Raw genomic sequence first — 72,089 nt, 5'->3', positions numbered from 1 at the left:
AGTCAGAATCTCATGTAACTCAGCATTCCCAGTAACTCAGCATTCTCAGTAACTAAACTTCCCAAGTAACTCAGCATCCCCTGTTACTCAACTTCCACAGTAATTCTGCATCCCCAGTAAGTCAGCATCACCAGTAACTCTCCATCCCCAGTAAGTCAGCATCCCCAGTAACTCAGCATCCCCAGTAAGTCAGCATCCCCAGTAACTCAGCATCCACTTTAACTCTCCATCCCCAGTAACTCTGAATCCCCAGTAACTCAGCATACCCAGTAACTCTCCATCCCCAGTAACTGTGCACCCCAGTAATTCTGCATCCCCAGTAACTCAGCATCCCCAGTAACTCAGCATCCTCAGTAACTCAGCGTCCCCAGTAAGTCAGCGTCCCCAGTGACTCAGCATCCCCAGTAACTCTGAATCCCCTGTAACTCTCCATCCCCAGTAACTCTGCATCATCTGTAACTCTAAATCCCCAGTAACTCAGCATCCCCAGTAACTCTGCATCCCCAGTAACTCTCCATCCCCAGTAACTCAGCATCCCCAGTAACTCTCCATCCCCAGTAACTCTGAATCCCCCAGTAACTCAGCATCCCCAGTAACTCAGCATCCCCAGTAACTCAGCATCCCCTGTAACACAGCATCTCCAGTAACTCAGCATCCCCAGTAACTCTGCATCCCCTGTAACTCAGCATCCTCAGTAAGTCAGCATCCCCAGTAAGTCAGCATCCCCAGTAACTCTGCACCCCCAGTAACTCAGCATCCCCAGTAACTCTGCATCCTCTGTAAGTCAGCATCCCCTGTAAGTCATCATCTGCAGTAACTCAGCATCCCTAGTAAGTCAGCATCCCCAGTAACTCAGCATCCCCAGTAAGTCAGCATCCCCAGTAAGTCAGCATCCCCAGTTAGTCAGCATCCCCAGTAACTCAGCATCCCCAGTAACTCAGCATTCCCAGTAACTCTCCATCCCCAGTAACTCTGCATCACCAGTAACTCATCATCCCCAGTAAGTCAGCATCCCCAGTAAGTCAGCATCCCCAGTTAGTCAGCATCCCCAGTAAGTCAGCATCCCCAGTAAGTCAGCATCCCCAGTTAGTCAGCATCCCCAGTAAGTCAGCATCCCCAGTAAGTCAGCATCCCCAGTAAGTCAGCATCCCCAGTTAGTCAGCATCCCCAGTAACTCAGCATCCCCTTTAACTCTCCACTCACAGCCTCCCGTTCACGGGACATTTTGCCTCGTTATTTTAATATAAATGGTATAGAAAGTCGGTATATTTTTAAATGAAACAAATAAGCAACAGATGGGTATGTTTATTCCTGAAACGTTTATACAGTTGGTGACTTCATCAGTCAAATTCTGAGAAAACACACTAGAAGATGAGAGGTTAGACGAGATCAGTCCCACAGCCTGGAGAAGTTTTCACTCCATCACTCAACATAGAAGTCTTCTGTCAAAGCTGAGTTGGTAGAAGACTTTTATCAAGACTGTTGGACCGAACACATCATCTCCAGGCTGAGGGACTGATCACCTCAAATTCTTTTTCATCTTCCACCGTTTTTCTCTGTACTGAGCTGATGAAGTCACTGACTGGCTAGAAGTTTCCATGATAAAGATACCAGAATGTTGCTCAAGTGTCTCACTTATCCTGCTTCATTACCACTGTTGTTAACTCTTCTAAGGCTATAACGGAAGGCTTCCACACTGGGCTCTAACCATATCCCTCTCATTCTACACATTTCATTTAGCCCCATAATCATCCCCACAACCACTTCCTCTTGTCTGCAACAAGCCTGTTGCAGACACTGACACTCATCTCAACTTGTTAAGAAACACTATCTCCCAAGCAGCAGACAAAGCCCAAGAAGACAAATATCATTAATTTCTTCAAACCTTTCATTAGAACAAGATGACTTTCTATCTGCTTCCACAACTGCTACTTCAACAACTCCACGGATTGAACCTAGTCTTTAGACACCTTACTTTCCTACGTAGCCGTATCATCCACAGCTTAGACAAAGACCACAACAATCACTTGATTCACCTCACCATACAAGCTGGAAGAGACCTCGTAGCTCACTTATCACCTTGTGCAACATCTTGGGATCTTGGTACAAAGACTTCAACGCTTGCCCAACCTTTGAACGACGACCTACTTACACTAGTGGCAGGTCCCACTGTGATCCCGCCTCCTCCTGCTTCAACTCATCTCACCGCAGTATATAAGCCACCTCTCTGGTCCTGTGCTGCACTTCCTACAAGAGCGATGGACTGAACACATCGATTCCAGGTTGAGGGACTGATTACCTCAAACTTCTACTCTCCTTACTAATTTCTACTTTGTATTGGACTGATGAAGCCACTGTTTGGCGAAACGTTTCTTCAATAAAGATTCCCATGTGTTGCATAAGTGTCTCAATTCTTCTACTTATCACCTTCTGAAAATTCATTAGGAAAATCCTGGGCTCTACGCCCACACTCAAATTCAGAGACAACATACATGACAACACACGCGTCACAGACCCACACAGAGGCACTCATATCTTTAAGTTCATCTGGGAACGTTATCTTTTACCCTCACCCTCCTTATCTCACTGACATGCAAAACACGACAAGTAGAACACCGGAACACCTCTCACACACTGCCTTGACTTTCTCATTTCAACACAGAAAAGTGACGCTCTTTTTCAACTCTGACATTAAACCATTCTTTAGGTGTCTTCTGGCTTCAACCACATCTTCACATAGCACCTCCCTGACTCCTTCATCATAGCCTTGCTTGCCCAGTATTAACATGCCAGAACCTTTAATAATGCCTTTTTTTCTAACTCCAACTTACGTTCATCTCCTTACTACTACTACACTGTTATGTTCGTGTTGACTGGCGCCATCACGGGCACAGTTGTGTCAAAGTTGTCGTGTGCCGTGACTGCCGCCATCTTGCCACAACTGCTGCGGCACCAATCACTGGAGTCTTTAATCTCACTAGCTTATTTTAACAGTACCTTAGTTTCACTGCTCGACCTACAAGAGTTCTCCTTGTACTCCCATCACTGTTCACGAATGACGTGAAGTACTTACTGCACCATATATGAGGTACATGGGCCATGTGAAGGCTTACTCAGCCCTGTAACAACTTCAGTCAGTATTACCAAGGCTGGCTCCTCCTCAGGAAAATTAATGAATAGAAAAAGAAATAATAATTCACAAAGATAAACACTTTATTATTTATTAAAACAAAGATAAAAAGTGAAACATGAAGGTGTATCCTATTTGAAAGAAAAATGAAAAAAGAAATTAAAAAAAATGACATTAGAATTCAACGCTGATATGTACAAGTAAACTGGGGTGTCTGGTTGATGCTGACACCGTCTTGTAGAAATTGTAGCCGTTACTGATGATGTGGGGGGGGGGGTCACAGGTGTTGGTGACAACCCAACAGCTAGTTCTTCACAGAGTCTATAGCCTTGAATAGTAAGTCCAGATGACAGGAACGCAGGTTCTTTACCATTACAAAGATGAGGGGCTGTTAATCAGGTAGGTAGATCCAGAAAGTGACGTCTTCGGACTTTTGCAAAAGTCCTTCTCCTTCAATACTTCTCGTTAGTTGGCAGGTGACCCGATCTGTCATTCCAAGCTGGAAAGAGAGACAGGTTACCCACTGCTTAAGAAATCACTCTCCATGATAAGTACAATACCTAAAAGACGTGGTGATTATCGAAACATGTAACATGGAGATCAAGGCTGAAAGGACTAACTAAGTTTATTATTGGTCAAAAGTGAAGCTTTCAACCAATAAGTCCACTAGAATAGAAGCAGGCTTGTACTTACAGTTGTGCTGGGAGCTGTGAGTCGAGTGATTACTGTTTGGCCGGAGCCCCACACGTCACCATTCGGGGCGGGGTAAAGGGGGGGATAGGGGGAGCTAGACTTACCCTACCTTAACAAGCAGCCGGCAATCAAACTATCGTTACCGCATACTCGCTCGCTACTCCTATCTGCTGAACTTTTCCCTCACAGGCCAGTACAACATATTAATATCAAATGCTAGACTTTAACAGTCTAACTGGCAATATAGCCACCGGTTCCTCATCGCCAATCAAAATCATGACTGGAGTATATTTCAGGAGCCTCAACTTCAATCCAAGGAAAGTGACATAAATAAAAGTTATCTGATTTATGTTCCTGTGCTATGTATGCTCTCCTTGTGTGAATTCCAGTTGCTTAAACACTGAGTCATCTGGTGGTCAGCGGAGTCAACATTGTGGAAGATGGAAAATACCAGAGTTTCTCCTTATCTCTTGATTATTACAAAGATTACTAGCGTTGGATGCACTTTTCTGCGTGACTTAGAAGTATTTATTGTTTATTCGTTAAAAAATAAGTTAACAAAAGTATTTGTCATAAATCAATCACACTTGTGATGCCGATAATATGTCAGGAGAGCGGCTGATAACCCAGCTGCAGGCCAGGGTAGAAGCTACCAGCTGCAGGCCAGGGTAGAAGCTACCAGCTGCAGGCCAGGGTAGAAGCTACCAGCTGCAGGCCAGGGTAGAAGCTACCAGCTGCAGGCCAGGGTAGAAGCTACCAGCTGCAGGCCAGGGTAGAAGCTACCAGCTGCAGGCCAGGGTAGAAGCTACCAGCTGCAGGCCAGGGTAGAAGCTACCAGCTGCAGGCCAGGGTAGAAGCTACCAGCTGCAGGCCAGGGTAGAAGCTACCAGCTGCAGACCAGGGTAGAAGCTACCAGTTGCATGCTAGGGTAGAAGCTACCAGCTGCAGGCCAGGGTAGAAGCTACCAGCTGCATGCCAGGGTAGAAGCTACCAGCTGCATGCCAGGGTAGAAGCTACCAGTTGCATGCCAGGGTAGAAGCAACCAGCTGCATGCCAGGGTAGAAGCTACCAGCTGCATGCCAGGGTAGAAGCTACCAGCTGCAGGCCAGGGTAGAAGCTACCAGCTGCAGGCCAGGGTAGAAGCTACCAGCTGCAGGCCAGGGTAGAAGCTACCAGCTGCAGGCCAGGGTAGAAGCTACCAGCAGCAGGCCAGGGTAGAAGCTACCAGCTGCATGCCAGGGGAGAAGCTACCAGCTGCATGCCAGGGTAGAAGCTACCAGCTGCATGCCAGGGTAGAAGCTACCAGCTGCATGCCAGGGTAGAAGCTACCAGCTGCATGCCAGGGTAGAAGCTACCAGCTGCAGGCCAGGGTAGAAGCTACCAGCTGCATGCCAGGGTAGAAGCTACCAGCTGCATGCCAGGGTAGAAGCTACCAGCTGCAGGCCAGGGTAGAAGCTACCAGCTGCAGGCCAGGGTAGAAGCTACCAGCTGCAGGCCAGGGTAGAAGCTACCAGCTGCATGCCAGGGTAGAAGCTACCAGCTGCATGCCAGGGTAGAAGCTACCAGCTGCAGGCCAGGGTAGAAGCTACCAGCTGCATGCCAGGGTAGAAGCTACCAGCTGCATGCCAGGGTAGAAGCTACCAGTTGCATGCCAGGGTAGAAGCTACCAGCTGCATGCCAGGGTAGAAGCTACCAGCTGCAGGCCAGGGTAGAAGCTACCAGCTGCATGCCAGGGTAGAAGCTACAAGATTCATGCCAGGGTAGAAGCTACCAGCTGCAGGCCAGGGTAGATGCTACCAACCGCAGGCCAGGGTAGAAGCTACCAGCTGCAGGCCAGGGTAGAAGCTACCGGATGCAGGCCAGGGAAGAAGCTACCAGTTGCATGCCATGGTAGAAGCTACCAGCCGCAAGCCAGGGTAGAAGCTACCAGCTGCAAACCAGGGTAGAAGCTACCAGTTGCATGCAAGGGTAGAAGCTACCAGCTGCTGGCCATTGTAGAAGCTACCAGTTGCATGCCAGGGTAGAATCTACAAGTTGCAGGCCAGGGTAGAAGCTACCAGTTGCAGGCCAGGGTAGAAGCTACCAGCTGCAAGCCAAGGTAGAAGCTACCAGTTGCAGGCTAGTGTAGAAGCTACCAGCCACAGGCAAGGGTAGAAGCTACCAGCTCCATGCCAGGGTAAAAGATACCAGCTGCAGGCAGGGTAGAAGCTACCAGTTACAGGTCAGGGTAGAAGCTACCAGTTGCAGGGCAGGGTTTAAGCTACAAGCTGCAGGCCAGGGAAGGAGCTACCAGTTACAGGCCAGGGTAGAAGTTACCAGCTGCAGGCAAGGGTAGAAGCTACCAGTTGCAGGCCAGGGTAGAAGCTACCAGTTGCAGGCCAGGGTAGATGCTACCAGTTGCAGGCCAGGGTAGAAGCTACCAGTTGCAGGCCAGGGTAGAAGCTGCAAGTTTCCGGTCAGGGTAGAAGCTACCAGTTGCAGGCCAGGGTAGACGCTACCAGTTGCAGGCCAGGGTAGAAGCTACCAGTTGCAGGCCAGGATAGAAGCTGCCAGTTGCAGGCCATGGTAGAAGCTACAAGTTGCAGGCCAGGGTAGAAGCTACCAGCTGCATGCCAGGGTAGAAGCTACCAGCTACAGGCCAATGAAGAAGATACCAGTTGCAGGCCAAGGTAGAAGCTACCAGTTGCAGGCCAGGGTAGAAGCTACCAGTTGCAGGCCAGGGTAGAAGCTACCAGTTGCATGCCAGGGTAGTAGCTACCAGTTGCAGGCCAGGGTAGAAGCTTCCAGTTGCAGGCCAGTGTAGAAGCAACCGGCTGCAGGCAAGGGTAGTAGCTACCAGTTGCAGGCCAGAGTAGAAGCTACCAGCTGGTGGCAAGGGTATAAGCTACCAGCTGCAGGCCAGGGTAGAAGCTACCAGTTGCAGGCCAGGGTAGAAGGTACCATTGGAGGCCGGGGTAGAAATTACCAGCTGCAGGCCGGAGTTGAAGTTACCAGCTGCAGGCCAGGGTAGAAGCTACGAGTTGCAGGCCAGGGTAGAATCTACCAGTTGCAGGCCAGGGTAGAAGCTACGAGTTGCAGGCCAGGGTAGAAGCTACCAGTTGCATGCCTGGGTAGAAGCTACCAGTTGCAGGCCAGGGTAGAAGCTACCAGCTACAGGCCAGGGTAGAATCTACCAGTTGCAGGCCAGGGTAGAAGCTACCAGCTTCAGGCCAGGGTATAAGCTACCAGTTGCAGGCCAGGGTAGAAGCTACCGGATGCAGGCCAGGGAAGACGCTACCAGTTGCATGCCATGGTAGAAGCTACCAGCCGCAAGCCAGGGTAGAAGCTACCAGCTGCAAACCAGGGTAGAAGCTACCAGTTGCATGCAAGGGTAGAAGCTACCAGCTGCTGGCCATTGTAGAAGCTACCAGTTGCATGCCAGGGTAGAATCTACAAGTTGCAGGCCAGGGTAGAAGCTACCAGCTGCAAGCCAAGGTAGAAGCTACCAGTTGCAGGCCAGTGTAGAAGCTACCAGCCACAGGCAAGGGTAGAAGCTACCAGCTCCATGCCAGGGTAAAAGATACCAGCTGCAGGCCAGGGTAGAAGCTACCAGTTACAGGTCAGGGTAGAAGCTACCAGTTGCAGGGCAGGGTTTAAGCTACAAGCTGCAGGCCAGGGTAGAAGCTACCAGTTACAGGCCAGGGTAGAAGCTACCAGTTGCAGGCCAGGGTTGAAGCTACAAGCTGCACCCCAGGGTAGAAACTACCAGTCGCATGGCAGGGTAGAAGCTACCAGCTGCAGGCCAGGTAGGAACTACCAGTCGCATGCCAGGGTAGAAGCTGCAAGTTGTAAGCCATGGTAGAAGGTGCCAGCTGCAGGCCAGGGTAGAAGCTGCCAACTGCAGGCCAGGGTAGAAGCTGCCAGCTGCAGGCCAGGGTAGAAGCTACCAGCTGCAGGCCAGGGTAGTAGCTACCAGTTGCAGGCCAGGCTAGAAGCTACGAACTGCAGGCCAGGGTAGAAGCTACCAGTTGCAGGCCAGGGTAGAAGCTACCAGTTGCAGGCCAGGGTAGAAGCTACCAGCTGCAGGCAGGATAGAATCTACCAGTTGCAGGAGAGGGTAAAAGCTACCAATTGCAGGCCAGGCTAGAAGCTACGAGCTGCAGGCCAGGGTAGAAGCTACCAGTTGCAGGTCAGGGTAGAAGCTACCAGTTGCAGGCCAGGGTAGAAGCTACCAGCTGCAGGCCAGGATAGAAGCTACCAGTTGCTGGCCAGAGCATAAGCTACCACCTGCAGGCCAGGGTAGAAGCTACCAGTTGCAGGCCGTGGTAGAAATTACCGGCTGCAGGCCAGAGTTGAAGTTACCAGCTGCATGCCAGGGTAGGAGCTACCAGTTGCAGGAAAGGGTAGAAGCTACCAGTTGCATGCCAGGGTAGTAGCTACCAGTTGCAGGCCAGGGTAGAAGCTACCAGTTGCAGGCCAGGGTAGATGCTACCAGCTGCAGGCCAGGGTAGTAACTACCAATTGCAGGCCAGGGTAGAAGCTACCAGCTGCAGGCCAGGGTAGAAGCTACCAGTTGCAGGCCAGGGTAGGAGCTACCATTGCAGGCCGGGGTAGAAATTACCAGCTGGAGGCCAGAGTTGAAGTTACCAGCTGCAGGCCAGGGTAGAAGCTACCAGTTGCAGGCCAGGGTAGAAGCTACCAGTTGCAGGCCAGGGTAGATGCTACCAGTTGCAGGCCAGGGTAGAAGCTACCAGTTGCAGGCCAGGGTAGAAGCTGCAAGTTGCAGGCCAGGGTAGAAGCTACTAGTTGCAGGCCAGGGTAGACGCTACCAGTTGCAGGCCAGGGTAGAAGCTACCAGTTGCAGGCCAGGATAGAAGCTGCCAGTTGCAGGCCATGGTAGAAGCTACAAGTTGCAGGCCAGGGTAGAAGCTACCAGCTGCATGCCAGGGTAGAAGCTACCAGCTACAGGCCAATGAAGAAGATACCAGTTGCAGGCCAAGGTAGAAGCTACCAGTTGCAGGCCAGGGTAGAAGCTACCAGTTGCAGGCCAGGGTAGAAGCTACCAGTTGCATGCCAGGGTAGTAGCTACCAGTTGCAGGCCAGGGTAGAAGCTTCCAGTTGCAGGCCAGTGTAGAAGCAACCGGCTGCAGGCCAGGGTAGTAGCTACCAGTTGCAGGCCAGAGTAGAAGCTACCAGCTGGTGGCCAGGGTATAAGCTACCAGCTGCAGGCCAGGGTAGAAGCTACCAGTTGCAGGCCAGGGTAGAATGTACCATTGGAGGCCGGGGTAGAAATTACCAGCTGCAGGCCGGAGTTGAAGTTACCAGCTGCAGGCCAGGGTAGAAGCTACGAGTTGCAGGCCAGGGTAGAATCTACCAGTTGCAGGCCAGGGTAGAAGCTACGAGTTGCAGGCCAGGGTAGAAGCTACCAGTTGCAGGCCTGGGTAGAAGCTACCAGTTGCAGGCCAGGGTAGAAGCTACCAGCTACAGGCCAGGGTAGAATCTACCAGTTGCAGGCCAGGGTAGAAGCTACCAGCTTCAGGCCAGGGTATAAGCTACCAGTTGCAGGCCAGGGTAGAAGCTACCAGCTACAGGCCAGGGTGGAAGTTACCAGCTGCAGGCCAGGGTAGAAGCTACCAGTTGCAGGCCAGGGTAGAAGCTACCAGTTGCAGGCCAGGATAGAAGCTACCAGTTGCAGGCCAGGGTAGACGCTACCAGTTGCAGGCCAGGGTAGAACTACCAGTTGCAGACCAGGATAGAAGCTACCAGTTGCAGGCCAGGATAGAAGCTACCAGTTGCAGGCCAGAATGGAAGCTACCAGTTGCAGGCCAGGGTGGAAGCTACCAGTTGCAGGCCAGGGTGGAAGCTACCAGTTGCAGGCCAGGGTAGAAGCTACCTTTGATTACATAGTGGATTTGTTGTGCTAGTTTGAGTACAAGTGTTATAACTATAAGCAATGATAACCTGACACTGACTGAGGTCTGTTAGTTATTGGAATCAAATTAGTAGAGGAAGACATGGGCGTTGACGCCCCGGAGAAAGTTTCGGGGGTCAACGCCCCCGCAGCGCGATCTGTGACCAGTCCTCATGGTTGATCAGGCCCTGATCAACCAGTCTGCTAATGTTGGCCGCACTCAAAACCGACGTATGAACCACAGCCCAGGTGGTCAGGTACTGACATTAGGTGTCTGTCCAGCGCCTTCTTGAAATTAGAGTAATGAAGATTATATATAACTCTTCATTTTAATTTAAGACCTGTCAAGGAAATGTCAACAGTCGCAAGTAATTACGTCCAACACGTTTACAATGCGTCACTTCACAAATGATCAAAGTTTATCAATCAGTGCTTCACGGTCTTTTCTTAAGCACAATGATCGCTATCAAACAAAGGAAACAAATAAGCAAAAATGTTAATCTTGTTTGATAACTAGTGCCGAGGAGTCTATAAAACAAGTGAACAACGTTCACCAATGAACGATAATGGCTGCCACCAAGTGAGATTACCTTGTGAGATCACTGAGATTGTCGTGGGGGTTCGAAAGGAGATATGATGATTGAAGATAAACACACGTGTGGATGGTAACACTATATATTGTCAGACTGTGGTAAGGGAAGGCCCAGCTTGCATTGTTGCCTGTTGTAGGTCCATCCGTGGATTGAGAGCGAGGTAGCTCATCCCACTCACTCATGCCGCATCCCGTGAAGTCATACAGTCACTAGGCCTAGTAAGGGATCGCCTATATAAAACATATGGATGGTACTATGATACTCAGATAAGCTATACAACACATGTAAGGGCATTAGCAACTATGCTGACAAGATCACTATGAGATCACTGTGAGATTCACACTCACCATCTGAGATCACCGATTATAATACCACCGACTTATAAACACCAGAGGAATATCCCTAATAACAATATATAAGTAAAAATATATACGTAATATTACAGCAAAATCTGTTAAAAATTCCAGGTGATCTGATAAAACATTGACTGATAACCTGGAGGACTGACCCAGATAATTGTGAAAAAAAATTACGTAAAGCTTGAGAACAAATTAATATTGTTATAATTATATATCACTTGTTTTTTCAGTACCACATATTTTTAGTGGTAACATTAATAAAAACTAACATAATTACTCAAGAAATCGTAATGACACGATTGCAAACAAACCATACCCCGGCCGGGATTGAACCCGCGGTCAGAGAGTCTCAAAACCCCAGCCCGTCGCGTTAGCCACTAGACCAGCTAGCCACAATAAGATTCATCCAACTAGGTATATTTCTACACCATAGGAAGGTTAGCACAGGCACCTGTGGTGTAGAAATATACCTAGTTGGATGAATCTTATTGTGGCTAGCTGGTCTAGTGGCAAACGCGACGGGCTGGAGTTTTGAGACTCTATGACCGCGGGGTCAATCCCGGCCGGGGGTATGGTTAAGTCACATAATTAATAGTGGAATATCATGAAATATTTTATGACTGATGAGATATATTGTGACGTCACGAGACAGAACAATGTAACCTGCACTCACCATCCCTCTAGTGTTTACCACTTGTATGGTATCATTCCTCTGGTGTTTACCACTTTTATGGTATCATTCCTATAGTGTTTACCACTTGTATGGTATCATTCCTCTGGTGTTTACCACTTTTATGGTATCATTCCTATAGTGTTTACCACTTGTATGGTATTATTCCTCTGGTGTTTGCCACCTGTATGGTATCATTCCTCTGGTGTTTACCACTTTTATGGTATCATTCCTACAGTGTTTACCACTTGTATGGCATCATTCCTCTGGTGTTTACCACTTGTATGTTATCACTCTTCTAGTGTTTACCACTTGTATGGTATCATTCCTCTGGTGTTTACCACTTTTATGGTATCATTCCTATAGTGTTTACCACTTGTATGGTATCATTCCTTTAGTGCTTTCCACTTGCATGGTATCATTCCTCTAGTGTTTACCACTTATATGGTATCATTCCTCTGGTGTTTACCACTTGTATGGTATCATTCCTATAGTGTTTACCACTTGTATGGTATCATTCTTCAAGTGCTTACCACTTGTATGGTATCATTTCTCTGGTGTTTACCATTTGTATAGTATAATTCTTCAAGTGTTTACCACTTGTATGGTATCATTCCTCTGGTCTTTACCACTTGTATGGTATCATTCCTCTAGTGTTTACCATTTGTATGGTATCATTCCTATAGTGTTTACCACTTGTATGGTATCATTCCTCTGGTGTTTACCACTCGTATGGTATCATTCCTCTTGTGTTCACCACTTGTATGGTATCATTCCTTTAGTGCTTTCCACTTGCATGGTATCATTCCTCTATTGTTTACCACTTATATGGTATCATTCCTCTGGTGTTTACCACTTGTATGGTATCATTCCTATAGTGTTTACCACTTGTATGGTATCATTCTTCAAGTGTTTACCATTTGTATGGTATCATTCCTCTATTGTTTACCACTTGTATGGTATCATTCCTCTATTGTTTACCACTTGTATGGTATCATTCCTCTGGTGTTTACCATTTGTATGGTATCATTCCTATAGTGTTTACCACTTGTATGGTATCATTCCTCTGGTGTTTACCATTTGTATGGTATCATTCCTCTAGTGTTTACCACTTGTATGGTATCATTCTTCAAGTGTTTACCACTTGTATGGTACCATTCCTCTGGTGTTTACCATTTGTATAGTATCATTCTTCAAGTGTTCACCACGAGTATGGTATCATTCCTCTGGTGTTTACTACTTATATGGTATCATTCTTCAAGTGTTTACCACTTGTATGGTATCATTCCTTTGGTCTTTACCACTTGTATGGTATCATTCTTCAAGTGTTTACCACTTGTATGGTATCATTCCTTTGGTCTTTACCACTTGTATGGTATCATTCCTCTAGTGTTTACCACTCGTATGGTATCATTCCTCTGGTGTTTACCACTTGCACGGCATCATTCTTCTAGTGTTTACCATTTGTATGGTATCATTCCTCTGGTGTTTACCTCTTGTATTGTATCATTCCTCTAGTGTTTACCACTTGTACAGTATCATTCTTCAAGTCTTTACTACTTGAATGGTATCATTCCTCTGGTGTTTACCAATTGTACTGTATCATTCCTCTAGTGTTTACCATTTGTATAGTATCATTCCTCTGGTGTTTACCAATTGTACGGTATCATTCCTCTAGTGTTTACCATTTGCATAGTATCATTCCTCTTGTGTTTACCAATTGTACGGTATCATTCCTCTAGTGTTTACCATTTGTATGTATCATTCTTCTGGTGTTTACCACTTGTATGGTATCATTCCTCTAGTGCTTACCACTTGTATGGTATCATTCTTCAAGTGTTTACCACTTGTATGGTATCATTCCTCTGGTGTTTACCATTTGTATAGTATCATTCTTCAAGTGTTTACCACGAGTATCGTATCATTCCTCTGGTGTTTACTACTTATATGGTATCATTCTTCAAGTGTTTACCACTTGTATGGTATCATTCTTCAAGTGTTTACCACTTGTATGGTATCATTCCTCTGGTCTTTACCACTTGTATGGTATCATTCCTCTGGTGTTTTCCACTTGCATTGTATCATTCCTCTGGTCTTTACCACTTGTATGGTATCATTCCTCTGGTGTTTTCCACTTGCATTGTATCATTCCTTTGGTCTTTACCACTTGCACGGCATCATTCTTCTAGTGTTTACCATTTCCAACAGTCTTGTATACTACACATTATTATCTTCCAGCAGTGTTGTATTCTACACATTATTATCTTCCAGCAGTCTTGTATGCTACACATCATTATCTTCCAGCCTTCTTGTATAATGCATATTATTATCTTCCAGCAGTCTTGTATACTCCACAGTATCTTCCAGCAGTCTTGTATACTCCACAGTATCTTCCAGTAGTCTTGTATACTACACATTATCTTCCAGTAGTTTTGTATACTCCACATTATCTTCCAGTAGTCTTGTATACTACACATTATCTTCCAGTAGTCTTGTATACTCCACATTATCTTAGTCTTGTATATCTTCCACATTATCTTCCAGTAGTTTTGTATACTCCACATTATCTTCCAGTAGTCTTGTATACTCCACATTATCTTCCAGTAGTCTTGTATACTCCACATTATCTTCCAGTAGTCTTGTATACTACACATTATCTTCCAGTAGTCTTGTATACAACACATTATCTTCCAGTAGTCTTGTATACTCCACATTATCTTCCAGTAGTCTTGTATACTACACATTATCTTCCAGTAGTCTTGTATACTACACATTATCTTCCAGTAGTCTTGTATACTACACATTATCTTCCAGTAGTCTTGTATACTACACATTATCTTCCAGTAGTCTTGTATACTACACATTATCTTCCAGTAGTCTTGTATACTCCACATTATCTTCCAGTAGTCTTGTATACTTCACATTATCTTCCAGTAGTCTTGTATACTTCACATTATCTTCCAGTAGTCTTGTATACTTCACATTATCTTCCAGTAGTCTTGTATACTACACATTATCTTCCAGTAGTCTTGTATACTACACATTATCTTCCAGTAGTCTTGTATACTACACATTATCTTCCAGTAGTCTTGTATATTCCACATTATCTTCCAGTAGTCTTGTATACTACACATTATCTTCCAGTAGTCTTGTATACTACACATTATCTTCCAGTAGTCTTGTATACTACACATTATCTTCCAGTAGTCTTGTATACTTCACATTATCTTCCAGTAGTCTTGTATACTACACATTATCTTTCAGTAGTCTTGTATACTACACATTATCTTCCAGTAGTCTTGTATACTACACATTATCTTCCAGTAGTCTTGTATACTTCACATTATCTTCCAGTAGTCTTGTATACTACACATTATCTTTCAGTAGTCTTGTATACTACACATTATCTTCCAGTAGTCTTGTATACTACACATTATCTTCCAGTAGTCTTGTATACTTCACATTATCTTCCAGTAGTCTTGTATACTACACATTATCTTCCAGTAGTCTTGTATACTACACATTATCTTCCAGTAGTCTTGTATACTACACATTTTCTTCCAGTAGTCATGTATACTCCACATTATCTTCCAGTAGTCTTGTATACTCCACATTATCTTCCAGTAGTCTTGTATACTACACATTATCTTCCAGTAGTCTTGTATACTACACATTTTCTTCCAGTAGTCATGTATACTCCACATTATCTTCCAGTAGTCATGTATACTCCACATTATCTTCCAGTAGTCTTGTATACTACACATTATCTTCCAGTAGTCTTGTATACTACACATTATCTTCCAGTAGTCTTGTATACTACACATTATCTTCCAGTAGTCATGTATACTCCACATTATCTTCCAGTAGTCTTGTATACTACACATTATCTTCCAGTAGTCTTGTATACTCCACATTATCTTCCAGTAGTCTTGTATACTACACATTATCTTCCAGTAGTCTTGTATACTACACATTATCTTCCAGTAGTCTTGTATACTCCACATTATCTTCCAGTAGTCTTGTATACTACACATTTTCTTCCAGTAGTCTTGTATACTCCACATTATCTTCCAGTAGTCTTGTATACTACACATTATCTTCCAGTAGTCTTGTATACTACACATTATCTTCCAGTAGTCTTGTATACTACACAATATACGCTTGAGGTACTGATGGCTTTATTTAAATTTACATTTTTCACTTGTAATTTACATTTTATCTTTTTCATTAAGTGCAATAATTAGGTATATATTTAATCATTGTATATTATTATATGAATAAGTTTTACTTAACATTCTTTCCTATTTTCTCTGTGATATGCTTATAATTTCTTGTTATATAAACTTTTTACTCTTTTTCATAAAAAAAAGAGAATCCTCAGTCTTCTGTGAAGCCTCGGGGCCTCATTCCATCACAATGAAAATTTCCAGTTTCTGCAAATATGTCAAACAGAAGCGTTATACTACATATATGTCAAACAGAAGTGTTATGCTACATATATGACAAACATAACCGTTATACTACATATATGACAAAACCGTTATACTATATAAACTAGCCAAAATTAATGTTAGTACTAACCAACTCAGTTAGATAGTAAGTTTTCTGTCAAATAGAGCATCCTCTGTCCTCTACCTAGGCTTGAGAGATTAATCTAAAGCAATGTTCCTAATTTCACCGCAGGATGAAGTTCTCAATCTCATGCTATTTAATGTTTTAATTAATACTTTGCTGAATGCTCCACCTACCTTACCAAAATATGACAATATGCTGTGCTGATGACATCATGATCCAGCTACAGGGAGTATCATTTTTAATGAGGTTCAAGGAAATAGTTTTCTGCTAGGGCTCGTCATATCTCTAACTTAAACAGAGATACTGACAAACAAACCACATGTTCCACCATCCGTTTGCAGGGTGAAACCATCAGGTATGTTAAATCTTACGAATATATTGGGGTAGACGTACCCTTCCATAAACCCACCATACCACTACTAAATAAGAAATGCAAATAGAGGCTAAGTGCTCTTAAAGCTGTTGCTGGCTACTACCTCAAATAGAGTTCTGTGTAAATAGTAAGAACGATGTATATAACCTATATAAGATACTTTATTGATAGTACAGTGCTCTTGTTAAAATTAGATAAGGAAAGTTCTCATTGGTCCCAGGAGTTATGGCAAATATGAAGCCACAGAATTATCCTTGCTGGTCCTAAATCTATTTTGGTTCTTAATAAGAGGAAGGTGTTTGGTGCCTCACTATCAGTGATAGGATTATTGAGATCAACATTGTACTTGGAATGAGAATGTTAAGAAATGAACCAGACACTGTCACTACAAATCTAACTATATGTCTGAAAGTAAAGACACATGCGTCAATATGAGCTATCAAAACATGCAATTATATTAAGTTCTGTAATCTGTACGAACTTTATCACTGTAGACACAATTCGTGGAAGATGTGTGTACTTAATATTACCTGCGAGCCCCTCCCAACAAGCTTATTATCAATTATCCCTTCCTTAAATCACTTGCAAAAGCAGAAATTCTGAAGGAAAATTCTCACTTAGCTGTTAGTAATAATTTGCCTCAAGTTACATTGATGGATCTAAGCAGGTTTCTCCTGGTAGGGATGTATCTGCTCGTGCTGTCACCTCCTTAGTTAAGAACGATAGGAATTTGTTGAGTTAGGGATAATAATTAACAAATTGGCGTCTGCACCACAAACACCTAGTTGTTAGTCATATTAATGAGGCTAAAGTTAACTTATCAAACTGAAGTTAACTGTGATTATTACTGATTATATGTCATCACTGAAGACTCAAATATAGATACTAAAAAAACCTGGAAAAAAGAATTAATGAAAAAATTTTATGGATTCCATCAGTCACTGGATAACTCCTTTATGATAAAACTTATATGTTAGCCAAGAAATATGTCGTGAAGGACAATGCTGAATGTAATTTTGGTGTGTCTGTGTCTAGCAATAGGAATAATATTTGGAGAGAAATACATAATGAAACATTGTTACAGGAATGTAATTAGAAGACTGAGTAGAATTATGTTGTAGCCAGACTTAGACTTGGATAATTATAAGTATCTCTGGCAGCTTTGCAGACACACGTAATGATTATACCAAATGTGAAATGCTCACTTTCTTGAACACTGGTTTGTCGTCCACTTATTGAGGATTATATAGATAGTATAATAAACTATGTCAAGATATATTTTTATTAAAAATAAGATAGCAGACATATTAAGTAAATTACCTAAATTTGCATGCAACATAAGTCAACTGCAGATATAAATCCAGATGTACTCATGCTAGCCATTTTGGACCTAGTTCCTAGACTTTTATGCATCCATATGCTGTTGTGATACCATCCAAAGGATGAATATAGAGAAGGAAATAATCTATCCGATTCTGAGACAAAATTTGAAATCTGACTTATGAAAAATTTTGAGAATATAATTTTTTAGTTAATATTTGTTAAAATTGCAAGTACACTGAGTAATTTTAATACCGACATGTTTGTTTCCTGTTTCGTTGTTGATAACTCGTGAGCAATAACCAAAACTTGTGATAAAATTATTTAAATTATTTAAATTATTAAAATTATTTAAATTATTAAAATTATTTAAATTATTAAAATTATTTAAATTATTAAAATTATTTAAATTATTAAAATTATTTAAATTATTAAAATTATTTAAATTATTAAAATTATTTAAATTATTAAAATTATTTAAATTATTAAAATTATTTAAATTATTAAAATTATTTAAATTATTAAAATTATTTAAATTATTAAAATTATTTAAATTAATTATTTAAATTATTAAAATATTCTTGAAGAAAAAAATCCCTTTATGTTTTGTTAATTATGGTTTCAGATTCAAAATCAGAATATTTGTGTTAAAAAGAAAGAATTTGACCTCATTATCAAATTATTTATTGCTCATTGTTGTGTTTTGTATTTCTCTCTGTCCTACATGATAATCTTCGGCTAATTATATTCCAAAACAGACAAGATAATTTCTCGTTGCACTTAATTAGCAACTGTTAAAAGTCTACATAATATTAATGATTTGAATTTATTCGACGCGAGTCTTTACTAAGATTCTTTACTAAATTGTTTACTGGCTCTTTATTATATATTCAATTTGAAATTAAATATTCTTCATTCAGCAAAGTTTTTTTATGAAGTAACTCAATTGAATATTTCTCACTGAATTTATTTTCTGCTAAGGTTTGTTTACTCTTATCTTAATCTTTCTCATTCAGTCCTTTTGAAATTTGCAAGATTATATTTTTTTCCATTCAAAATTTCTCATAATCATAACAATATCCTTATTTTTCAGTCTTTGAATATTGTTTTTAAAGAGGAACATAGTTGTTTATATTACATTGGTGTTCAAGCTTTGATTCCATTGGTTGTGCTGTAGTTATCATTGGTTGTGTCATAGTTATCATTAGTTGTGTCTTAGTTATCATTGGTTGTGTCACAGTTATCATTAGTTGTGTCTTAGTTACCATTGGTTGTGTCATAGTTATCATTGGTTGTGTCACAGTTATCATTGGTTGTGTCATAGTTATCATTAGTTGTGTCTTAGTTACCATTGGTTGTGTCATAGTTATCATTGGTTGTGTCACAGTTATCATTGGTTGTGTCATAGTTATCATTAGTTGTGTCTTAGTTACCATTGGTTGTGTCATAGTTATCATTGGTTGTGTCACAGTTATCATTGGTTGTGTCATAGTTATCATTAGTTGTGTCTTAGTTACCATTGGTTGTGTCATAGTTATCATTGGTTGTGTCACAGTTATCATTGGTTGTGTCATAGTTATCATTAGTTGTGTCTTAGTTACCATTGGTTGTGTCATAGTTATCATTGGTTGTGTCACAGTTATCATTGGTTGTGTCATAGTTATCATTAGTTGTGTCTTAGTTACCATTGGTTGTGTCATAGTTATCACTGGTTGTGTCACAGTTATCATTGGTTGTGTCATAGTTATCATTAGTTGTGTCTTAGTTACCATTTGTTGTGTCATAGTTATCACTGGTTGTGTCACAGTTATCATTGGTTGTGTCATAGTTATCATTAGTTGTGTCTTAGTTACCATTGGCTGTGTCATAGTCAGCATTGGTTGTGCTGTAGTTATCATTGCCACTTCAGAGACAGATATGATTGCCAGACATAGATAAGATCAGCAGTTGGTAGAGCACCACCACTACTAGCAACCAGTCTACCACAACTAAGTGCATTAGCAACTTCACCATGTTGTGTTGGTCAGTGAGAGTACTACTGCTGGGTCTACTGTTACTGACTGTTACCGCCCTGGACAGTGAGGAACAAAAGGTAGGTCGTACTGATGATCTCTGTTCTAGAGTTCAATGTTATCTTTATAGGATGTTGTTGTATTGTGCACACTGACTGATGCTCTGTTGTTGTATTGTGCACACTGGCTGGATGCTCTGTTGTTGTACTGTGCACACTGACTGATACTCTGTTGTTGTGCTGTGCACACTGACTGATACTCTGTTGTTGTGCTGTGCACACTGACTGATACTCTGTTGTTGTGCTGTGCACACTGACTGATGCTCTGTTGTTGTGCTGTGCACACTGACTGATGCTCTGTTGTTGTGCTGTGCACACTGACTGATGCTCTGTTGTTGTGCTGTGCACACTGACTGATGCTCTGTTGTTGTGCTGTGCACACTGACTGATGCTCTGTTGTTGTACTGTGCACACTGACTGATACTCTGTTGTTGTACTGTGCACACTGACTGATACTCTGTTGTTGTGCTGTGCACACTGACTGATACTCTGTTGTTGTGCTGTGCACACTGACTGATACTCTGTTGTTGTGCTGTGCACACTGACTGATGCTCTGTTGTTGTACTGTGCACACTGACTGATGCTCTGTTGTTGTACTGTGCACACTGACTGATACTCTGTTGTTGTGCTGTGCACACTGACTGATGCTCTGTTGTTGTACTGTGCACACTGACTGATACTCTGTTGTTGTACTGTGCACACTGACTGATACTCTGTTGTTGTGCTGTGCACACTGACTGATACTCTGTTGTTGTACTGTGCACACTGACTGATGCTCTGTTGTTGTACTGTGCACACTGACTGATGCTCTGTTGTTGTACTGTGCACACTGACTGGTGCTCTGTTGTTGTACTGTGCACACTGACTGGTGCTCTGTTGTTGTACTGTGCACACTGACTGGTGCTCTGTTGTTGTACTGTGCACACTGACTGATGCTCTGTTGTTGTACTGTGCACACTGACTGGTGCTCTGTTGTTGTACTGTGCACACTGACTGTTGCTCTGTTGTTGTACTGTGCACACTGACTGTTGCTCTGTTGTTGTACTGTGCACACTGACTGTTGCTCTGTTGTTGTACTGTGCACACTGACTGTTGCTCTGTTTCTGTGATGACCATAACGGATTAATTTTCTTGTAGGTACGTTCTCAAAGAGAAGTAGACAGTATATTTGTGCTAGACGTGTAGTTGCATCATAAAAGGTCAAATTTGCCGACTTATTAACAAGGATTTATCAATTTCTTTATATGGATGAATAAAATTCTATGAAATTCTGAGAAATATTTCAGACTTGGTGATAAGACATCCCTGATAAGTGGACCCCACAAGCACAGAACAACACAACAGCTCTTCATAAAACAAAAAATTATCTTAAATATTTATTTCCATCAAACACTTTTTTATATACACATTTCTGATGGCACAGTACAGGAAAATTTTTTTATTTATTTAGAACAGGTAAATAATAGACAATGTGAGAGACAGGAAGACAGAAACAGACGTCACTGTAACCTTGTGTTTCATACTTGTATATTTATTCAACACTGTACTGTGCTTACTGTGAAGGCAACTGTGACGATAAGTGAAAGCTCTCATAATCCCTACAGCGCCGAGGTAACTATAATGACTTCCAGAATAAATTAAAATTAAAACACTCTATTGAGACATTCTGAAGTTATAAATTATTTCACTAACGTTGAAGATACCGTAACAATACGAATAAATTTGTGTTGAAGCTAATTTATTTTTATCGTATGTGTACAATACTATTCTCTTCAACAGTAAATTATTATATATTTTTTATGGTTCTGTTAAGAATATTAACAAATCATATGTTTTTTTCTACTATGTATCTCAAGGCTGATAATGTATTACTTAAGTTACGATGTAAGTAAAATATGTCATTTAAACTATATTACACGAGTTAAGACTCCTTGGAGGACGTTTTATATCCCAGAGAAGATTAACACTGTTTTCCAAGATTTATTTTGCAAGACAGTGAATGTTTCGGCAATCGTAACTCAAGATCGTAACTCTAGATCGTAACTCAAGACCGTAACTCAACATCAACAATGAGTTAGATTCGCTTACAATAATTCGTAACAGAACTGTAGTAATGCTAAAATAATTGTTTTGACTCACTTGAGCTTTCAATGATAACAATGAGTCAAAATTAGCAGGAAACATATCCTGGTCACAAATACTGAAAAAGAAATTGCTTCTTAAAAGACATTTCAACTCAATAGATATGAATGAAGATTACTGCAGAGGTGGTTAGTTAATAATAATATCTAAGAAATACAAATGCCTCAATTGCTTAAGACTTGAGAACGATTAGATTTTCCTCTGGTAACATGGGTGAGTGTCAGAAATATTGAACCTCTGGTAACATGAGAGTGTGTCAGAAATATTGAACCTCTGGTAACATGGGTGAGTGTCAGAAGTATTGAACCTCTGGTAACATGAGAGTGTGTCAGAAATATTGAACCTCTGGTAACATGGGTGAGTGTCAGAAGTATTGAACCTCTGGTAACATGGGTGTGTGTCAGGTATATTGAACCTCTGGTAACATGGGTGAGTGTCAGAAATATTGAACCTCTGGTAACATGGGTGTGTGTCAGGTATATTGAACCTCTGGTAACATGAGAGTGTGTCAGGTATATTGAACCTCTGGTAACATGGGTGAGTGTCAGAAATATTGAACCTCTGGTAACATGGGTGAGTGTCAGAAATATTGAACCTCTGGTAACATGAGAGTGTGTCAGGTATATTGAACCTCTGGTAACATGGGTGAGTGTCAGAAATATTGAACCTCTGGTAACATGGGTGAGTGTCAGAAACATTGAACCTCTGGTAACATGGGTGAGTGTCAGAAACATTGAACCTCTGGTAACATGGGTGAGTGTCAGAAATATTGAACCTCTGGTAACATGGGTGAGTGTCAGAAATATTGAACCTCTGGTAACATGGGTGAGTGTCAGAAATATTGAACCTCTGGTAACATGGGAGTGTGTCAGAAATATTGAACCTCTGGTAACATGGGTGTGTGTCAGAAATATTGAACCTCTGGTAACATGGGTGTGTGTCAGGTATATTGAACCTCTGGTAACATGGGTGTGTGTCAGGTATATTGAATCTCTGGTAACATGGGTGTCAGGTATATTGAACCTCTGGTAACATGGGAGTGTGTCAGGTATATTGAACCTCTGGTAACATGGGTGTGTGTCAGGTATATTGAACCTCTGGTAACATGGGTGTGTGTCAGAAATATTGAACCTCTGGTAATATGGGTGTGTGTCAGAAATATTGAACCTCTGGTAACATGGGTGTGTGTCAGAAATATTGAACCTCTGGTAACATGGGAGTGTGTCAGAAATATTGAACCTCTGGTAACATGGGTGTGTGTCAGGTATATTGAACCTCTGGTAACATGGGTGAGTGTCAGAAATATTGAACCTCTGGTAACATGGGTGAGTATCAGAAATATTGATCCTCTGGTAACATGGGTGAGTGTCAGAAATATTGAACCTCTGGTAACATGGGTGTGTGTCAGGTATACTGAACCTCTGGTAACATGGGTGAGTGTCAGAAATATTGAACCTCTGGTAACATGGGTGTGTGTCAGGTATATTGAACCTCTGGTAACATGGGTGTGTGTCAGGTATATTGAACCTCTGGTAACATGGGTGAGTGTCAGAAATATTGAACCTCTGGTAACATGGGTGAGTATCAGAAATATTGAACCTCTGGTAACATGGGTGAGTGTCAGAAATATTGAACCTCTGGTAACATGGGTGAGTGTCAGAAATATTGAACCTCTGGTAACATGGTAGTGTCAGGTATATTGAACCTCTGGTAGCATGGGTGTGTGTCAGGTATATTGAACCTCTGGTAACATGGGTGTGTGTCAGGTATACTGAACCTCTGGTTACATGGGTGTGTGTCAGGTATATTGAACCTCTGGTAACATGGGTGTGTGTCAGGTATATTGAACCTCTGGTAACATGGGTGTGTGTCAGGTATATTGAACCTCTGTTAACATGGGTGTGTGTCAGGTATATTGAACCTCTGGTAACATGGGTGTGTGTCAGGTATATTGAACCTCTGGTAACATGGGTGTGTGTGTCAGGTATATTGAACCTCTGGTAACATGGGTGTGTGTCAGGTATATTGAACCTCTGGTTACATGGGTGTGTGTCAGGTACATTAAACTCTGGTAACATGGGTGAGTGTCAGGTATATTGAACCCCTGGTAACATGGGAGTGTGTCAGGTATATTGAACCTCTGGTAACATGGGAGTGTGTCATGTAAAATGAACCTCTGGTAACATGGGAGTGTCAGGTATATTGAACCTTTGGCAACATGGGTGTGTGTCAGGTATATTGAACCTCTGGTAACATGGGAGTGTGTCAGGTATATTGAACCTCTGGTAACATGGGAGTGTGTCAGGTATGTTGAACCTTTGGTAACATTGGTGTGTGTCAGGTATATTGAACCTCTGGTAACATGGGAGTGTGTCAGGTAAAATGAACCTCTGGTAACATGGGAGAGTGTCAGGTATATTGAACCTCTGGTAACATGGGTGTGTGTCAGGTATATTGAACCTCTGGTAACATGGGAGTGTGTCAGGTATATTGAACCTCTGGTAACATGGGTGAGTGTCAGAAATATTGAACCTTTGGTAACATGGGTGTGTGTCAGGTATATTGAACCTCTGGTAACATGGGTGAGTGTCAGAAATATTGAACCTTTGGTAACATGGGTGTGTGTCAGGTATATTGAACCTCTTGTAACATGGGTGTGTATCAGGTATATTGAACCTCTGGTAACATGGGAGTGTGTCAGGTATACTGAACCTCTTGTAACATGGGTGTGTTGTGCACCCCATATCTATATCTGGAGTATACCTAGACGGTAGCTCAAGAGTATAGGGATACACTAAAGGCTTAGGAACTAGGCCCTAGGATTACATCTGGATTTATATCTTTAGTTCACTTATCTGTTACAAACAAATTATAAAATTTGCTTAATATGTGTGATATTTTATTTACATTAATAAGATATCTTGCATATCACAAGTTATTTGTCAATAAGTGAAAAATTAGAGGTGATCACATACTTTGCATTTGGTTTGATCATCATGTGTGTGTCTTCCAGACTGCCAGAAGTACTTGTAAGTCACTCTAAGCCTGGCCACTACAACATCAGTCTGTTTACATTGCAAGTTGTTCTGTAAACGTACTTACCTACTTTCAAGTTATCAAAGCAGATTATAGATCAGGTCAAGATTCTAATTTTATCTCTATAACATTCAATTTTAATAATTAATTCTCTCCTAATATTATTGCTAATGCTGGACACTGATACATCAAAGTTAATTTCTATGTTTTCCCTCAGGATATTTGTCATAGCTAAGGTGGCAACTTTATCGTGAAGGAATAATCCAATGTGTGAATGAATCTCTAACAATTGTACGATAATTTCTTTTTCTCACATTTCTGAGTATCTTTACCCGTCTCCTCCAATGATCATGTTGTTAGTCATTATGTGAGTCAAGAGCCTTAAGTGATGTCATACAATCAGTAATAATCACAGAGTCAAGCTCAGTATTATAACTTAGCTTGAGCACCATTAGGATAGTAAACAATTTAGACTACAGAATAGACGCCCAGTTGTTAATTCTTATGTATTACTCAGCAAAGTTACTGTCGTTCTTAACTAGGAAGTGACAACAAGAGCAGATGCAGCCCTGCCAGTAGACTCCTGCTTTGATCCATCCGTGTATAAAACTTGTGATATAGAACATAAAGGCACAATACCGTGGCTGGAACAATACAAAATAAGCCGCACATAAGAGGAGCTTACGATGACTTTTCGGTCCGGCTTGGACCATTTAGAAAGTCACACTTACAGGAAGGAGAGAAGGAGCCAGTATACATAGTTAAGCTGGCAGTGACAGGGTAAGAGAGGTAGTAGGGGTAGTATTAGAGGTAAGGCAGGTAGTGGAAGTGTTAGTGGTAGAGGTAAGGTAGGTAGTGGAAGTGTTAGTGGAAAAAGTAGTGGTAGAGGTAATGCAGGTTGTGGAAGTGGTAGTGTGAAGTAGAGAGGTTAAAGTTACCTTCTTTACTCTCCGTCAACGTCAACGCTGTCTTTTCTCCTCTTCTACAAGATCTCTGTAACCTTCTCTCTACCATTGTTTTTGACACTGCTCACCTTAATTCATAAATTCATTCTTCTAAACTTCAAAATAAACTTCAACAACCTACCTCAGATAGCCCTTGGTCAAAATTCTCCCTTATTAACTGTGTTACTAATCTGTCTTGTGTCACTCTCCCAACATCACTTCCTTTGCCACTTTACTCTCTCATTATCTTCCTGAGTTGTCCACTTTTAGTGGCGCTCTCCTTCCTGCTCTTGATATCCTGTTGTCTAAGAATTACCACCTTCCTCGCTGCTGTCAGCTTTCTTCTATTATCTCTAATACTAACATTGTCAGCCTTTCTTCTGATAAAGGTAATTCGGTAGTCATCCTTGATCGCGAGGATTACCTCCGTAAAGCTGGTGTCTTGCTGTCTGACTCACGTACCGACACTCCTCTCTTTTCCAAATCTCTTGATCGCATCAAGAGAACTTTCAACAAGAAAGTAAGTACTCTCTCCGACCTCTTTCCTCCTGACTTTGACCTCGTTCAATGTTTTCTTGTTATTTGTCTCTTTGGCTGATTTGACCAAAACCCTTACTCCTTTTCTTGGCACTTTTCCTCCTGCTCACCTTCGTCACTCTCAAGACTTCTTTGAACGTTTCGCTCTCTCCCGACCTGTAAGATGCTCAGTCTTGACGTTGAGTCCCTCTTTACCAATGTCCCTCTTTATGATGTTCTTAGTTTTCTGAGAAAGAAGGTCAATGAAAGATTACTTTATCTCCCCATACCTACTGATGTCTTCTTTATCATATTCATCTTTGTGTGGACTCAAATTCCTTTTCATTCCAGGGTAAATATTATTCTCAAACCTTCGGTGTCATTTTGGACTCTCCTCTATCCCCTGTTCTTGCTAACCTTTATATGGAATACATCGAGACTGTGCATTTTCCTACTATTAATGTGCGACCTTCACTCTGGCTCCGCTATGTAGATGACATCTTTGCTCTTTGGCCTCATGACTCTACTCTCTTCCAACCATTTCTCAGTGCCCTTAATAATATAGCTCCCTCTATCAAGTTTAAAGCTGAATGGGAATCTAATTCTTTACTTTGTTTCCTTGATGCACACGTTCACAGCTCTGATATAGGTTTTGCTTTTTCCGTGTATGGCAAGCCTATGCACAGCACCATGTACATTCACTAATTTTTTCTATCAAGAGAAAGTGTTCTTATTTCTCTCTTTCTCCGTGCTCATCTCATTTGTGACCTCCAGTTCCTTGAGTCAGAAATTTCCACTCTTCGTAATTCATTCTCTCTCCTTGGCTACCTTCCCATTTCATAAACTCTGCCTTCTCAAATGCTAAATGGACTTTCCTCTCTTCCAAACTATCTACTCTTGGGAAATCTCCTGCCCTCTGCCTTCCCTATATTCCGAGTCTTTACAATCTCAACAACTTTCTCCCTTCCTCAGACATAAAATTTACTTCTCGCCAGACTAACACCCTTGTTCGTACCTCTCCTCCCTCTATAGATGCTCTTGGTGTCTACTCTATTTCACGTTCCTCCTGACCTCTTCAGTACCTTGGAGAAACTGGTCGTTCTCTTTCTGACGGACTCAGGAAACACTAAAGCACTGTTAGACTTACATAAGAACATAAGATGAAATTAAGACACATGTGCAACATCTGGGTATCTTCATTGCAGACGTTTCGCCATCCAGTGGCTTTATCAATACAAATTCCAGGACATAACTTGAAGACAGTAGAACTATGTACAGAAGATGAGGTAACCAGTCCCTCAACCTTGGAGTAGGTGCGAAGAGCACCGTAGCCGTGGAGATTCTGAAGCAGAAGCAAGGCGCCTGATGCTTATATACTAACGTCAGGTGGAAATGGGACGGGTAGCAGACGAGGGCATAGTCACTGGTAGGCGGGATTCCCCAGTGGAAGTAGTTCCTACCCAAAGAGATGGGGTAGTTGTAGTAGTAGTAGTCGTGAAGGTTATGTACATGTCCTCAGAATCAAGATTCCATGATGTTGAAGTGTCTGACAAGTTGGTATACAATACCGACAGGTTGGTAGGTAAGACACATAGGGAACAGTTAGGCAACTTTATTCCGAAACGTTTCGCCTGCACAGTAGGCTTCTTCAGTCGAATACAGAAAATAGGCAGGAACAGTAGAGATGTGAAGAAGATGTAATCAGTCCATCACCCTTAAAGTTGTAGGTTTGAGGCTGTCAGTCCCTCAGCCTGGAGAAGTTCAGTTCCATAGTCAGGAACTATCTGAAGATCAAGCGACAGTGCGGAGACTTAATACTGTCGAAAGGAGAGGTGCAGAGTGGTAGTAGTGAGAATGCAGCCACTGAGAGGTCACGTCCCTCTCAGATCGAACAATTCTCAATTGGAAAAATTGTCCAAGGTGTTTTTTGTACCAAGATGCCATTGTGTTGCAGTGTCTGACAGGGTGAATATCGTGACATGATGAAATGAAGTTGTACAAGAATCTCCACGGCTGTGGTGCTCTTCGCACCAACTCCAAGGTTGAGGGACTGATTACCTCATCTTCTGTACATAGTTCTACTGTTATGTCCTGGAATTTGTATTGATAAAGCCACTGGATGGCGAAACGTCTGCAATGAAGATACCCAGATGTTGCACATGTGTCTTAATTTCACCTTATTAATATCCCCTTTATTAATACCCATCTTCCATTTCGATCATGTCTCCCCTCATTCTTCGTCTAACAAGTGAATGTAACTTAAGAGTCTTCAATCTTTCTTCATAAGGAAGATTTCTAATGCTATGTATTAATTTAGTCATTCTACGCTGAATGTTTTCTAACGAATTTATGTCCATTCTGTAATATGGAGACCAGAACTGAGCTGCATAATCTAGGTGAGGCCTTACTAATGATGTATAAATCTGCAGTATGACCTCTGGACTTCTGTTGCTTACACTTCTTGATATAAATCCCAGTAATCTGTTTGCCTTATTACGTACGCTTAGGCATTGCTGTCTTGGTTTAAGGTTGCTGCTCACCATAACCCCCAAGTCCTTTTCGCAATCTGTATGGCTAAGTTCTACATTATTTAACTTATAAGTGCTAGGGTTGTGGACACTCCCGAGCTTCAGAACCTTGCATTTATCTACATTGAACTGCATCTGCCACTTTGCTGATCAGGTATTGAGTTTGTCTAAATCCTCCTGAAGTTCCCTGATGGCTACGTTTGAATCAATTATCCTACCTATCTTTGTGTCATCGGCGAATTTGTTCATTTCACTAGTAATTCCCTCATCAAGATCATTGATATATATTATAAACAACAACGGGCCCAAGACTGATCCTTGTGGAACGCCACTTGTTACAGATCCCCACTCGTATTTAACCCCATTTATGGACACTCTCTGCTTCCTGTCAGTGAGCCATGACTCGATCCATGAGAGCACTTTTCCCTGAATGCTGCTACTTTCTTCAACAGTCTTTGGTGCGGAACTCTATCAAATGCCTTACTAAAATCTAAGTAAATAATATCAAATTCTTTATCGTGATCAACAGCCTCAAAAGCTTTACTGAAGAAAGTTAATAAATTTGTTAGACAAGACCGGCCTCTTGTGAATCCATGCTGAGTATCATTAGTCAGATTATGCTCATCCAGATGGCTTCTTATAATCTCAGCTATAATTGACTAGTAATTTGCCTACAATTGAGGTCCGGCTTCTTGGGTGGTAATTTGACGGTAACTGCTTATCCCTTGATTTAAAAATAGGAATTACATTAGCCATCTTCCACATATCAGACACTATATCTATTTATAAAACTACACAACGTTTTAGCCTCAATAACTGTACTCAGGAGTTTGTTTCAATCATCCACAACTCTATTACCAAACCAGTGCTTTCCTATATCCTTCCTGAATCTGAATTTTTCCAACTTGAAACCATTGCTGTGAGTCCTGTTTTGGCTGGATATTTTTAGCACGCTTGCCGACACTAACAAACCATACCACGGGCGGGATTGAACCCGCGGTCAGAGAGTCTCAAAACTCCAGACAGTCGCGTTAGCCACTGGACCAGCTAGCCACAATAAGATTCGTCCAACTAGGTATATTTCTACACCATAGGAAGGTTAGCATAGGCACCACTTGTGGTCATTACGATTTCGTGAGTCATGTTGACACTAACAATGCTCTTTTCTGTCAAGTTAGAGATCAGAGTCATCTTATTGACTGGTAATCTACTAAAACTGTCTACCCTACTTCTAACTTTCAAAATCGCCGTCTGGTTCAATCTTTTCCTATACACAGCTTTCCTTGTATTAACCTTAGTCGTGGCTATGTCTCTGTAGATGCCTTCCTTTCCCATTATGCTGTAATATGCTCCAAACTTCAGAACACACGTGACTTAACCTGATTTTTCTTTTCACCTCTTTCTACCTTTTCTCCTTTCCTTTCTTCTTTCCTTTTTAAGGGCTTCCTTTCTTCTGCCTTGGGTGTTTCTTCACTTTTTTCTACCCCCTGTGCTTTTGGTCTTATCCTTTGTAGACTCTTACCTCTCCTGCAGTGCTCCTTTCTCATTGCCTATGACTGATTCCACTATTACTACTTTCTTTCTGCTGTCTTTGGCTACTACCTTATCTTTTGCACCCCTTTCTTCTCTTTTTTTTCGTCCCTCCTACCTCTCTCCATACTTCACTCAACACAAAACTCATTCCTCAGTGCTATCACTGATACTAGCAACACAAAACTCATTCCTCAATGCTATCACTGATACTAGCAACACAAAAGTCATTCCTCAATGCTATCACTGATACTAGCAACACAAAACTCATTTCTCAATGCTATCACTGATACTAGCAACACAAAAGTCATTCCTCAATGCTATCACTGACACTAGCAACACAAAACTCATTCCACAATGCTATCACTGATACTAGCAACACAAAACTCATTCCTCAATGCTATTACTGATACTAGCAACACAAAAGTCATTCCTCAATGCTATCACTGATACTAGCAACACAAAAGTCATTCCTCAATGCTATCACTGACACTAGCAACACAAAAGTCATTCCACAATGCTATCACTGATACTAGCAACACAAAACTCATTCCTCAGTGCTATCACTGATACTAGCAACACAAAACTCATTCCTCAGTGCTATCACTGACACTAGCAACACAAAACTCATTCCTCAATGCTATCACTGATACTAGCAACACAAAACTCATTCCTCAGTGCTATCACTGATACTAGCAACACAAAACTCATTCCTCAATGGAAATACCTGTAATTTATGTTTCTTTGTCATGCAATTTCTCCTTTCTTGTGATCGCGTGAGACATTTATGAAGGTTAACTAACTCCTGACAGAACATTTATGAAGGTTAAGAACAACTAACTCCTGACAGAACATTTATGAAGATTAAGAACAACTAACTCCTGACAGAACATTTATGAAGGTTGAGAACAACTAACTCCTGACAGAACATTTATGGAAGCTAAGAACAACTAACTTCTGACAGAACATTTATGGAAGCTAAGAACAACTAACTCCTGACAGAACATTTATTAAGGTTAAGAACAACTAACTCCTGACAGAACATTTATAAAGATTAAGAACAACTAACTCCTGACAGAACATTTATAAAGATTAAGAACAACTAACTCCTGGCAGAACATTTATGAAGGATAAGAACAACTAACTCCTTACAGAACATTTATAAAGGTTAAGGGCAATTCACTCCTGAGAGAACATTTACGAAAGTTAAGAACAACTAACTCCTGAGAGAACATTTATGAAAGTTAAGAACAACTAACTCCTGACAGGACATTTATGAAGGTTAAGGACAACTACCTGCTGACAGAACTTTTATAAAGGTTAAGAACAATTAACTCCTGACAGAACATTTATGAAGGTTAAGAACAACTAACTCCTGACAGAACATTTATAAAGGTTAAGAACAATTAACTCCTGACAGAACATTCATGAAGGTTAAGAACAACTAACTCCTGACAGAACATTTATAAAGGTTAAGAACAATTAACTCCTGACAGAACATTTATGAAGGTTAAGAACAACTAACTCCTGACAGAACATTTATAAAGGTTAAGAACAATTAACTCCTGACAGAACATTCATGAAGGTTAAGAACAACTAACTCCTGATAGAACATTCATGAAGGTTAAGAACAACTAACTCCTGACAGAACATTTATTGAAGCTAAGAACAACTAACTCCTGACTGAACATTCATGAAGGTTAAGAACAACTAACTCCTGACTGAACATTCATGAAGGTTAAGAACAACTAACTCCTGATAGAACATTCATGAAGGTTAAGGACAATTCACTCCTGACAGAACATTTATAAAGGTTAAGGACAACTCACTCCTGACAGAACATTTATAAAGGTTAAGGACAACTCACTCCTGACAGAACATTTATAAAGGTTAAGGACAACTAACTCCTGTCAGAACATTTATAAAGGTTAAGGACAACTAACTCCTGACAGAACATTCGTTCTTTACTTGATTACAATTATAACTTACCATCAAAAAACCTGAAAAAAATATCAATAAATAAAGACATAATCTCAGAGTTTTGTCTCCACTAATTTATATATGTGATGATATTTAAAAATATATTAATTTACAAAAACCTGCCAATAATATTGCTGCTTTAGATTAATTCAAACATTTCTTAGTGTCCAACTCTGTACTTTTCGGTGAGACTCAAATTTCTCATCTCAGTTTCAAAATTACTGTCAACATCTAAAGCCTTTAATTACTTATATATGCGACCATCCGTCTCGGATTACCGACAAAAAACATATACTGCGTCTGTCATTATATAAGGGAGAGTGTGAGTCTTGGTAGCGTCTTCCAACGTAAACATCAGAATGTTATATAAACTTCCTGAAATCATAAACATTCTTATCTGTGTTTCTGAATTTCTGCGAGAAAGTGTCAGATCGCTTACAATTAATTATCCTTATATTTTACAGAAAGAAAAAGAAGCTGATGATTTCTCTGCTACAGCAGGTGAGTACCAGTTTTACTTCCAAAAATGTGTGTATACCAACTGTGATAATGTAATCATCAGTTTTTGTGCCGTCACATATTTCCAAATTTATTATATAATTAAATAAATAAATAAATAAATATTTATATATATATATATATATATATATATATATATATATATATATATATATATATATATATATATATATATATATATATATATATATATATATATATATATATATATATATATATATATATATATATATATGGAAAACAACCACTCTGAAAGAATAGGGAAATTCCTAAAGAGACTTGGGCAGAACTTGTTCGTTTAAACAATTTTTTAAGAAATTAAGTCGAATTTTTAACTTGTGGGACTTGATCAGTGCAGAAGAAAACTGTGAAACAAAAGATATATGATTAGGAAAGTTTATCGAGAACATTCTGAAATCACCTGTTTACTGTGATCTTATTGCATTAATGGATACCACACGACTCTTCAGAATGTTCTCGATAAACTTTCCTAATCATATATCTTTTGTTTCACAGTTTTCTTCTGCACTGATCAAGTCCCACAAGTTAAAAATTCGACTTAATTTCTTAAAAAATTGTTTAAACGAACAAGTTCTGCCCAAGTCTCTTTTGGAATTTCTCTATTCTTTCAGAGTGGTTGTTTCACACACATATATATATATATATATATATATATATATATATATATATATATATATATATATATATATATATATATATATATATATATATATATATATATATATATATATATATATATATATATATATATATATATATATATATATATATATATATATATATATATATATATATATATATATATATATATATATATATACAAAACAACCACTGTGAAAGAATAGCAAAATTCCAAGCGCTTTTGTGACTACTCACATTATCAAGGAACAATGAAAGTTATACATCAAAGGAAGGCCTATAAAGGCTCTAGACCATACCTCACCATCACATCCCGCAACAAAGCAACACCTGACGCACGACGACACGCGACTCATAAGAAAGAGGACACTGCAGCAGGCCAGCTGGCCCAACTAGACAGGTGCTTCACGGCAACCCACAAACAAAATATTCTACCCAAGAATTAAGAGTTATTGTTTGTCCAATCTATTATTAAATTCTTCCCAAATTCTATTAATTATATATGGATCTAATTTATATATACCCAAGGAAATATTCATATTATTTTCAAAACTGCTTTTTATGAAACAAGATTCAATTATAGATGAATGGTTCAGAGAACCGACATGTTGATAAATTAGACACATGTGCAACTCTTGGGTGTCTTTACTGAGGAAAAAAAAAAAGTTTCGTCACACAGTGGCATCATCAGTCCATACGTAGGAGAAACTTGAAGAACAGGAGATACCCAAGAGTTGCACATGTGTCTAATTTATCAAGATTCAATTATATTCCTGTCGACCATGGACTTGATACAACTTTCTAAACTTTTTGAAAATCAATTGCTTGGCTAAAATCTCTCACATGAATAAATAGAACATTAGAATCTTGTCCAGTTCTAATGCTATATTTATGTTGTTTAAATGTTAGTTCGAGACTTTTACCAGTTTGACCGTAATAAACTTTATCGCAAATTTTACAAGGAATCTTATAGACAAATCCCTCAGCATTTTGGGGGAAATTCTTTATTAAAAGCTTTTTTTACTGTATCAAGATTTTTAAATACAACTTTGATAGTAAAAGTCTTAAGAAGAGAAGGCATATCAACCAAGTTTTCATGGTAAGGGAGAACCAACATATTTTTAGTTGAATAAGGCTGGTTGTCCCTTTTTGGATTGTAAAAAGTATTTCTAGCAATTTTAAAAGATTTATCAATTACGTTTCTTGGGTATTTCAGATCAATGGCTATTTCATAAATTTTGGATATTTCCTCATCTATGAACTATGGACTACAAATGCGTAAAGCTCTCAAAAACATTGATGAAAAAACAGACAGTTTCATTCTATCTAGATGTGAAGAATAATAGTGGACATAGGAACAGTTATTTGTAGGTTTTCTGTAAATTTTAAATTTGAGTTCATTATTACCCTTAATAATTAAAACATCTAGAAAAGGCAATGAGTTATTTTCCTCAAACTCAACAGTAGAGTTTATAGAATGGGCTAAGTTATTTAATTTAACAAGGAAATTGTGTATATCTACATTCTTGGGCATAAGACACAAAATATCATCAACATATCTGAACCATTTAGCTCTATTTGGGAGGATTGTGTTAAGCAATCTTTTTTAAAAAAAATCCATTTATATATTACTAAGAACAGGTAAAAGAGGATTTCCCATTGCCATACCAAACTTCTGAGTGTAAAACTTATAATTAAATTCAAATTTTGCATCAGACACACACACACACACACACTCACACACACATGAATGTGGCTGCACATGGGTACCTAGTGGTGTTAATGAGTCTGGAGCCCAGTTCGTTCAGGAAACATGTTTCACTCTCCCCCCATGATCCTAGGGTCTCCGATCCCACTGTTTGGAGGTTTCATTACTATATAAACTTGCTAGTGGAGGCTGGTATTTAAACGGGAGGAGGTTGAAATTAGCCTTGAACTAACCACTACCACGAGTGTCCTCAGATCATGAACAACACCTAGCTCTGCTGGGTGCGTGATCTTTGAAGGATTGGTGGTTAAGTGGTTAGGGCAATGTGAACGCTATTCTGTCTCTTGAGGAGGGAGGATGTGTCGCAGGATGTAATGCAGGATCTAATGTTTCAGTACCATTTGTTTTGTGGGTTTTTTTTATATATATATATATATATATATATATATATATATATATATATATATATATATATATATATATATATATATATATATATACATATATATATGTGTGTGTGTGTGTGTGTGTGTGTGTGTGTGTGTGTTTGTGTGTGTGTACTCACCTATTTGTACTCACCTATTTGTGGTTGCAGGGGTCGAGTCCTAGCTCCTGGCCCCGCCTCTTCACCGGTTGTTACTAGGCCCTCTCTCTCCCCGCTCCATGAGCTTTATCAAACCTCGTCTTAAAACTGTGTATGGTTCCTGCCTCCACTACGTCATTTTCTAGGCTATTCCACTGCCTTACAACTCTATGACTGAAGAAATACTTCCTACTATCTCTCTGACTCATTTGTGTCTTCAACTTCCAATTGTGGCCTCTTGTTTCTGTGTCCCCTCCCTGGAACATCCTGTCTTTGTCCACCTTGTCTATTCCACGCAGTATTTTATATGTCGTTATCATGTCTCCCCTGACCCTCCTGTCCTCCAGTGTGGTCAGGCCGATTTCCCTTAATCTTTCCTCATAGGACATTCCCCTTAGCTCTGGAACTAACCTTGTCGCAAACCTTTGTACTTTCTCTAGTTTCTTGACGTGCTTTATCAAGTGCGGGTTCCAAACAGGTGCTGCATACTCCAGTATGGGCCTGACATACACGGTGTACAGTATCTTGAATGATTCCTTACTAAGGTATCGGAATGCTGCTCTCAGGTTTGCCAGGCGCCCATATGCTGCAGCAGTTATCTGATTGATGTGTGCTTCCGGAGACATGCTCGGTGTTATACTCACCCCAAGATCTTTCTCCTTGAGTGAGGTTTGCAGTCTTTGGCCACCTAGCCTATACTCTGTCTGTGGTCTTCTGTGCCCCTCCCCCATCTTCATGACTTTGCATTTGGCAGGATTAAATTCGAGAAGCCATTTGCTGGACCAGGTGTCCAGTCTGTCCAGGTCTCTTTGAAGTCCTGCCTGGTCCTCATCAGATTTAATTCTCCTCATTAACTTCACATCATCTGCAAACAGGGACACTTCTGAGTCTAACCCTTCCGTCATGTCGTTCACATATACCAAAAATAGCACTGGTCCTAGGACCGACCCCTGTGGGACCCCGCTCGTCACAGGTGCCCACTGTGATACATCATTACGTACCATGACTCGTTGTTGCCTCCCTGTCAGGTATTCTCTGATCCATTGCAGTGCCCTTCCTGTTATATGCGCCTGATGCTCTAGCTTCTGCACTAATCTCTTGTGAGGAACTGTGTCAAAGGCCTTCTTGCAGTCCAAGAAGATGCAATCAACCCACCCCTCTCTCTCTTGTCTTACTTCTGTTATTTTATCATAAAACTCCAAAAGGTTTGTGACACAGGATTTGCCTTCCGTGAATCCGTGCTGGTTGGCATTTATACTCCTGTTCCGTTCCAGGTGCTCCACCACTCTCCTCCTGATAATCTTCTCCATAATTTTGCATACTATACACGTCAATGACACAGGTCTATAGTTTTGTGCCTCTTTTCTGTCTCCTTTTTTAAAAATGGGAACTACATTTGCCGTCTTCCATACCTCAGGTAGTTGCCCAGTTTCCAGGGATGTGTTGAAGATTGTGGTAAGTGGCACGCCCAACATATCTGCTCCCTCTCTAAGGACCCACGGGGGGATGTTGTCTGGTCCCATTGCCTTTGAGGTATCGATGTCCCTTAGCAGTTTCTTCACCTCCTCCTCATCTGTATGTATGTCGTCCAACACTTGTTGGTGTATTCCTTGCTGATGTCCCCATCTGGTCTGTCCCCCCAGAGTCCTTCCTGTCTCTACTGTAAATACTTCCTTAAATCTCGTGTTGAGCTCCTCACATACCTCTTGATCGTTTCTTGTGAGTTCTCCACCTTCTTTCCTCAGCCTTATCACCTGGTCCTTGACTGTTGTCTTCCTCCTAATGTGGCTATACAGCAGTTTCGGGTCAGATTTGACTTTCGATGCTATGTCGTTTTCATACTGTCGCTGGGCCTCCCTCCTTATCTGTGCATACTCGTTTCTGGCTCTTCTACTAATCTCCTTGTTTTCCTGGGTCCTATGCCTCCTGTACCTTTTCCATTCTCTGTTGCACTTAGTTTTTGCCTCCCTACACCTTCGGGTAAACCAAGGACTCGTTTTGGTCTTCCTATTATTTCCGTTTCCCTTGGGAACAAAACTTTCCTCTGCCTCCTTGCACTTTGTTGCCACATATTCCATCATCTCGTTTACTGATTTTCCTACCATTTCTCTGTCCCACTGAACCTCCTGCAGGAAGTTTCTCATACCTGTGTAGTCCCCCCTTTTATAGTTTGGCCTGTCCCCTTCAGTTCCTGTTACCTTCTCCACTTGTAACTCTACTATATAGTCAAAACTCAGAACCACATGATCGCTAGCTCCAAGGGGCCTCTCATAAGTGATGTCCTCAATGTCTGAACTGCTCAGGGTGAACACAAGATCCAGTCTTGCTGGCTCATCCTCCCCTCTCTCTCTGGTTGTGTCCCTGACATGTTGATGCATGAGGTTTTCAAGTACCACATCCATCATCTTGGCTCTCCATGTTTCGGGACCCCCATGTGGCTCCAGGTTTTCCCAGTCGATCTCCCTGTGGTTGAAATCGCCCATTACCAGTAACTTTGCTCTGCTCGAGTGAGCTCTTCTTGCCACCTAGCCAGTGTGTCCACCATCACCCTGTTGTTTTCTTCGTACTCCTCTCTTGGCCTCCTGCAGTTCTGTGGTGGGTTATACATCACTCCAATGACTACTTTATGTTCTCCGGACTGAATTGTACCTACAATGTAGTCTCTTTCTCCAATCATGTCCATGCCTTCCATTTCCTCAAATCCCCATCGGTGTTTTATGAGCAGTGCAACCCCTCCTCCCCCTCTACTCCTTCTATCTTTCCTCAGGATCTGATATCCTGTTGGGAAGATTGTGTCTGTTATTGTCTCAGCGAGTTTTGTTTCTGTGACTGCTATGATGTCTGGGGATTTTTCACTGATTCTTTCATTCCACTCCTCATGTTTATTCATTATTCCATCCGCGTTTGTGTACCAAACCTTTAGTTTCTTTTCTATCATTGTGGTCATGCAAGAATATTGGGGTTGGGGGAGCGAGAGCCTTGGTGGGGGCCTATATGGGGCTGTGGTATAGGTGGGGTTTGTGTTGATGGGGGTGGGGTCAGAATGCCCATAAGGGACAGCTGTTGGGGTGAGGTTTGTGATATGGGGATTGGTGGCAGAGGGAACAGTGAGTGGGTTGTAGTATAGGTTGCTCAGTTGCGTTGGGAATGTCGCGGGTGGAGTCTTTTGGTGGGAGATTCTGTGGGGTGTGTTTGCCCTTCCTCCTGTGTCTGGGTCCTGCTCATTTTCATTGCTTCTCGTTCCTCCTTGCGTCTCTGTACCCTCTCTTTCAGTGTAGTCCTTTGTTCTTGTGTTCTGTCGCGGTCGAGGTATACTCTCTGGTACCCCTCTTTGTCCCTCAGTCTTGCTTTCTCTTGCAGAATCCTGGTTCGAACTGATTCTTCCTTGAAAGTTACTCTGACAGGCCGTATCCTTCCACTCGCAAACCACCCAATTCTCTGAAAATTTGTCACGTGGGTCATATTGCCCTCCCCTATTGTTTTCATGATGCCTTCAATCATTTTTTTCTCCTCCTGTTTTATTTCTTCAAAGTTGGCCCCCTTGGCTTCTTGGAGCCCGTACACAAAAACTGACCTCGCCCTTTCCTCCTCCCACTGAGTCTCCATCTGCGTCCTCTGAGGCATTTTATTTCCTTCCATTGACATGTTCTTGCCTTCAGTCCCTGTCATATCTGAAACTTCTATTCTCAGTGGACTGTCTTTCCTGACCAGCTGTCCCTTGCTACTGCAGTTGGCTGTTAGAATCTCTGCATATAGCATACCTTCATTGTCTTCGGACCTGTCGTTTGATCTTAGTGTGCTCGTCGTCTTTTCCCTGGCCCCACGTGGGTCTGATAGGGCCTTCATGTTCGGCATGCCTCCGTTGTTGCTTACCATCCCCTTGTCTGCACCTGACTTTGAATTTCCTGATGTCACACCTGAATTGTCATTTGTCTCTCTAATCTGTTTCAGGCTTTGCAGTTTCTCTTCTAAGCACTGTATCCTAGCTTCTGCTGCTAAGACCTGTACTTCCCACTTCCTGCACTCTTCAGCTATCCGCTCCTCCATTTTCTTACCAAGCTCTACTATCTTCCTTCCCCACTCTTCCTCCCTTTTTTGGAGCTCTAGCTCCCAGTCTTTCCTCCCTGGTTCGTCCACCAGATCTCTGGGTTTCCGTCCTCTAAGGCCACCCATTTTTTTTTTTTTTTTTTTACTTTTTATTACCACAGACAGAAGGCTAGAGGAGGGAGAGGGTGTGGGGGAGAGAGAGAGAGGGTAGAAAGAGGAAGAGAGAGGAGAGAGAAAGGGTAGAAAGAGGGAGAGAGAGGAGAGAGTATGGGGGTGAGGGATAAGACCAAGGGGGAGGGAGAGAAATGTGAGGGGGGAGAGAAAGGGTAGAGAGAGGGAGAAAGAGAGGGAGAGGGAGAGGGAGAGAAAGAGAGAGAGAGGGAGAAAGGAGGGAAGAAGGCTATGAGAGAGAGAAACGCGAGGGAGGGAAAAGGTAAGAGGTCTGTGGGGGAGGCAGTCAAATTCCAAGGATCAGCTGTGTGTACTCACCTAGTTGTGGTTTCGGGGTCGAGACCCAGCTCCTGGCCCCGAGTGTGTATGTGTGTGCGCGTGTGTGTGTGTGTGTGTGAGCACGTCAGTTGTTTATATGTCCCAGAAATACAATTCACTTCTGTGTATCCGTAATACTAATGAGATACCACTAACACTGAGAGTAGTTCTAATAATTATAATACTAGCGTGTGTTAACAAGTCATTCTTTCACCCAGTTATGTACTACCTTTTACTACATGTGTAGAGGAGGGAGAGGGTGTGGGGGAGAGAGAGAAAGGGTAGAAAGAGGGAGAGAGAGGAGAGAGAAAGGGTAGAAAGAGGGAGAGAGAGGTGAGAGTATGGGGGTGAGGGATAAGACCAAGGGGGAGAGAGAGAAATGTGAGGGGGAGAGAAAGGGTAGAGAGAGGGACAAAGAGAGGGAGAGGGAGAGGGAGAGAAAGAGAGAGAGAGGGAGAAAGGAGGGAAAGAGGGTATTGAGAGGGAGAAACGCGAGCGAGGGGAAAGGTAAGAGGTCTGTGGGGGAGGCGGTCAAATTCCAAGGATCAGCTGTGTGTACTCACCTAGTTGTGGTTTCAGGGGTCGAGACCCAGCTCCTGGCCCCGAGTGTGTATGTGTGTGCACGCGTGTGTGTGTGTGTGAGCACGTCGGTTGTTTATATGTCCCAGAAATACAATTCACTTCTGTGTATCCGTAATACTAATGAGATACCATTAACACTGAAAGTAGTTCTAATAATTATAATACTAGCGTGTGTTAACAAGTCATTCTTTCACCTAGTTATGTACTACCTTTTACTACATGTGTACCCAGTACTTGCTTCTCAGATTGTACTGTCTTTGTGTCCTAGACCATTATCTCTCGAAACTGTTGTCAGGGCTGTAGTCCCATTAGCCACGACTTAATCCTCCTGCTTAATCCTTACTCCTACAAAGTTTATCTTCCTACTACTGCTAGGTGTTGTGTGTATGATAATCGCTCTGGAGCAGGGTTTAGATATCGAGTTACCAGTGACCGCTGGGCCGGCTCTATCACTCAGACTCCCCGCCAACCACAAAACAGGTGATTTGTACGTTACTGGTCAGAGGGGACGTCCATCCAGATGCCTGATGTACGATGCTCGCTGTACGATGCTTGCTGTACGATGACTCGTGCACCTCGCCCTTCCGCCGCTGGCTTCTTTGCTATTCTTATCTCGTTGCCCTTTTGAGTCCTCATTTACCACACTTATCACTTGTATACTGCTACTTTTATAATTTACACTTCACTTTGGGTAAGTACACTACTTATTTGTGATGACACCCAGCCTGTTATGGCGGTGTGTGTGTGTGTGTGTGTGTGTGCGTGTGTGTGTGTGTGTGTGTACTCACCTACTTGTGGTTGCAGGGGTCAAGACTCAGCTCCTAGCCCCTGTGTGTGTGTGTTTATTTTTTTTAACACTGCCGTGTGCCACCGAGGCAGGGTGACCCGAAAAAGAAGAAGCACTTCCATTACCACTCACTCCTTCACTGTTCTAAATCTCTGACATATCTCCACCCCTGCAGAGTGCAGTCACTCTACCACTCACCTCCAGGACTCAAGTCTGCATATTCAATTTCCATAAATCCCTTCATAGATGTTACTTTGGTTACACTCCAACAGCAAGTCAAACCATAAAAAACCATTTGCCTGCACTCGCTCCTATCTACCACGTTCACACACGTCTTCTGGATGTCTTTAGCTCTTGCAAACAGAAACTGTATAGCAGCTTACAAACCATACCACAGGTGGGGTTAGAACCCGTGGTCAGAAAGTCTCAAAACTTCAGACCGTCGCGTCAGTGATAATGAAAAATATATAAAATAATTGAATACTAATAAAAAGAGTTTGAATAAAAAATACTCTTGATTTGTTTGTAATGACCTGAAGTAAACACAACATTGTTTGTAATGACCTGAAGTAAACACAACATTGTTTATAATGACCTGAAGTAAACACTACATTGTTTGTAATGACCTGAAGTAAACACTACATTGTTTATAATGACCTGAAGTAAACACTACATTGTTTATAATGACCTGAAGTAAACACAACATTGTTTGTAATGACCTGAAGCAAACACTACATTGTTTATAATGACCTGAAGTAAACACTACATTGTTTGTAATGACCTGAAGTAAACACTACATTGTTTATAATGACCTGAAGTAAACACTACATTGTTTATAATGACCTGAAGTAAACACTACATTGTTTATAATGACCTGAAGTAAACACTACATTGTTTATAACGACCTGAAGTAAACACTACATTGTTTATAATGACCTGAAGTAAACACTACATTGTTTATAACGACCTGAAGTAAACACTACATTGTTTATAATGACCTGAAGTAAACACTACATTGTTTATAACGACCTGAAGTAAACACTACATTGTTTATAATGACCTGAAGTAAACACTACATTGTTTATAACGACCTGAAGTAAACACAACATTGTTTATAATGACCTGAAGTAAACACTACATTGTTTATAATGACCTGAAGTAAACACTACATTGTTTATAATGACCTGAAGTAAATACTACATTGTTTATAACGACCTGAAGTAAACACTACATTGTTTATAATGACCTGAAGTAAACACTACATTGTTTATAACGACCTGAAGTAAACACAACATTGTTTATAATGACCTGAAGTAAACACTACATTGTTTATAATGACCTGAAGTAAACACTACACTGTTTATAATGACCTGAAGTAAACACTACATTGTTTATAACGACCTGAAGTAAACACAACATTGTTTATAACGACCTGAAGTAAACACTACATTGTTTATAATGACCTGAAGTAAACAGTACATTGTTTATAATGACCTGAAGTAAACACTACATTGTTTATAATGACCTGAAGTAAACACTACATTGTTTATAACGACCTGAAGTAAACACTACATTGTTTATAATGACCTGAAGTAAACACTACATTGTTTATAACGACCTGAAGTAAACACTACATTGTTTATAATGACCTGAAGTAAACACTACATTGTTTATAATGACCTGAAGTAAACACTACATTGTTTATAACGACCTGAAGTAAACACTACATTGTTTATAATGACCTGAAGTAAACACTACATTGTTTATAATGACCTGAAGTAAACACAACATTGTTTGTAATGACCTGAAGTAAACACTACATTGTTTATAACGACCTGAAGTAAACACAACATTGTTTATAATGACATGAAGTAAACACTACATTGTTTATAATGACCTGAAGTAAACACTACATTGTTTATAATGACCTGAAGTAAACACTACATTGTTTATAATGACCTGAAGCAAACACTACATTGTTTATAATGACCTGAAGTAAACACTACATTGTTTATAATGACCTGAAGTAAACACTACATTGTTTATAGTGACCTGAAGTAAACACCACATTGTTTGTAATGACCTGAAGTAAACACTACATTGTTTATAACGACCTGAAGTAAACACTACATTGTTTATAACGACCTGAAGTAAACACTACATTGTTTGTAATGACCTGAAGTAAACACAACATTGTTTATAACGACCTGAAGTAAACACTACATTGTTTATAACGACCCGAAGTAAACACTACATTGTTTATAACGACCTGAAGTAAACACAACATTGTTTATAACGACCTGAAGTAAACACAACATTGTTTATAACGACCTGAAGTAAACACAACATTGTTTATAACGACCTGAAGTAAACACAACATTGTTTATAACGACCTGAAGTAAACACTACATTGTTTGTAACGACCTGAAGTAAATATTGTGTACAGTCAGGTAATAATATCGTAATTCATAGTTACATTCACACGAATATTCATTTAAGTTACAAAAGTTGTAGTAAACATCGTCTGTAATACTAATTTTGGTCTCAAATTAACCTCACTTAGGAAAGTTGTGACCAGGTTAAGACAGTGATGGAGCAATGGTGTGTACCTGAAAGGTCACATTTACATGTCATTCTTGTGAGGTCACAACTACATGCCACAGCTATGAGGTCACAACTACATGCCGTAGTTGTGAGGTCACAACTACATTCCATAGTTGTGAGGTCACAGCTACATGCCATAGTTGTGAGGTCACAATTATTTTCCATAGTTGTGAGGTCACATCTACATGCAATAGTTGTGAGGTCACAATATATGCCATAGTTGTGAGGTCTTAACTACATGCCATAGTTGTGAGGTCACAACTAAATGTCATAGTTGTGAGGTCACAGCTACATGCCATAGTTGTGAGGTCACAACTACATGCCATAGTTGTAAAGTCACAGCTACAAGCCTAGTTGTGAGGTCACACCTATATGTCAAAGTTGTGAGGTCACAACTACATGTCATAGTTGTGAGGTCACAGCTACATGCCATAGTTGTGAGGTCACAACTACATGCCACAGTTCCGAGGTTACAAATACATGCCATAGTTGTAAGGTCACAGCTACATGTGATAGTTGTGAGGTCACAACTACATGCTATAGTTGTGAGGTCACAACTACATACAATAGTTGTGAGGTCACAGCTACATGCCATAGTTGAGATGTCACAACTACATGCCATAGTTGTGAGGTCACAACTTCATACCATAGTTGTGAGGTCACAGTAACATGCCATAGTTAAGAGGTCACGCCTACATGTCATAGTTGTGAGGTCACAGCTACAAGCCTAGTTGCGAGGCCAAACCTACATGTGAGAGTTGTGAGGTCACAGCTACATGCTATAGTTGTGAGGTAGCAGCTACATGCCATAATTGAGAGGTCACAACTACATGCCATAGTTGTGAGGTCGCAACTACATGCCATAGTTGTGAGGTCACAACTACATGCTATAGTTGTGAGGTCACAGCTACATGACACAGATGAGAGGTCACGCCTAAATGCCATAGCTGAGAGGTCACAACTATATGCCAACAAGCCTAGAAGGTCACAAGAGAGGAAATGATGAAGTAGGGGGGGAGAGAGTGGTACTAGTAGTTGTAGTAGCCGCAGTTGTAGTTGTGGTGGTGGTAGTAGTAGTTGTTGTAGCAGCAGTTGTAGTTGTGGTGGTGGTAGTAGTAGTTGTTGTAGCAGCAGTTGTAGTTGTGGTTGTTGTAGTAGTAGTTGTTGTAGCCGCAGTTGTAGTTGTGGTGGTGGTAGTCGTAGTTGTTGTAGCAGCAGCTGTAGTTGTGGTGGTGGTAGTAGTAATTGTTGTAGCAGCAGTTGTAGTTGTGGTGGGGGTAGTAGTAGTTGTTGTAGCAGCAGTTGTAGTTGTGTTGGTGGTAGTAGTAGTTGTTGTAGCAGCAGTTGTAGTTGTGGTAGTGGTAGTCGTAGTTGTTGTAGTTGTGGTGGTGGTAGTAGTAGTTGTTGTAGTTGTGATGGTGATAGTAGTAGTTGTTGTAGTTATGGTAGTGGTAGTAGTAGTTGTTGTAGTTGTGGTGGTGGTAGTAGCAGTAGTTGTAGTTGTGGTGGTGGTGGTAGTAGTAGTTGTTGTAGTTATGGTGGTGGTAGTAGAAGTTGTTGTAGTTGTGGTGGTGGTAGTAGTAGTTGTGGTGGTGATAGTAGTAGTTGTTGTAGTTGTGGTGGTGGTAATACTAGTTGTTGTAGTTGTGGTGGTGGTAGTAGTAGTTGCTGTAGTTGTGGTGGGGGTAGTAGCAGTAGTTCTAGTTGTGGTGGTGGTAGTAGTAGTAGTTGTAGTTGTGGTGGTGGTAGCAATAGTTGTTGTAGTTGTGGTGGTGGTAGTAGTAGTTGAGGTGGTGGTAGTAGTAGTTGTTGTAGTTGTGGTGGTGGTAGTAGTAGTTGTTGTAGCAGCAGTTGTAGTTGTGGTGGTGGTAGTAGTAGTTGTTGTAGTTGTCGTGGTGGTAGTAGTAGTTGTAGTTTTGGTGGTGGTAGTAGCAGTTGTTGTAGTTGTGGTGGTGGTAGTAGCAGTAGTTGTAGTTGTGGTGGTGGTAGTAGCAGTTGTTGTAGTTGTGGTGGTGGTAGTAGTAGTTGTTGTAGTTGTGGTGGTGGTAATAGTAGTTGTTGTAGCAGCAGTTGTACTTGTGGTGGTGGTAGTAGTAGTTGTTGTAGCAGCAGTTGTAGTTGTGGTAGTGGTAGTCGTAGTTGTTGAAGTTGTGGTGGTGGTAGTTGTTGTAGTTGTGGTGGTGGTAGTAGTTGTTGTAGTTGTGGTGGTGATAGTAGTAGTTGTTGTAGTTGTGGTGGTGGTAGTAGCAGTAGTTGTAGTGGTGGCAGTAGTAGTTGTTGTAGTTGTGGTGGTGGTAGTAGTAGTTTTTGTAATTGTGGTGGTGGTAGTAGAAGTTGTTGTAGTTGTGGTGGTGGTAGTAGCAGTAGTTGTAGTTGTGGTGGTGGCAGTAGTAGTAGTTGTAGTTTTGGTGGTGGTAGTAGTAGTTGTTGTAGTTGTGGTGGTGGTAGTAGTAGTAGTTGAGGTGGTGGTAGTAGTAGTTGTTGTAGTTGTGGTGGTTGTAGTAGCAGTAGTTGTAGTTGTGGTGGTGGCAGTAGTAGTAGTTGTAGTTTTGGTGGTGGTAGTAGTAGTTGTTGTAGTTGTGGTGGTGGTAGTAGTAGTAGTTGAGGTGGTGGTAGTAGTAGTTGTTGTAGTTGTGGTGGTGGTAGTAGTAGTTGTTGTAGCAGCAGTCGTAATTGTGGTGGTTGTAGTAGTAGTTGTTGTAGTTGTTATGGTGGTAGGAGTAGTTGTTGTAGTTGTGGTGGTGGTAGTAGTAGTTATTGTAGTTGTGGTGGTGGCAGTAGTAGTTGTTGTAGCAGCAGTCGTAATTGTGGTGGTGGTAGTAGTAGTTGTTGTAGTTGTTATGGTGGTAGGAGTAGTTGTTGTAGTTGTGGTGGTGGTAGTAGTAGTTATTGTAGTTGTGGTGGTGGCAGTAGTAGTTGTTGTAGCAGCAGTCGTAATTGTGGTGGTGGTAGTAGTAGTTGTTGTAGTTGTTATGGTGGTAGGAGTAGTTGTTGTAATTGTGGTGGTGGTAGTAGTAGTTGTGGTGGTGGTAGTAGTAGTTGTGGTGGTGGTAGTAGTAGTTCTGGTGGTTGTAGTGGTAGTTGTTGTAGCAGTTGTGGCAGTAATAGTTTAGATAATAATGAGGTGGTAAAAATGGTAGAATTAATAGTTATGAAAGTTGAAACATAAATAAATGTTGCAATACTTTTGAAAGAAAATGGTAGCAGAAGTAATATTGTAGGATACATAGTGACCCACCAGTAGTGATGGGATACATAGTGACCCACCAGTAGTGATGGGATACATAGTGACCCACCAGTAGTGATGGGAAACATAGTGACCCACCAGTAGTGATGGGATACATAGTGACCCACCAGTAGTGATGGGATACATAGTGACCCACCAGTAGTGATGGGAAACATAGTGACCCACCAGTAGTGATGGGATATATAGTGACCCACCACTTGTGATGGGATACATAGTGACCCAACAGTAGTGATGGGATACATAGTGACCCACCACTAGTGATGGGATACATAGTGACCCACCACTAGTGAAGGGATACATAGTGACCCACCACTAGTGATGGGATACATAGTGACCCACCACTAGTGATGGGATACATAGTGACCCACCACTAGTGATGGGATACACAGTGACCCACCAGTAGTGATGGGAAACATAGTGACCCACCACTAGTGATGGGATACATAGTGACCCACCACTAGTGATGGGATACATAGTGACCCTCCACTAGTGAGGGGATACATAGTGACCCACCACTATAGTGTAACCCACCACTGGTGATGGGATACATAGTGACCCACCACTAGTGATGGGATACATAGTGACCCACCACTAGTGATGGGATACATAGTGACCCACGACTAGTGATGGGATACATAGTGACCCACCACTAGTGATGGGATACATAGTGACCCACCACTAGTGATGGGATACATAGTGACCCACCACTAGTGATGGGATACATAGTGACCCACCACTAGTGATGGGATACATAGTGACCCACCACTAGTGATGGGATACACAGTGACCCACCAGTAGTGATGGGATACATAGTGACCCACCACTAGTGATGGGATACATAGTGACCCACCACTAGTGATGGGATACATAGTGACCCACCACTAGTGATGGGATACATAGTGACCCTCCACTAGTGAGGGGATACATAGTGACCCACCACTAGTGACGGGATACATAGTGACCAACCATTAGTGATGGGATACATAGTGACCCACCACTAGTGATGGGATACATTGTGACCCACCACTAGTGATGGGATACATAGTGACCCACCACTAGTGATGGGATATATAGTGACCCACCACTAGTGATGGGATACATAGTGACCCACCACTAGTGATGGGATACATAGTGACCCACCATTAGTGATGGGATACATAGTGACCCACCACTAGTGATGGGATACATAGTGACCCACCACTAGTGATGGGATACATAGTGACCCACCACTAGTGATGGGATACATAGTGACCCACTAGTAGTGATGCGATACATAACGACGCACCACTAGTGATGGGATACATAGTGACCCACCACTAGTGATGGGTTACATAGTGACCCACCACTAGTGATGGGATACATAGTGACCCACCACTAGTGATGGGATACATAGTGACCCACCACTAGTGATGGGATACATAGTGACCCACCACTAGTGACGGGATACATAGTGACCCACCACTAGTGACGGGACACATAGTGACTCACCATTAGTTGTGCAAGAAAGGTATAAAATACCGACAATATGAAAGTTAAGACACATGTTGTCGGTATTTTATACCTTTCTTGCACAACTTGTCAGACACTGCAACATCATGGAATCTTGGTTCAGAGGACATCTACAAGACCTTCTTCACGGCTGCTGCAACTAACCCATCTCTTTGGGAAGGACCTACTTCCACTGGGGAATCCCGCCTACCAGTGACTGCCCTCGTCTGCTGCCCGTCCCTTCCACTGACGCCTATAAAAACGCCCGTCTTCTTGCCTTTGCTCCAGACTCTCCTCCACCACGATGCTGTGAACACTAACTCCAAGGCCGAGGGACTGATTACCTCATCTTTTGTATATAGTTCTACTGTCTTCCTATTATGTCCTAGAATCTGTATTGATAAAGCCACTGGATGGCGAAACGTCTACAATAAAGATATCCAGATGTTGCACATGTGTCTTAATTTTCACCCACCATTAGTGATGGGATACATAGTGACCCACCACTAGTGATGGGATACATAGTGACCCACCACTAGTGATGGGATACATAGTGACCCACCACTAGTGATGGGATATATAGTGACCCACGACTAGTAAGGGGATACATAGTGACCCACCACTAGTGATGGGATACATAGTGACCCACCACTAGTGATGGGATACATAGTGATCCACCACTAGTGATGGGATACATAGTGACCCACCACTAGGGATGGGATACATAGTGACCCACCACTAGTGATGGGATACATAGTGACCCAACACTAGTGATGCGATACATAGTGACCCACCACTAGTGATGGGATACATAGTGACCCATAACTAGTGATGGGATACATAATGACAAGCCACTAGTGATGGGACACATAGTGACCCACCACTAGTGATGGGATACATAGTGACCCACCACTAGCGATGGGATACATAGTGACCCAACACTAGTGATGGGATACATAGTGACCCACCACTAGTGATGGGATACATAGTGACCCACCACTAGTGATGAGATACATAGTGACCCAACACTAGTGATGGGATATATAATGACCCACCACTAGTGATGGGATACATAGTGACCCACCACTAGTGATGGGATACACAGTGACCCACCACTAGTGATGGGATACATTGTGACCCACCACTAGTGATGGGATACATAGTGACCCACGACTAGTGATGGGATACATAGTGACCCACCACTAGTGATGGGATACATAGTGACCCACCACTAGTGATGGGATGCATAGTGACCCACGACCAGTGATGGGATACATAGTGAACCGCCACTAGTGATGAGATACATAGTGAACCGCCACTGGTGATGGGATACACAGTGACCCACCACTAGTGATGGGATACATAGTGACCCACCACTAGTGATGGGATACATAGTGACCCACCACTAGTGATGGGATGCATAGTGACCCACCACTAGTCATGGGATACATAGTAACTCACCACTACTGATGGGATACATAGTGACACACCACTAGTGATGGGATACATAGTGACCCACCACTAGTGATGGGATGCATAGTGACCCACCACTAGTGATGGGATACATAGTGACCCACCACTAGTGATGGGATACATAATGACCCACCACTAGTGATGGGATACATAGTGACCCACCAGTAGTGATGGGATGCATAGTGACCCACCACTAGTAATGGGATACATAGTGACCCACCACTAGTGATGGGATACATAGTGACCCAGCACTAGTGATGGGATACATAGTGTCTCACCACTAGTGATGGGATTCATAGTGACCCACCACTACTGATGGGATACATAGTGACCCACGACTAGTGATGGGATACATAGTGACCCACCATTACTGATGGGATACATAGTGACCCACGACTAGTGATGGGATACATAGTGACCCACCACTAGTGATGGGATACATAGTGACCCACCACTAGTGATGGGATACATAGTGACTCACTACTAGTGATGGGATACATAGTGACCCACCATTACTGATGGGATACATAGTGACCCACGACTAGTGATGGGATACATAGTGACCCACCACTAGTGATGGGATACATAGTGACCCACCACTAGTGATGGGATACATAGTGACTCACTACTAGTGATGGGATACATAGTGACCCACGACTAGTGATGGGATACGTAGTAACCCACGACTAGTGATGAGATACATAGTGACGCACCACTAGTGATGGGATACATAGTGACCCACCACTAGTGATGGGATACATAGTGACCCACCACTAGTGATGGGATATATAGTGACCCACCACTAGTGATGGGATACATACTGACTCACCACTAGTGATGGGATACATAGTGACCCACCACTAGTGATGGGATACATAGTGACCCACGACTAGTGATGGGATACATAGTGACCCACCACTAGTGATGGGATACATAGTGACTCACTAATAGTGATGGGATACATAGTGACCCACCACTAGTGATGGGATACATAGTGACCCACGACTAGTGATGGGATACATAGTGAGCCACCACTAGTGATGGGATACATAGTGACCAACGACTAGTGATGGGATACATAGTGACCCACCACTAGTGATGGGATACATAGTGACCCACCACTAGTGATGGGATACATAGTGACCAACGACTAGTGATGGGATACATAGTGACCCACCACTAGTGATGGGATACATAGTGACCCACCACTAGTGATGGGATACATAGTGACCCACCACTAGTGATGGGATACATAGTGACCCACCACTAGTGATGGGTTACATAGTGACCCACCACTAGTGATGGGTTACATAGTGACCCACCACTAGTGATGGGTTACATAGTGACCCACGACTAGTGATGGGATACATAGTGACCCACGACTAGTTATGAGTTATATAGTGACCCACGACTAGTGATGGGATAGATAGTGACCCACGACTAGTGATGGGATAGATAGTGACCCACGACTAGTGAAGGGTTACACAGTGACCCAAAACTAGTGACGGGATATATAGTGACCCACGACTAGTGATGGGATACATAGTGACCCATAACTAATGATCTGATACATAGTGACCCACGACTAGTGATGGGATACATAGTGACCCATAACTAGTGATGGCATACATAGTGACCCATAACTAGTGATCGGATACATAGTGACCCACGACTAGTGATGGGATACATAGTGACCTACGACTAGTGATGGGATTCATAGTGACCCATAACTAGTGATGGGATACATAGTGACCCACCACTAGTGATTGGATACATAGTGACCCACCACTAGTGATGGGATACATAGTGACCCACCACTAGTGATGGGATATATAGTGACCCACCACTAGTGATGGGATACATACTGACTCACCACTAGTGATGGGATACATAGTGACCCACCACTAGTGATGGGATACATAGTGACCCACGACTAGTGATGGGATACATAGTGACCCACCACTAGTGATGGGATACATAGTGACTCACTAATAGTGATGGGATATATAGTGACCCACGACTAGTGATGGGATACATAGTGACCCACGACTAGTGATGGGATACATAGTGAGCCACCACTAGTGATGGGATACATAGTGACCAACGACTAGTGATGGGATACATAGTGACCCACCACTAGTGATGGGATACATAGTGACCCACCACTAGTGATGGGATACATAGTGACCAACGACTAGTGATGGGATACATAGTGACCCACCACTAGTGATGGGATACATAGTGACCCACCACTAGTGATGGGATACATAGTGACCCACCACTAGTGATGGGATACATAGTGACCCACCACTAGTGATGGGTTACATAGTGACCCACCACTAGTGATGGGTTACATAGTGACCCACCACTAGTGATGGGTTACATAGTGACCCACGACTAGTGATGGGATACATAGTGACCCACGACTAGTTATGAGTTATATAGTGACCCACGACTAGTGATGGGATAGATAGTGACCCACGACTAGTGATGGGATAGATAGTGACCCACGACTAGTGAAGGGTTACACAGTGACCCAAAACTAGTGACGGGATATATAGTGACCCACGACTAGTGATGGGATACATAGTGACCCATAACTAATGATCTGATACATAGTGACCCACGACTAGTGATGGGATACATAGTGACCCATAACTAGTGATGGCATACATAGTGACCCATAACTAGTGATCGGATACATAGTGACCCACGACTAGTGATGGGATACATAGTGACCTACGACTAGTGATGGGATTCATAGTGACCCATAACTAGTGATGGGATACATAGTGACCCACGACTAGTGATGGGATACATAGTGACCCACGACTAGTGATGGGATTCATTGTGACCCATAACTAGTGATGGGATACATAGTAACCCACGACTAGTGATGGGATACATAGTGACCCACGACTAGTGATGGGATATATAGTGACCCACGACTAGTGATGGGATACATAGTGACCCATCAATAGTGATGGGTTTCATTGTGACCCACGACTAATAATGGGATACATAGTGACCCACGACTAGTAATGGGATACATAGTGACCTGTAACCATTGATTGAGTAACATTAATAAACTATATTACTGTTCAGTATGTATGAGAGTACCACAGCACTCTGATAACTGTCCCAGATGGGGACAGATTATCCTGCCAGGGCCTACTGGCAGATAATCCTGCCTGGGCCTACTGGCAGATAATCCTACCTGGGCCTACTGGCAGATTATCCTGCCTTGGCCTATTGGCAGAAAATCCTGCCTCGGCCTTCTGGCAGATAATCCTGCCTGGGCCTACTGGCAGATAATCCTGCCTGGGCCTACTGTCAGATAATCCTTCCTGGGCCTACTGGCAGATAAACCATCCTGGGCCTACTGGCAGTTATTCCTGGCTGGGTCTACTGGCAGATAATCGTGCCTGGGCCTACTGGCAGATAATCCTGCCTGGGCCTACTGGCAGATAATCGTGCCTGGGCCTACTGGCAGATAATCCTGCCTGGGCCTACTGGCAGATAATCCTGCCTGGGCCTACTGGCAGATAATCCTGCCTGAGCCTACTGGAAGATAATCTTGCCTGGGCCTACTGGCAAATAATTCTGCCCGGTCCTTCTGGCAGATAATCCTGCCTGGGCCTACTGGCAGATAATCCTGCCTCTGCCTACTGGCAGATAATCGTGCCTTGGCCTACTGGCAGATAATCCTGCCTCTGCCTACTGGCAGATAATCCTGCCTGGGCCTACTGGCAGATAATCCTGTCTGGACCTACTGGCAGATAATCCTTCCAGGCCTACTGGCAGATGCTCTTGCTTGACCTACTGGCAGATACTCCTGCCTGGACCTTCTGGCAGATACTCCTGCCTGGACCTACTGGCAGATACTCCTGCCTGGACCTCCTGGCAGATTCTCCTGCCTGGACCTACTGGCAGATAATCCTGCCCAGGCCTACTGACAGATACTCCTGCCTGGACCTACTGGCAGATACTCCTGCCTGGACCTACTGGCAGATACTCCTGCCAGGACCTACTGGCAGATGCTCCTGCCTGAGCCTACTGGCACATACTCCTGCCTGGACCTACTGGCAGATACTCCTGCCTGGACCTTCTAGCAGATACTCCTGCCTGGACCTACTGGCAGATACTCCTGTCTGGACCTACTGGCAGATACTTCTGCCAAGCCTACTGGCAGATACTCCTGCCTGGACCTACTGGCAGATACTCCTGCCTGGACCTACTGGCAGATACTCCTGCCTGGGCCTACTGGTAGATACTTCTGCCTGGACCTACTGGCAGATACTCCTGCCTGGATCTACTGGCAGATACTCATGCCTGAGCCTACTGGCAGATACTCCTGCCTGGACCTACTGGCAGATACTCCTGCCTGGACCTACTGGCAGATACTCCTGCCTAGGCCTACTGGCAGATAATCCTGCCTGGGCCTACCGGCAGATACTCCTGCCTGGGCCTACTGGCAGATGCTCCTGCCTGGACCTAATGGCAGATACTCCTTCATGGACCTACTGGCAGATACTCCTGCCTGGACCTACTGGCAGTTACTCCTGCCTGGGCCTACTGGTAGATACTCCTGCCTGGACCTACTGGCAGATACTCCTGCCTGGACCTACTGGCAGATACTCCTGCCTGGGCCTACTGGTAGATACTCCTGCCTGGACCTACTGGCAGATACTCCTGCCTGGACCTACTGTCAGATACTCCTGCCTGGACCTACTGGCAGATACTCCTGCCTGGACCTACTGGCAGATACTTCTGCCTCGAGCTACTGGCAGATACTCCTGTCTGGACCTACTGGCAGATACTCCTGCCTGGACATACTGGCAGATTCTACTCCCTGGGCCTACTGGCAGATAATCCTGCCTACAGAAACAAAGTCAAGTCAAGTCACGAGTTTACTGACGATTAGAGGATTTGACAGAGGATTTAGAGAAGCAGGAATCTACAGTAACAAAGTCTGTGCTAAGATTCATATTAGGAAAGTTCTCAGGGTTCTCGTAGCGATGGCCAGTGATGGGAAAATTTATCTCCATATTCCCACTAATGTCTTTCTTGATCTTATTCTCCTTTATTTCTGTCAAGGTAACTTTTTATTCTCAAATATTTAATAATTCTTTATTCTCGTCTGTATTCCCAGTTGTTGCTCACCTTTTCAGACCGAAGCACTTCTGAACTGTCCCACTTCTCAGTATCAGGTCACATCCTTATCTCTGGCCTTGCTCTCTATACCATATCTTTGTTCTTTGGTCACATATCTCTAGTTTTTAAACTTTTCTCGATGCTTATAACATTCCTGTTCATTCCATCGAATTCAAAACTGAATGTGAATATAACTCACTGCTTCCTTATCCTGATATTCATGTTCACCTCTCTATGACAGACTTTGTCCACCTCTCTATGACAGGCTTTGTCCACCTCTCTATGACAGGCTTTGTCCACCTCTCTATGACAGGCTTTGTCCACCTCTCTATGACAGGCTTTGTCCACCTCTCTATGACAGGCTTTGTCCACCTCTCTATGACAGGCTTTGTCCACCTCTCTTTGACAGGCTTTGTCCACCTCTCTATGACAGGTTTTGTTCACCTCTCTATGACAGGCTTTGTCCACCTCTCTACGACAGGCTCCCCTTTTTCCTATTACTGGACGGTACAGTACAGTGACATATATATTTTCTTACCATCCTACTTCTGTCAAGAAAAATATTGATTCGATTTTACATTATATCCTCTTTACCTATGATCATTAATTTCTCGACTCACATTTTCCTTTCTTCACTACTTGTTCTCTCACCTTGGATCTCCCTTCTTCGCTACTTGTTCTCTCACCTTGGATCTCCTCTCTTCGCTACTTGTTCTCTCACCTTGGATCTCCTCTCTTCGCTACTTGTTCTCTCACCTTGGATCTCCTCTCTTCGCTACTTGTTCTCTCACCTTGGATCTCCTCTCTTCGCTACTTGTTCTCTCACCTTGGATCTCCTTTCTTCGCTACTTGTTCTCTCACCTTGGATCTCCTTTCTTCGCTACTTGTTCTCTCACCTTGGATCTCCTCTCTTCGCTGCTTGTTCTCTCACCTTGGATCTCCTCTCTTCGCTACTTGTTCTCTCACCTTGGATCTCCTCTCTTCGATACTTGTTCTCTCACCTTGGATCTCCTCTCTTCGCTACTTGTTCTCTCACCTTGGATCTCCTCTCTTCGCTACTTGTTCTCTCACCTTGGATCTCCTTTCTTCGCTACTTGTTCTCTCACCTTGGATCTCCTTTCTTCGCTACTTGTTCTCTCACCTTGGATCTCCTCTCTTCGCTGCTTGTTCTCTCACCTTGGATCTCCTCTCTTCGCTACTTGTTCTCTCACCTTGGATCTCCTCTCTTCGCTACTTGTTCTCTCACCTTGGATCTCCTCTCTTCGCTACTTGTTCTCTCACCTTGGATCTCCTCTCTTCGCTACTTGTTCTCTCACCTTGGATATCCTCTCTTCGCTACTTGTTCTCTCACCTTGGATATCCTCTCTTCGCTACTTGTTCTCTCACCTTGGATCTCCTCTCTTCGCTACTTGTTCTCTCACCTTGGATCTCCTCTCTTCGCTACTTGTTCTCTCACCTTGGATATCCTCTCTTCGCTACTTGTTCTCTCACCTTGGATCTCCTCTCTTCGCTACTTGTTCTCTCACCTTGGATATCCTCTCTTCGCTACTTGTTCTCTCACCTTGGATCTCCTCTCTTCGCTACTTGTTCTCTCACCTTGGATCTCCTCTCTTCGCTACTTGTTCTCTCACCTTGGATCTCCTCTCTTCGCTACTTGTTCTCTCACCTTGGATATCCTCTCTTCGCTACTTGTTCTCTCACCTTGGATCTCCTCTCTTCGCTACTTGTTCTCTCACCTTGGATCTCCTCTCTTCGCTACTTGTTCTCTCACCTTGGATCTCCTCTCTTCGCTACTTGTTCTCTCACCTTGGATCTCCTCTCTTCGATACTTGTTCTCTCACCTTGGATCTCCTCTCTTCGCTACTTGTTCTCTCACCTTGGATCTCCTCTCTTCGCTACTTGTTCTCTCACCTTGGATCTCCTTTCTTCGCTACTTGTTCTCTCACCTTGGATCTCCTTTCTTCGCTACTTGTTCTCTCACCTTGGATATCCTCTCTTCGCTACTTGTTCTCTCACCTTGGATCTCCTCTCTTCGCTACTTGTTCTCTCACCTTGGATCTCCTCTCTTCGCTACTTGTTCTCTCACCTTGGATCTCCTCACCACTTCATTAACTTCCATTTTAATGCTATAAGAAGTTTCTTGTCTGCCAGACGTACTTCTTGTCTGCCAGACGTACTTCTTGTCTGCCAGACGTAGTTCTTGTCTGCCAGACGTACTTCTTGTCTGCCAGACGTACTTCTTGTCTGCCAGACGTACTTCTTGTCTGCCAGACGTAGTTCTTGTCTGCCAGACGTAGTTCTTGTCTGCCAGACGTACTTCTTCTTTGCTTTACTTATATTTCCAGTTTTCAAAATCTTAACAATACAATCTTAACAATTTAGATATTTAATTTGTTTTTCAGCAAAATGGAACCTTTTAATTGTGCAATGAACGAGCAATGAACGAGCAATGAACGAGCAATGAACGAGCAATGAACGAGCAATGAAAGAACAATGCTCCACACAATAAAACAATGAACAAGCAATGCTCCACACAATAAAACAATAAACAAGCAATGCTCCACACAATAAAACAATAAACAAGCAATGCTCCACACAATAAAACAATAAACAAGCAATGCTCCACACAATAAAACAATAAACAAGCAATGATCCACACAATAAAACAATAAACAAGCAATGCTCCACACAATAAAACAATAAACAAGCAATGCTCCACACAATAAAACAATAAACAAGCAATGCTCCACACAATAAAGCAATGAACAAGCAATGCTCCACACAATAAAACAATAAACAAGCAATGCTCCACACAATAAAACAATAAACAAGCAATGCTCCACACAATAAAACAATAAACAAGCAATGCTCCACACAATAAAACAAACAAGCAATGCTCCACACAATAAAACAATGAACAAGCAATGCTCCACACAATAAAACAATAAACAATCAATGCTCCACAAAATAAAACAATAAACAAACAATTCTCCACACAATAAAAAAATAAACAAGCAATGCTCCACACAATAAAACAATAAACAAGCAATGCTCCACACAATAAAGCAATAAACAAGCAATGCTCCACACAATAAAACAATAAACGAGCAATGCTCCACACAATAAAACAATAAACAAGCAATGCACCACACAATAAAACAATAAACGAGCAATGCTCCACACAATAAAACAATAAACAAGCAATGCACCACACAATAAAACAATAAACAAGCAATGCTCCACACAATAAAACAATAAACAAGCAATGCTCCACACAATAAAACAATAAACAAGCAATGCTCCTCACAATAAAACAATGAACAAGCAATGTTCCCCACAATAAAACAATAAACAAGCAATGCTCCACACAATAAAACAATAAACAAGCAATGCTCCACACAATAAAACAATAAACAAGCAATGCTCCACACAATAAACAAGCAATGCTCCACACAATAAAACAATGAACGAGCAATGCTCCACACAATAAAACAATAAACAAGCAATGCTCCACACAATAAACAAGCAATGCTCCACACAATAAAACAATGAACGAGCAATGCTCCACTCAATAAAACAATAAGCGAGCAATGCTCCACACAATAAAACAATGAAAAAGCAATGCTCCACACAATAAAACAATGAACGAGCAATGCTCGACACAATAAAACAATAAACAAGCAATGCTCCACACAATAAAACAATGAACAAGCAATGCTCCACACAATAAAACAATAAACGAGCAATGCTCCACACAATAAAACAATAAACAAGCAATGCACCACACAAGAAAACAATAAACGAGCAATGCTCCACACAATAAAACAATAAACAAGCAATGCACCACACAATAAAACAATAAACAAGCAATGCTCCACACAATAAAACAATAAACAAGCAATGCTCCACACAATAAAACAATAAACAAGCAATGCTCCTCACAATAAAACAATGAACAAGCAATGTTCCACACAATAAAACAATAAACAAGCAATGCTCCACACAATAAAACAATAAACAAGCAATGCTCCACACAATAAAACAATAAACAAGCAATGCTCGACACAATAAAACAATAAACAAGCAATGCTCCACACAATAAAACAATGAACAAGCAATGCTCCACACTATAAAACAATAAACAAGCAATGCTCCACACAATAAAACAATAAACAAGCAATGCTCCACACAATAAAACAATGAACAAGCAATGCTCCACACAATAAAACAATAAACAAGCAATGCTCCACACAATAAAACAATAAACAAGCAATGCTCCACACAATAAAACAATGAACAAGCAATGCTCCACACAATAAAACAATAAACGAGCAATGCTCCACACAATAAAACAATAAACAAGCAATGCACCACACAATAAAACAATAAACGAGCAATGCTCCACACAATAAAACAATAAACAAGCAATGCTCCACACAATAAAACAATGAACAAGCAATGCTCCACACAATAAAACAATAAACAAGCAATGCTCGACACAATAAAACAATAAACAAGCAATGCTCCACACAATAAAACAATGAACAAGCAATGCTCCACACAATAAAACAATAAACAAGCAATGCTCCACACAATAAAACAATAAACAAGCAATGCTCCACACAATAAAACAATGAACAAGCAATGCTCCACACAATAAAACAATAAACGAGCAATGCTCCACACAATAAAACAATAAACAAGCAATGCACCACACAATAAAACAATAAACGAGCAATGCTCCACACAATAAAACAATAAACAAGCAATGCACCACACAATAAAACAATAAACAAGCAATGCTCCACACAATAAAACAATAAACAAGCAATGCTCCACACAATAAAACAATAAACAAGCAATGCTCCTCACAATAAAACAATGAACAAGCAATGTTCCACACAATAAAACAATAAACAAGCAATGCTCCACACAATAAAACAATAAACAAGCAATGCTCCACACAATAAAACAATAAACAAGCAATGCTCCACACAATAAACAAGCAATGCTCCACACAATAAAACAATAAACAAGCAATGCTCCACACAATAAAACAATAAACAAGCAATGCTCCACACAATAAACAAGCAATGCTCCACACAATAAAACAATGAACGAGAAATGCTCCACTCAATAAAACAATAAGCGAGCAATGCTCCACACAATAAAACAATGAAAAAGCAATGCTCCACACAATAAAACAATGAACGAGCAATGCTCCACACAATAAAACAATAAACAAGCAATGCTCCACACAATAAAGCAATAAACAAGCAATGCACCACACAATAAAACAATAAACAAGCAATGCTCCACACAATAAAACAATAAACAAGCAATGCTCCACACAATAAAACAATAAACGAGCAATGCTCCACACAATAAAACAATAAACGAGCAATGCTCCACACAATAAAACAATAAACAAGCAATGCTCCACACAATAAAACAATAAACAAGCAATGCTCCACACAAAACAATGAACGAGCAATGCTCCACACAATAAAACAATAAACAAGTAATGCTCCACACAATAAAACAATAAACAAGCAATGATCCACACAATAAAACAATAAACAAGCAATGCTCCACACAATAAAACAATAAACATGCAATGCTCCACACAATAAAACAATAAACAAGCAATGCTCCACACGATAAAACAATAAACAAGCAATGCTCCACACAATAAACAAGCAATGCTCCACACAATAAAACAATGAACGAGCAATGCTCCACACAATAAAACAATAAACGAGCAATGCTCCACACAATAAAACAATGAACAAGCAATGCTCCACACAATAAAACAATGAACGAGCAATGCTCCACACAATAAAACAATAAACAAGCAATGCTCCACACAATAAAGCAATAAACAAGCAATGCTACACACAATAAAACAATAAACAAGCAATGCTCCACACAATAAAACAATAAACAGGCAATGCTCCACACAATAAAACAATAAACAAGCAATGCTCCACACAATAAAGCAATAAACAAGCAATGCTACACACAATAAAACAATAAACAAGCAATGCTCCACACAATAAAACAATAAACAAGCAATGCTCCACACAATAAAACAATAAACAAGCAATGCTCCACACAATAAAACAATAAACGAGCAATGCTCCACACAATAAAACAATAAACGAGCAATGCTCCACACAATAAAATAATAAACAAGCAATGCTCCACACAATAAAACAATAAACAAGCAATGCTCCACACAAAACAATGAACGAGCAATGCCCCACACAATAAAACAATAAACAAGCAATGCTCCACACAATAAAACAATAAACAAGCAATGCTCCACACAATAAAACAATAAACAAGCAATGCTCCACACAATAAAACAATAAACAAGCAATGCTCCACACAATAAAACAATAAACAAGCAATGCTCCACACGATAAAACAATAAACAAGCAATGCTCCACAAAATAAACAAGCAATGCTCCACACAATAAAACAATGAACGAGCAATGCTCCACACAATAAAACAATAAACGAGCAATGCTCCACACAATAAAACAATGAACAAGCAATGCTCCACACAATAAAACAATGAACGAGCAATGCTCCACACAATAAAACAATAAACAAGCAATGCTCCACACAATAAAACAATAAACGAGCAATGCTCCACACAATAAAACAATAAACGAGCAATGCTCCACACAATAAAACAATAAACGAGCAATGCTCCACACAATAAAACAATAAACGAGCAATGCTCCACACAATGCTCCTTGATATTTATCGTGAACTTTAGATAATTCTTTCACGTGTTTTTTACACATAAAAACCATCATTCTAACAATGAATTTTTTCACTCAGTATACATGATGAACCATAAATACCTACATAGTGAGATACCTGGCTCAATATGCCATTACATGATGAACCATAAATACCAACATAGTGAGATACCTGGCTCAATATGCCATTACATGATGAACCATAAATACCAACATAGTGAGATACCTGGCTCAATATGCCATTACATGATGAACCATAAATACCAACATAGTGAGATACCTGGCTCAATATGCCATTACATGATGAACCATAAATACCAACAAAGTGAGATACCTGGCTCAATATGCCATTACATGATGAACCATAAATACCAACATAGTGAGATACCTGGCTCAATATGCCATTACATGATGAACCATAAATACCAACATAGTGAGATACCTGGCTCAATATGCCATTACATGATGAACCATAAATACCAACATAGTGAGATACCTGGCTCAATATGCCATTACATGATGAACCATAAATACCAACATAGTGAGATACCTGGCTCAATATGCCATTACATGATGAACCATAAATACCTACATAGTGAGATACCTGGCTCAATATGCCATTACATGATGAACCATAAATACCAACATAGTGAGATACCTGGCTCAATATGCCATTACATGATGAACCATAAATACCAACATAGTGAGATACCTGGCTCAATATGCCATTACATGATGAACCATAAATACCAACATAGTGAGATACCTGGCTCAATATGCCATTACATGATGAACCATAAATACCAACATAGTGAGATACCTGGCTCAATATGCCATTACATGATGAACCATAAATACCAACATAGTGAGATACCTGGCTCAATATGCCATTACATGATGAACCATAAATACCAACATAGTGAGATACCTGGCTCAATATGCCATTACATGATGAACCATAAATACCAACATAGTGAGATACCTGGCTCAATATGCCATTACATGATGAACCATAAATACCAACATAGTGAGATACCTGGCTCAATATGCCATTACATGATGAACCATAAATACCAACATAGTGAGATACCTGGCTCAATATGCCATTACATGATGAACCATAAATACCAACATAGTGAGATACCTGGCTCAATATGCCATTACATGATGAACCATAAATACCAACATAGTGAGATACCTGGCTCAATATGCCATTACATGATGAACCATAAATACCAACATAGTGAGATACCTGGCTCAATATGCCATTACATGATGAACCATAAATACCAACATAGTGAGATACCTGGCTCAATATGCCATTACATGATGAACCATAAATACCAACATAGTGAGATACCTGGCTCAATATGCCATTACATGATGAACCATAAATACCTACATAGTGAGATACCTGGCTCAATATGCCATTACATGATGAACCATAAATACCTACATAGTGAGATACCTGGCTCAATATGTCATTACATGATGAACCAAAAATACCAACATAGTGAGATACCTGGCTCAATATGTCATTACATGATGAACCATAAATACCTACATAGTGAGATACCTGACTCAATATGTCATTACATGATGAACCATAAATACCTACATAGTGAGATACCTGGCTCAATATGTCATCTTTTTTATATATGCAATTATCATAAAGATTTATACCCTACATATTCAGATCTTTAACATGGCGGTGAACGAATATCGAGAAGAGTCGTCGTTTTTTTCATTTCTGGAAGATTAAACAAACTTACGTATAATACTTCATTTGTTGTCATATTAAAACAGAATTGCCATTAATTTGATAAATCAAATTGTGGCTAATTATTACCGTTGGATAATAATTAGAAGTGATATTGGAAATTACGTAGACAATAGCAAAAACGACAAATCTGAATTAAGATACTAGCGGCTGAGGATCTTTTTATTGGAACGTTTCGCTCAAGGCTGAGTTTATCAAGCACACAAAATGAGCAAATACACCTCCTGATAAAGGCGGAAGTATTGATATCAGACTTGGGGAAAAACCAAACAGTGGAATGTACAAGTTAACTGGAAATACTGACCCTCACTGACCACGATTCATATAATAATTACAATAAGCTTGTGATCTTATCTCTACCTCCAGCTGACTCCAATATTGACCTTAACACTTGATCTCGTAATTTAATGACTTCACGTGTGGCCTGCACATGCAATTTAATGACCTTGTGTGCGACGAGTGTTTCTCCGATCCTGACCTCATGATGCACGCATGACTGATAAGACTTTGTATTTTCTCACTTCTTCATTATATTTATCCCTGGTGTTAGACTCTGTCAGAATAAAAGTAATGAACAGCTGACACGAAAGATTCTCTACCCTAGTAAGTCCATGTAACTAATTCTTTGCTCTGAACAAAAGTACCACTAGATAAATCTTCCACAAGCTAATACCTACTTAAACAAGGTTTAAACAAGGTTTAAACACTAGGTTTATAGTGCACATCAGAGGGGGGAAGAGGTGAGGTGAATAAGATGATCGTTGTCACAGAATTTCCCACACACTACCAAGATTCCATGGTGCTTCTGTGTATGACATAGATCATAAAAGAAAAACTATGCATTAACTGCAAGTTGATAATACGACACTAATACCACAGTTGTGCATCTTTATTGGAGAGATGGTTGGCCTACGCTCCACAAACCATACCACGGGCGGGGATAGAACCCGCAATCAGAGTCTCAAAACTCCAGACCGTCACGATAGCCACTGGCTTTGGTTTGTTTGCAATCGTGTCATTACGATTTCGTGAGTCATGTCTACGCTCCACGCTTGTTCAATCTAACGCAGAGGTAATAAAACAACGCTATTGGTCACATCAGTCTGGGAGGGACTTGTATTAGCTTAAATTAGCATGCTACGTAAGAGTAATGGTTCTGTAATAAGGATAGCCAAGTTTTGCACGTGTATGACAGTCATCAACTTATAGGTATTACATAACTTTGAATTAGTGATACTAGTCTGATACAGCACCATGGATTGTTGATACTTATATGTATTATATAACTTTGAATTAGTGATACTAGTCTGATACAGCGCCATGGATTGTTGACACTAGTCTGATTCAGCACCATGGATTGTTGATACTAGTCTGATACAACACCATGGATTGTTGATACTAGTCTGACACAGCACCATGGATTGTTGATACTAGTCTAATACAGCACCATGGATTGTTGATACTTATATGTATTATATAACTTTGAATTAGTGATACTAGTCTGATACAGCGCCATGGATTGTTGACACTAGTCTGATTCAGCACCATGGATTGTTGATACTAGTCTGATACAACACCATGGATTGTTAATACCAGTTTGACACAGCACCATGGGTTGTTGATACTAGTCTGATACAGCACCATGGATTGTTGATACTAGTCTGATACAGCACCATGGATTGTTGATACTAGTCTGATACAGCACCATGGATTGTTGATACTAGTCTGATACAGCACCATGGATTGTTGATACTAGTCTGATACAGCACCATGGATTGTTGATACTAGTCTGATACAGCACCATGGATTGTTGATACTAGTCTGACACAGCACCATGGATTGTTGATACTAGTCTGATACAGCACCATGGATTGTTGATACTAGTCTGATACAGCACCATGGATTGTTGATACAGAAAATATCTTCTACAGCTTCACTGATAACATCTGACCCTTGTTATTGTCATGACTTACTTCCACTAGTAAGTCTCACAATAATCACGATATCTGCTGCTCCTTATCTATTCTCCTACTGACACAAGAATATACGCCGTCCTCAGTCTTCAGTATTACCTTGAACTGAACCGAACTGTATCATATTCAACTGAATACCTTCCAAAAAAATGTTGATGATTTAAATGAAAGTTGAGAGACTGAACACCCGAAAATTCAGTATACATTAAACAAGCCTCGCTTATTCTGGTGTGACCGCTGCTACTGCTTCATCGCTCCACAAACCTCGCTTATTCTGGTGTGACCGCTGCTACTGCTTCATCGCTCTATAAGCCTCGCTTATTCTGGTGTGACCGCTGCTACTGCTTCATCGCTCCACAAGCCTCGCTTATTCTGGTGTGACCGCTACTACTGCTTCATCGCTCCACAAGCCTCGCTTACTCTGGTGTGGTCGCTACTACTGCTTCATCGCTCCACAAGCCTCGCTTATTCTGGTGTGACCGCTGCTACTGCTTCATCGCTCCACAAGCCTCATTTACTCTGGCATGACCGTTACTACTGCTTCATTGCTCCACAAGCCTCGCTTATTCTGGTGTGACCGCTACTACTGTTTCATCGCTCCACAAGCCTCGCTTATTCTGGTGTGACCGCTGCTACTGCTCCATCGCTACACAAGCCTCCCTTACTCTTGTGTGGTCACAGTGGTGCCTATGCTAACCTTCCTATGGTGTAGAAATATACCTAGTTGGACGAATCTTGTGTGGCTAGCTGGTCCGGTGGCTAACGCGACGGTCTGGAGTTTTGAGACTCTCTGACCGCGGGATCAAACCCCACCCGTGGTATGGTTTGTTTCCAATCGTGTCATTACGATTTCGTAAGTCAATACCAATTGCTCTGGACAACCATTCATTTCCAACTCCCCTTCTTGGCATAATGCCACATATAACAGGATGCCCCCCTTCTTCCTAATTATGTCTACTGCTGTCCTGAACCTTCTAACTAAATCCTCACTTCTACGCTTGCCTACAACATTGGCTCCGTTCATGATGTTGTCAAGCCGGCTAACAATATACTCCATCCAAGCCCCAGGAAAGCAAACCTTCTGTCTCCTACCCCTGTCCTTCAAGCAGAACGCCCTATCCATGCACCTAACCTGGCTATCCCCAGCAACAATATTCTTATCTTCCTTGGTGTCGTTCGTCGTGACGTTCCCAGTAGTTGACTCACTTTCGTCGAGTAGCACAGAGAATGCATTAGATGTTTCCACAACAGTTTCCACAGCAGTCTCTTTCTTCTTCATCGTTTCTACCTTTCCATTCGTCTTCTTTATCGTCAATTTCGTTCCATGCTGTCAAGCCACTGTCCAGGTTCTGTTCTTGACCTGAGGATCCAAAACAGGAGGACTACTACGAATCCTCTTGTTTTCTTCAGTCAATCGCCGTATCCCCATCTTCGCTACCCTCAATTCTTCCTTAAGCTGATGGTAAAGTTGCTCGATGGAGGGAATCTTGGTTCAGTCCAAGGAGAGCACACTAACGTCCTCACTGAGCTAAGTACACGCCACCAATGAGCTAAGTACCCGTCACCACTGAGCTAAGTACACGTCACCACTGAGCTAAGTATACGTCACCACTGAATGGTTCCAATACTTTATACTATTTCTTCGGATTTGCATTTAAGTGGACTTACACATTAGTTAATGTGGGATGAGGAGCTTAAAGCTTAGGTAGCAAATATTTTTTTGAGGTTTGGATTCGATAGGAATCTGCCCGATGTAGGTTATTAGGCTTGTTGCAGTGTTCTTACTTATTTTCTCCTCAAGCAATAATCTAAGATAAAAAAGAAACATGTATAACTTTACCTTGAAAATCCAGTCGTCTTCTCACTGTTGATTAAAAGGAAAAACGAGTGCAGCTCCGCAAGTCTCGCTTACTCTGGTGTGACCGCAACTACTGTTTCGTAGTTCCGCCAGCCTCACTTACTCTGGTGTGACAGCTACTACTGTTTCATAGCTCCGCCAGCCTCACTTACTCTGTTATGACCGCTACTACTGTTTCATAGCTCCGTCAGCCTCACTTACTCTGGTGTGACCGCTACTACTGTTTCGTAGCTCCGCCAGCCTCCCTTACTCTGGTGTGACCGCTACTACTGTTTCGTAGCTCCGCCAGCCTCACTTACTCTGGTGTGACCGCTACTACTGTTTCATAGCTCCGCCAGCCTCACTTACTCTGTTGTGACCGCTACTACTGTTTCATAGCTCCGTCAGCCTCCCTTACTCTGGTGTGACCGCTACTACTGTTTCATAGCTCCGTCAGCCTCACTTACTCTGGTGAGACCGCTACTACTGTTTCATAGCTCCGTCAGCCTCACTTACTCTGGTGAGACCGCTACTACTGTTTCATAGCTCCGTCACCCTCACTTACTCTGGTGGGACCGCTACTACTGTTTCATAGCTCCGCCAGCCTCACTTACTCTGGTGAGACCGCTACTACTGTTTCATAGCTCCGTCAGCCTCCCTTACTCTGGTGTGACCGCTACTACTGTTTCATAGCTCCGTCACCCTCACTTACTCTGGTGGGACCGCTACTACTGTTTCATAGCTCCGTCACCCTCACTTACTCTGGTGAGACCGCTACTACTGTTTCATAGCTCCATCACCCTCACTTACTCTGGTGTGACCGCTACTACTGTTTCATAGCTCCGTCAGCCTCACTTACTCTGGTGTGACCGCTACTACTGTTTCATAGCTCCGTCAGCCTCACTTACTCTGGTGTGACCGCTACTACTGTTTCATAGCTCCGTCAGCCTCACTTACTCTGGTGTGACCGCTACTACTGTTTCGTAGCTCCGCCAGCCTCACTTACTCTGGTGTGACCGCTACTACTGTTTCGTAGCTCCGCCAGCCTCACTTACTCTGGTGTGACCGCTACTACTGTTTCGTAGCTCCGCCAGCCTCACTTACTCTGGTGTGACCGCTACTACTGTTTCATAGCTCCGCCAGCCTCACTTACTCTGGTGTGACCGCTACTACTGTTTCATAGCTCTGCCAGCCTCACTTACTCTGGTGTGACCGCTACTACTGTTTCATAGCTCCGCCAGCCTCACTTACTCTGGTGTGACCGCTACTACTGTTTCATAGCTCCGCCAGCCTCACTTACTCTGGTGTGACCGCTACTACTGTTTCATAGCTCTGCCAGCCTCACTTACTCTGGTGTGACCGCTACTACTGTTTCATAGCTCTGCCAGCCTCACTTACTCTGGTGTGACCGCTACTACTGTTTCATAGCTCCGCCAGCCTCACTTACTCTGGTGTGACCGCTACTACTGTTTCGTAGCTCCGCCAGCCTCACTTACTCTGGTGTGACCGCTACTACTGTTTCATAGCTCCGCCAGCCTCACTTACTCTGGTGTGACCGCTACTACTGTTTCATAGCTCCGTCAGCCTCACTTACTCTGGTGTGACCGCTACTACTGTTTCATAGCTCCGTCAGCCTCACTTACTCTGGTGAGACTGCTACTACTGTTTCATAGCTCTGCCAGGTTCACTTACTCTGGTGTGACCGCTGTTTCTACTGTTACTCTGGTGTACCGCTACTCTGTTTCGTAGCCAGCCTCACTTACTCTGGTGTGACCGCTACTACTGTTTCATAGCTCCGTCATCCTCACTTACTCTGTTGTGACAGCTACTACTGTTTCATAGCTCCGCCAGCCTCACTTACTCTGTTGTGACAGCTACTACTGTTTCATAGCTCCGCCAGCCTCACTTACTCTGGTGTGACCGCTACTACTGTTTCATAGCTCCGTCAGCCTCACTTACTCTGGTGTGACCGCTACTACTGTTTCATAGCTCCGTCAGCCTCACTTACTCTGGTGTGACCGCTACTACTGTTTCATAGCTCCGCCAGCCTCACTTACTCTGGTGTGACCGCTACTACTGTTTCATAGCTCAGACAGCCTCACTTACTCTGGTGTGACCGCTACTACTGTTTCATAGCTCCGCCAGCCTCACTTACTCTGGTGTGACCGCTACTACTGTTTCATAGCTCCGCCAGCCTCACTTACTCTGGTGTGACCGCTACTACTGTTTCGTAGCTCTGCCAGCCTCACTTACTCTGGTGTGACCGCTACTACTGTTTCGTAGCTCCGTCAGCCTCACTTACTCTGGTGTGACCGCTACTACTGTTTCGTAGCTCCGTCAGCCTCACTTAGTCTGGTGTGACCGCTACTACTGTTTCATAGCTCCGCCAGCCTCACTTACTCTGGTGTGACCGCTACTACTGTTTCGTAGCTCTGCCAGCCTCACTTACTCTGGTGTGACCGCTACTACTGTTTCGTAGCTCCGTCAGCCTCACTTATTCTGGTGTGACCGCTACTACTGTTTCATAGCTCCGCCAGCCTCACTTACTCTGGTGTGACCGCTACTACTGTTTCATAGCTCCGCCAGCCTCACTTACTCTGGTGTGACCGCTACTACTGTTTCGTAGCTCTGCCAGCCTCACTTACTCTGGTGTGACCGCTACTACTGTTTCGTAGCTCCGTCAGCCTCACTTACTCTGGTGTGACCGCTACTACTGTTTCGTAGCTCCGTCAGCCTCACTTACTCTGGTGTGACCGCTACTGCTGCGTCGTCGTTCCACTACTTTCACTTCATGCTTCTGTATTAAATTAGAAACCAATGCTACACAGGTGCACCTTTCCATTGAAGATATTTTGTTTTTAATTGATCCCTGATAATTAAAAGAAAATATTTCCCATGCTCCCTTCCATAAAATATTTCTCCCTTTTTCACCTATGACTTTAATTTGCCTCCATAAACAGGAGATTTCTTCTCCATCTGGTGGCCTAAGGAGTAACATGAACAGATAAGACAAAAACTACAAATTAAGTGATTTTATTTATAGCCTTTTCCTTTCAGTCGCTTTTGTCTCAGTTCCAAATTCAAAGATATTTTTCCAATTCTGAATTGAATATTTTTGCCATTGTTTTTATGCTGGTGGTTGCCGGAGGGAGTAGAGGAGAGAGCCTTCTGCTTTACCATTCTTGGCTCACATACCTATGTAATATACTGTAATAATAGTTCTATTGAGCAGAGAGCCTCGGTGTGGACTCCTAATTTTTCTGGTACCTGTCTTCCTCATTCTCTCTCTCTCTCTCTCTCTCTCTCTCTCTCTCTCTCTCTCTCTCTCTCTCTCTCTCTCTCTCTCTCTCTCTCTCTCTCTCTCTCTCTCTCTCTCTCTCTCTTACTGTCTGTGTGTCTGCCTGTCTCCCTGTCTATTTCTATCTCTCTTTCCCCTGCTGCTGCTGCTGCTATTGTTTTTGCTGCTGTTATTGTGTCTCCTGCTGCGGTTATTGCTGCTGTTACTGCTGGTGGTGTGTTACTGTGTTGATGCTAGTGTTGCTGTGCTGCTGCTGCTGTTGATGCTGCTGCTGTTGTTGTTGCTGCTGCTGCTACTATTAATACTACTACTACTACTACTACTACTACTACTACTTCTACTACTACTGCTGCTGCTGCTGCTGCTGCTGCTCCTGCTGATATTGTTACTGCTACTGCTACTGCTGCTGCTAATGTTGCAATTGCTTCTATTGCTGTTGCTGCTACTACTACTGCTCCTGTTGCTGAAACTGCTACTGCTGGTGTTGCTGCTGATGCTAATGCTACTGTTATTGCAGTAGCTGTCTTTGCTGCTGACTCTGTCCCTGTAAATGTTCTGTTGCTGCTGTTGCTGTGCTGCGACTGTTATTGTTATTGCTGCTGTTCCTCTTTTACTGCTGCTGCTGCTGCTGCTGCTGCTAAAGTCGTAGTAATGATAAGATAGCTCATGATTGCACCAGAAGCAACTGTGTTTTAGTAACCCTGATCTCTTATCACTCTACCTCGTATTAATTTCTT

At 42.0% G+C, this 72,089-nt stretch overlaps 1 protein-coding gene across 2 annotated transcripts; it reads left to right on the top strand.

The window, feature by feature from the left end:
- The first annotated feature begins 19,562 nt into the window (after positions 1-19,562).
- LOC138855344 (uncharacterized) lies at positions 19,563-49,649 on the top strand. 2 transcript variants are annotated; one of them, XR_011394573.1, is made up of 3 exons: positions 19,563-19,695; positions 32,815-32,851; positions 41,901-42,174. XR_011394573.1 is itself a non-coding variant. In XM_070104295.1 (3 exons), exons 1-3 carry the CDS (start codon positions 19,615-19,617, stop codon positions 49,572-49,574), a joined length of 534 nt encoding a protein of 177 aa, XP_069960396.1. In that variant the 5' UTR covers positions 19,563-19,614; the 3' UTR covers positions 49,575-49,649. The 2 variants fall into 2 exon arrangements, 1 of the variants encoding a protein (XP_069960396.1); XM_070104295.1 differs by lacking the exon at positions 41,901-42,174 and adding an exon at positions 49,159-49,649.
- Positions 49,650-72,089: the final 22,440 nt, after the last annotated feature.

Source organism: Cherax quadricarinatus, chromosome 91 (assembly GCF_038502225.1).
Source record: "Cherax quadricarinatus isolate ZL_2023a chromosome 91, ASM3850222v1, whole genome shotgun sequence".
Classification (NCBI taxonomy): Eukaryota; Metazoa; Arthropoda; class Malacostraca; order Decapoda; family Parastacidae; genus Cherax; species Cherax quadricarinatus.
This window is presented reverse-complemented; position numbering and strand designations above follow the sequence as displayed.

Excerpts from the sequence above, each read along its gene's own strand:
- LOC138855344 (XM_070104295.1), top strand. The coding sequence starts at position 19,615 with ATGTTGTGTTGGTCAGTGAGAGTACTACTGCTGGGTCTACTGTTACTG. Across the intron at positions 19,696-32,814 it reads TGGACAGTGAGGAACAAAAG|AAAGAAAAAGAAGCTGATGA; the intron begins GTAGGTCGTACT and ends TATATTTTACAG. Across the intron at positions 32,852-49,158 it reads TGATTTCTCTGCTACAGCAG|ACACTGCAACATCATGGAAT; the intron begins GTGAGTACCAGT and ends ACAACTTGTCAG.